Source organism: Somniosus microcephalus, chromosome 10, assembly GCF_052327205.1.
Source record: "Somniosus microcephalus isolate GS21.2 chromosome 10, FLI_Smic_1.0, whole genome shotgun sequence".
Taxonomy (NCBI): domain Eukaryota; kingdom Metazoa; phylum Chordata; class Chondrichthyes; order Squaliformes; family Somniosidae; genus Somniosus; species Somniosus microcephalus.
In genome coordinates, this window is record NC_140996.1 from 17,751,925 (window position 1) to 17,824,013 (window position 72,089).

General features: G+C 46.0%; 1 pseudogene; it reads left to right on the plus strand.

Moving 5' to 3' along the window:
- The first annotated feature begins 14,970 nt into the window (after positions 1-14,970).
- LOC147111450 (uncharacterized) lies at positions 14,971-36,187 on the plus strand (annotated as a pseudogene).
- The last annotated feature ends 35,902 nt before the right edge of the window (positions 36,188-72,089 follow it).

Consider the following 72,089-nt stretch of genomic DNA (forward strand, 5'->3'; position numbering starts at 1 on the left):
ACATAATGTGTGCACTCATGCATGTTGCATTGATGCACATCCAAATCTAAATTTGATAGAAGACCCAAATTTGATTGCACGAAAATAGGTCTGATTGAGTTTAATTATCTGGATGCGTAATCAATCACTAAATTTTAGTGCTTTGTGAAAGTGCTAGATTGTTCATTTACCATGAGTTCATGTAACCATCCTACTGGTGATCACCTGTTCAGGCAATAAAAAAGCAGGAAAATTAAATATGCAATTATTTTTGTTAATCAGTCAGAAATCATGAACATCATTATCTTTTATTGGTCCAATAATGCCATCGTTTGGAAATAGCACAAAGAGCAGGATCACCAGAAATAGCGCAATCATAGATAACTGAATAGTTCCTTTAAACACTTGACATTTGTGATGCTCAGTGGAGTTCAGCTGGCAGGATGAACTTCAAGCAGCCAACTTCTGATGGCAGCCTTGCTTGCCAGGCAATTCCCAACTGGGGGAAGGCTAGACATAATGATTTATAAACATTTATAAGGCCTGCAAGCATTTCACTAGATCCACATTGCTCTCCCTTAATTAGGTTAACGTGTTGCCATCTTTTTGTGTCCACCTTTTCCTTAGAAGAAATGGCACTTCATGGCCTTATAAATGTTTCAGAAATGTGCATCTAGAGGCTTGTGCAGCCTGTGAGAATCAGAGGCATTGAGGAAGGGTTGAGGGAGCAGAAAATTACCACAATGAATACTAGCCTGCTTGCCAATATCTTTGAGGCAGATAAAAAACAGTATTCCCTCTCGGCAATATGGGCTTTGCATCCCGGTGGCATTTAAAGAAACTAGAGCATACATTAAACGACGTAGGCTAGGAAATTCCTCGGCGCTGCTTCCAATCTGCTAGCGTTATTCCACCAAAAGTACAGTGGGGAAAAAAAGGTTTCCACCACACTCCCCGGCTTCTTTCGCTCCACCATTGGTGGCCGTGCCTTCAGCTGCCTAGGCCCTCAGCTCTAGAATTCCCCGTCTCCGACACTCCTTAAAATCTACAAATCCCTGTCCTAATGTCTCCTTCTTTGGCTCGGTGTCGAATTCTTTCTGATTACTCTCCTGTGAAGCGCCTTGGGATGTTTTACTACATTAAAGGCGCTATATAAATGCAAGTTGTTGTTGCAAGTCCAACAAAGGAATTTCTCAACAATAATCTTGCGTATTGTCTGTTAGTTTCTTTGATTTTTGAAAAATTAGCAATGTTCGATGTGCACTGGATACACGTCCAAAGTTGGAGATTTGGGCGCTGGAGCCAGCTGAATAAATAATCAATAAAACAATTGCAAACCCTGGTGCTGGTGCTTATGTTTTGAGCCTGGAACATTCTGCATATACAAAACTACACGAAAACAGACAAAACATTCAATAGCACTCATATCTCAGGGCATGTTGCAAAAAAAGTATGAGTTGAATCTTGCCTTAATATAATGTTGGAGAAAGGGTTGGTGATAAAAACAGAACTTAACAGCCATTCTCCAGCTCTCTTCTCCATAGCCAGCACACTCCATAATGCTATTCAGCTTAAGACAATATTGGCCCAGAAATTCGGGTCTCCACGGGTGAGTACACACGGGGTACTCACCCGTAAGCCCAATGGAAGTGCCAGTTTCCTGCATGCACTGCGCATGTGCGGGAAACCGGCACTTCCATTCCCCTGAAAGCAGGGGTTAAGAGGTCGTACGTGTGCGCGGGAGAGGCTGCACGTGCTCATTGAACTTGCGTTTTTTTTGTAGGTTTTCCCGGGAGGGTAAGTCTCCAGAATTTACACATTTAAAAAGCAGGCGTAAGGCTTGCTTTTTGCAAGGTAAGTGGTGAATTAATTAAAATTAAAACTTTTTTCCACAGGTTTATTATTTTTAAGTACTTTAAAGCAAGGTAAACTTATATTTAGCCCCGTTAGAAAATAAAATTATTTTTTTCAAAAATTTAAATTATTGTTTAAAATAGTTATTTCATGTAATTTATAGTTTATTTAAAAAAATTGATTTATTTAAACATTTATTTGAAGATTTAATGATGTTTTGGGGCCCGTAGTGTTTATAAGTTTTGACAGCTCTTCCTGTCAAACTTATGAATGAAGCATTCCCTGCTCCGATTGGCTCCCCATGGCCCACGTGATCCCAGGGGACGCATCGAACTAACTGCGCCCCAGGGATATGCAAGCACTGCGCGCCGGCAGCTGGAGCAGGCCCAGGATCGGAATTCCACGGGAGCCCACAGCTCAATGGCCGGCGTGCTAGGTAAGTGCAGGTTGGGGCTTGCACTCGTGGGAAGCCCCCGACCCGAATTTCTGAGCCATTGTATAATTAACCTTAGAAAATGCTGGAGATACTCAGCTGGAGATACTCAGCAGGTCAGGCAGCATCTGTGAAGAGAGAAACAGAGTTAACGTTTCAGGTCGATGACCTTTCGTCAGAACCTGTCCAAATATCTGATAATAGACTCCTCCAGCACAATTCATTTCTTTGTTTTGGTTATTCTAGGTTTTAATTTGTTGAAAAGCTGGTGTTCTACTCAGCTGTGGCTCAACAGTAACACCCTTGCCTCTGGAATTGGTGATGTGGGAGTTTGTGGACAGCGAGTCTGTCCTGGGGTGCCACATCTGCAACAAATGTATCTACGTTGAGAGACTCCACCTCAGAGTCTTTAGGCATAGAGAATGGAGATCCAAATACTAGATACTTGGGGGGCAAAATTGGGTGCCTTTGCACCTCCCGTTAGCGCTAATGGGGCGCAAATGGCTTTGCGACTGTGCGCGGTGCTGACATCGACTCCCGCCATATTCGCCGGGAGTTTTGCGGCGGTGTTGCGGCCTGATCTCCTTCGCCCAGAGATCGTGACGTCACCACCGCGCTCATCGCCCCGGTAGCGCCCCAGACCTGAAATTGACTTCTGCCCCCTGCAGCGGTGCTGGTCGAAAACACCGGCAGCTGCAGGAGGCGTGCATCGGGCGACCAGCCGCTTTGGGGGCGATGATTATAGGCGAGGTGGCCGAGATAAGCAAAAAAAAAAATTTACCTTTCCTGTTCTAGTTTATTTTCGCGTGTTCCTGCCCGCGAACGATCAGCACGGCATGCTGTTTGAGTGCCGGGCTGATCGCACAGGATCACGGCTGCCCTGGTGGTCCAAGTAGGTAATTTTTCTATTGCAGAGCCCGCAGCGATGGCCCTTCCCTTTAAGGGAGGGAAGGAGCCTTTGAACGCGGCGGCACTGAACGGCCCAGTGTGCAGCGCTGCTGAAGACTCCGCCCCGCCTGCTGCCGATTGCGCTCCAAGAAGGAAATGGAGTGCTTGATTTAGCACTCCACTTCCTCCTTGGAGTGCAAACGGCAAATTTTTCAAAAGTGTGAAATCGTTCGCGCCTGGGCTAACTTTTCAAACTTAAAAAAATTAGCGCCCCAAACAGGGCGATAGTGAATTTCTCCCCCTTGAGCTTTAAATAAGTCACATGCATTAGAACCAGTGTAATTCCAACAATCTACAATAAGGAATTAACATGCAATTTTCTCTTTTGCTACTAAAGCTGCTCCAGCAGGTTTGATAACCTTATGTTACTGATGTAAGAGTGTTTGGAACAATGGGCAGACAAATGCTCCAGATATTCGGTGTATAATTGCTTTGTTTTGTGAGTCAGTCAACCAGGCAGTGCCATGGTTCAATCCTGCTCTGTGTTGAAATCTGTAATTTCAGCTATGGGAGCACCGAGGCACCATAGTTAGCCCCAAAGTGCTAGGCTAGGGACCTCCTGACGACTATCCAATAACCCTTGCTGGAAAGAGTGTGGTAAATAGACAACGATGAGCTGAGGTTCCTCTAATGGTCAAACAGGCCACCTACACTTGCTGCTTAGGCTTACGGGTGAAAAATGACCAGTTTGGTGAATTGCTGGAAGACTGCTGTTGCCTGAGGAAGCATAACCCCCTCTCAGGAGAGAGTGCAGTGAAGATTCACTGGACTGATACCTGGGATGGCAGGAATGATGTATGAGGAGAGATTGGGTCGATTGGGCTTATACTCGCTGGAGTTTAGAAGAATGAGAGGGGATCTCATTGAAACTTATAAAATTCTAACAGGACTGGACAGACTAGATGCAGGAAGGATGTTCCCGATGGCGGGGGAGTCCAGAACCAGGGGTCACAGTCTAAAGATAAGGGGTAAGCCATTTAGGACAGAGATGAGGAGGAATTTCTTCACCCAGAGAGTGGTGAACCTGTGGAATTCTCTGCCACACAAGGCAGTTGAGGTCAATTCATTAAATATATTCAAGAAGGAGTCGGATATATTTCTTGAGGCTAAAGGGATCAAGGGATATGGGGAGAAGGCAGGGACAGGGTACTGAATTTGGATGATCAGCCATGATCTCATTAAATGGTGGAGTGGGCTCGAGGGGCCGAATGGCCTACTCCTGTTCCTATCTTCTATGATTCTATGTTTCTCAGTGAGTCGGTGCCTTCAGGACAGAAGGGGGAGAAAATGGGGGGGGAAAATTGGATGGGCCATAGACGTGTCAGTCAGTAAAGTATTGAGAAAAATGAACTGAAGTCCAAGTAAAGTTTCAGGGGGAAAAAATTTGTGTTCGCCCGCTGAAAATGGCCGCAATGCTGAGCGAGTGACTTTGGTCTGGGGAACATGGAGATAGGTGGGGCAGCGCTCACCTTCCATGCAATGCTGTCCTGGTGGTGTTGCTGGAGGTATCTGGGACAAAGTTCCTGTCCAGGTGCAGCATTGGAACTTCCCACAGCCTCTGGGAGCGAAGCTTTGGAGCTCGCCAGGAATTGTGGGCAATGAAGAGCTGTGAGAATTAAAGGGGCCATGCACATTGAAGCAATACAAAATAAAATTAAGTGAATCCATACATTTTTCAGCCCTTTCTGCCTTTTAAAAAATATCCAACATTTAAAAGAAGTTCCAAATGTGAATATTCAGCTGTTAAAGTTGAACTACCTTCTTAACCTCAACAAATGGGAAAACTGCCTCAGCACTAACACAAATGGCTCAGCAAGCCAGGGAAGGGGCACCCAGGGTCTCGTACGCAGCACTCCAGCTTTGTGCAGGGGGTCAACACTGCAATACAGGCCCGCTACCCACAAGGGCCAGGAGGCCCTCTAGAAAGAACAATGTGGGAGTACATCACCGAGGCCGTCACTGCCAGCAGTGTCGCCCCCGCCACCTGTCTCCAGTGCCCAAAGAAGCTTCATGACCTCAGACCAGTGGCCAAGGTCAGTGAATGCATCTTCAAAAGCCGTCTCCTACCAACGGCACCACTAGCCTCACACACTGCTCAGTGCAGGACCCCCAATCACTCACCTACCAACAATCTGCACCAATGACGAGGCACATCTACCATTCCTAGCATCACCTCACCCCCTTGGAGGAGATGGTGCAGGCAATTCTTGGCAGGGGCATGGCTGAGCCCTTGGCCAGCGGCGGGGCTGAAAGGATACAAGAGGCGGGTATCCTCGTATGTTATCCTCCTTCTGGCATGCACCTCTTGCTTTCCCGCCCTCCCGTCAGCACAACGCCACCCTTGTATCTTCCTCATTTCACACACCCAAGAAATGCAGCCTGCCCAGTCAGTGGGTCAACAAGACGAGGGAGAGGAGAGTGAAGAAGAGCAAGAACAGAAGACGATCGATATCACACTCCCAGCCACCAGCTCCTCAAGGTCAACCAGCAAGACCATTTAAATTGTCCCCCACTGAAAGTCAGCAGCCTTCCACCAGCCCTGCTGCAGCCACTGGGGTAGCACTGTGTGACATTAGTAGGATAGACAAAGGTACACACAAGACAGTCACTAGGAGAATGCATATGGGTGATGAGTTGATTCCTTGATGTCACATTGGATGGATAGACGTATATAGGTGGATTGGAAAGTTTGCTTTGTGGTGGCTTTTATTTCAGCATTGTAGTCAAGAGGACGTTGTGATGGTCAGTAACAGAGGGAAGGTAAGCTGTGGGACTAATGTTGAAAGGGGAATTCGGGTTGTGGTCACTGGAACCGGAGCCGGATGATTCCATCCTGGATATCCCGGCCACAAAGGGGCTGTCTGGAATGTATCCTTCCATCTGATTGCTCCTCTTCTGATTCCTCCTCTTTGGCTTCCTCCTCTTCTGCGTCTTCCTCTTCTGTGTCTTCCTCTTCCCTCTGCAAGCGAATGCTAAAAATGTGAAATGACCGCATAAAATGCTGGAAATACTCAGTTGCTCAGGCAGCAGGTCGGCCTGAGACGTGAACTCTGTTTTTCTCTCCACGGATGTTGTGTGACCTGCTGAGTATTCGCAGCATATTCTGTCTTCTCAAAGGCCTTCATTTATCATCTGAGCCCTTTCAAGCCTGCAGCAGCACTCCCTACACATTTAAAAAATCATTTCATGTTTATTGCATTAAGCCACCACTTCAATAAAGTCGAAAAATACCCAGTCCAATCCCTTAAATTCAAACTTACCTGAATGATGTGTGTGTCCCTTGTAAGATTCTAAAAACAGTAATAAAACTGCTGCTACCATGTGGAAATCGAAGTTCAGAACGAATTGTGAAATGGTTCAAAATGTAAGAGGTCAGCATTTGTCCTTTGTTTGTGAAGACACAAAATGGCGGCAGTCAGCAGGGGTCCTTTGCCTGGTGGGCAGCATGTGGTCCTTTGTTTGTGAAGACACAAAATGGTGGCAGTCAGCAGGGGTCCTTTGCCTGGTGGGCAGCATGTGGTCCTTTGTTTGTAAAACCACATGGACAGGAAGGAGAAACACGAGTGATGACGAAGTCCCGCCCCCACCCACATCACAAGAACATGAATGTGTCATGTAGAAGGAACTCCAATCAGGGAAGGTTTGGAGTGAAACTGACCTATCAGAGGGAGGCAGATGGTGATATACGAGTGGGGCCGGCAGAAAGGCCCTGTAAAAGATGTGACCCAGAGGCGGGAAATTTAGAAAGAAGGAAGAAGAAGGGAGAACAGAGCAACAAAGAAAGCTGGCCAGTCTATGTTTGCGACTTATGACTTTTTAGGACCGATCACCCAGAGATACAGGAGTATGTATGAAAGTCGGACATAGAGCTTAGATATTGTTAAAGGGTACTTATAGGTACGGTTGACTTGGGATATAAATTGCCAGGGGTTAGCGTATAAGTTGCTGGGGAGTACTTTTATGTACGGGTAAATTGGGAGCATATTGATTGCGATTGTACATTTGAATTTTGAACTGTAGTGTGAATACAGACCAATTTTATTGATCACATACTTATCTGTCATTGTTACGCTTATTCGTAATTCTCGCGGTCCGAACAATAGTGAGAGAAAGTCTTACACCCTTTAAGAGGTTCAGACATCGCCACTGTCAGTCTGCTTGCATGACCTGGAATGCTTACGACACAGTGCTGAATTCAGCGCTAGAGTCGAAGTTCACATTTGTGATATAAAGTTGGCGTTGCACACCGATTTATGCCACAACACCAGTAATTTTCTCTAACATGGCATTGCCAGTGTTTATGCTTCACGCAATCCTCTTCCCATCCTATTTCATCGCACCCTATCAGTATAACCTTCTATTCCTTCGGATAAGGTGTTAAACCGAGGCCCCATTTGCTCTTTCAGGTGGACATAAAAGATTCCATGGCAATATTTTGAAGAAGATCATGAGAGTTATCCCCGGTGTCCTGCCCAATATATCTCTCAATCAACGTCACTAAAACAGAGGCCGCAATTTTGCCAGCGCTCAGCGGACCCAATTGATGGTGGGTCAGCTGTGAAATTTAAAATGAACCCTCTGTCAAAACGCACACACCTGCATTTCGCGATGTCGGGTCTGCCAGCGCTGAGCAGACCCGACAGGCAGTGGCGGGGGACCTAATTTAAATCATTAGTGACTTGTTTACAGCCTCTTAAGAATGCTTTTTCCCAGCTTTTTATCTTTCACAGGTCTCCCACGGGTTTCCCGCTGTGCCTAGACCTCGTCAGTGAAGCTGAGGCGGGAGGTCAGTGGCCATTGAATCAACTGATGAGTTGACAGCTTCAAATGTCAACTCAAAGCTCCCAGCCAATTCAGATAATTTCCCTTAAACAATAGCATCTCTAAACTGCATTTTCACCACAGATTCAAGATGCTGCAAGTCTTTACACAAGTCTCTATGCAGTCTGACCTCATTACCTCTCCCACCATTGACAGATTGCTTCTGTCAACTCTACTTCACCTGCCCTCTATTCCATCAGCATGGGTGCATTTTATACTATCTCAATTTGGTCCTCAGAATCTGACCACAATCAGCCCCAACACCAGCAGCACCAGGCACACCAGCAGCACCAACAACAACACCAACCTTCTCCGCAATCACCTGATGCTGCACAGGACACAGGCCATCAGCATTCCACTACATTGCTGCCTGGGAGGCCAGGGATGGCCTCACCATGGCCGCATTTACTTCACTTGGTGCTGTGCACCTTGGCTGCCACATGATGTGCCAGGTTGGCACCACCCCATACTAACAACATAAAGCATCCCTACAATGCCCAAGCCATTTCTTTCACACTCATCACCATTGCAGAGGGTACTGTTATGTCTCACCATTCATTGCAACTCACTAAGCCACTTCCAAAGGTTAACACAAATCTGTCCAAGAACGCAAAGTGTTGAAAATAAAGGTTTCAATGTTTGACAGCACATTAACAGAAACTTCACATGAACATTGGCTAAAACACACAAGTGCCTACCCTTGAGTGTTGTTAGTTGGTATGATTGGACTAGGATGAGGGTGAGTGTGAGGGGTGGCTCATGAGATGGGGAAGTGATAATGTAGATAGGGAGGGATGGGTGGAGTTGCAAGGTAAGTTGGTGTGAGTAAGGATGTGCAGGAGTAGGGTAGGGAAAGCAGAGTGATGGGGATGTGATGAGATGCACAGCAGGATAAGGTTGAGTGTGGCTTTGCAGTAATATTTCACGATCTGCTCAGATCATTGAAACGTTTGCATCACTGCACCCAGGTCCTCCTGACGACATCCCTGCTTGTGCCCTCCTGTGCAACCAGGCTGCGTTGGTCACCTGGGGAGGTGCCATTATAATTGTAATGCTAAATGATCTTTGGACCTCCGTGTGTGTCAGGCTGAATGTTAAAAAAAAAATGGTTGGGAGAGGTGATAGAGAATTCTTTGGATGTGCCAATGCTGTAACAGGTCAAATGTCTGCGCATTCACTCAGTACGTTTAATATACTGATTTAAAATGTATTAGTACAAGTTTCTGTTCCAATGAAGAGATCCTAAATTATTCCTGTGTAAAACCTATGCACGTTTGTGTCTGTGTATAGATTTTACAAAGCGAGTCCTTAATGTTACACAGTACAACTTGAGAAAAAGTATCTTATTGTCAGTGTGACACCAAATCTGACCCCATCTATCAGACAGCTTTTCTAGAATACTCTGTACTATTATGTCCATTTTTGTCCAAGTTCTTCATATTAGCCTGTGCTGTGCGTGAGACATAGTTAGCCTTCAGTTACACTTTAGTACATCTTTTAATCAACGTGCTCTAGTGAGACTAATATCGGACATGTTGGGCTGGATATCAACCTATGTCTACACGCGTGAGTGCCCCTTCATGGAATTGGTGGTTGAATCTAACATATAAATAAAATTTTATTCATAAGGGTTATATTTTATATTATTGATGCGTCTAGATAGCCTGTAACACAAGTATTACGATGACATTCTGAATGACTTTGAGTCAACCCTTGACATATTGGCAGCTGTAGAGCAGGCTGACGATATTGGCTTGTAATTCTGCTACCAGCCATCAGGCTGCGTAAAAGGTTACAGGAGTACGGAATCAGATTATTGGAAAATGGGAGACAGTCGACCTTTCACCTTGGAATTTTACCATTGCATGCTTATGATATAGCCACAACTATTGTGAGTTGAAAGGGACGCGGTCCTGTGTGAGTCTATATCAACAACAGTAACTGTCAAACATGGATTCTACTTGCAGGTTGTTAACTTATAATATAAAATATAAGTATGTACTAACAATGAATACTGTAGTAAAATGGTATAAAATGGGATTTTTTTTCACAAGGTTACAATTTCCTGGGATGAATTACGTTGCTGAATATTATCAGCATAGACATAAAGGTAGTATTTAAGGAGCAGTCCCCCAATAGTGCTACCTTTTCCAGCGTGCTGCTATTGATTACTCAACAGCTTTTCAGGCTTTGATCTCCATCATTCATGAGCTTTATGTTTTAATCATTCAATTTGAAGTGTTTTGAGATAGCAGCTTTGCCTGAAAATCTTGTTAATACGGTGAAACCTGGTGTGCAAAACTTGTTATGAATATCAGATTTGAATAAATCAACTTGCTGGAGCTAAGAGTTCATCAAAAAAAAAATGAATGTTGATTGTACAGAATTTGGTGTAAAAAGCATGGCTTCTATTTTTTTTTAATAGCCCAGCGATTGGACATGAAATGATTCATTGTCTATGTTGGGTTTGCAGAGGTTTGTCTTGTATTTTTAACATTTTCATAATTTCGTTAATAACACTTTAGTATATTTTCTCCCTAAAACAAGAGCTATTTTGGCACATAGCCTGTTTTATCTTCTGTTTTGAAAAGTATTTCTTCCATTAATCTTTTAGTGTTTTTGTGTGATATTTTTGGTGAAGCTCTCAGCGTGGAGCCTGATTAGACACAAGTGTGGGTTGCAGAGTTGGCCTCTATAGTGTTGCAGTCCTATCTCCAATCCACTCAACCAGCTAGCGAAGCTGCATGCTGTGAGTGGAGCCTCAGAATGACCCCTCTTTAACTATGGATGTTTCACTGGGATTGAAAGGTCACAATTTACTAAAGCGAAGCGTAAAATAAGTAAAAGTGGGATTGATGAGTGGTCTAGGATGTGTAGGACAGAGGTCTGATAGGCTGCCTGATCCTTTCCCATTATTTCAGTTCTTAGAATAAAAGAAAGACTTACATTTCTATAGCACCTTTCATGACCTCAGGATTGTTATGTTCATTAATAACTAGACATTCTTATTATGAACAGCTAGCTTCTAGCTAGTCTTTTATTCAGTACACGTTCTCTAGGTACAGCATCTGTAGAGATTCAGCATGTGTGCTACTGTGTGCAGGCTTCCATCTTGACTACTGCCTTCTGGGTAGCCTAGTGCATCGTGGGTAATGTAGTCTTATATATATATATAGACATACAACAATATACAGTTGTACGCAGCTCTACGGTTCCACCTAGTGTCCACTATAGAATGACATGTTATTGATCATTACATCCCCTTTCTTTGAGGTTAAACAAAATCAATATCAATCAACATCAATTAACTTTCAAGAAAAACGATAAAGATAATATCAGTAACACTTTTGTTGGTGCTCTATAAACATAAGCATTTTCACAACAGTCAATACATTTTCAATATAGTTTTTTCTTTGTACTCAAAGATTAAGTCTATTGGGCTTTTTTACTACACGTGTGGGTCTTCTCAGCACGGGTAAGTCTGATGTGTTTTCATGAGATTGTTCTGGTGGTGATTGACAAGATGCAGTTGCGGCATTGTCATCGATCTGCTTTTGTATAGTCTCTTGTGTTTTTAGTGTGGAGCCCCAGATGATAATGTCATCAACATAGACCCGAACTCCTTCCAGACCTTCAATTATGTGTTCCATCGCTCTATGAAAGATTTCAGATGCAGATATTATCCCGAAAGGCATTCTGAGGAAACAATACCTGCCAAATGGTGTGTTCAAGGTACAGTATTTGGTGCTCTCTTCATCCAGTTTTAGTTGCCAAAATCCTTGTGAGGCATCGAGCTTTGTAAAGTATCTGGCACCTGACATTTCACTGGTGATTTCTTCTCGCTTAGGAATCTGGTAGTGTTCACGTTTTTTGTTTGCATTTAAGTCCTTTGGATCCATGCATATTCTTAGATCATTGTTCTTTTTCTTTACACATACCATGGAGTTAACCCAATCTGTTGGCTCTTCGACTTTCCTGATGACTCCTAGTGTGGTCATTCTGTCCAGTTCTTTCTTGAGCCGGTCACGCAGGGGTGCTGGAACTCTTTGTGGAGCAGGTACCACTGGCTGAGCATCCTCCTTTAGCTGGATCTTGTAAGTGAATGGTAGAACTCCAAATCCTTTGAACACATCCTGGAAATTATTCACTACAGAATCCACCGAGTCATCTGGTCTGCTTGTGGCACAGTTTATATGGTAGACTCTCTTGACCAGTTCTAAGTCCTCACAAGCTTTGTCACCCAGTAGTGAATCCAGTCCTTCAGCCACAACAGAAAACATGAGATGATGCACTTTGTCTTTGACTGTCACTTTAAGTCTGCATACACCTAAGCTATCTATTTTCTGTCCATTATAGTCCTTCAGTAGTACTGACTTTTTCTGTATTTTGGGCTTTTCTTTCATATTTTTAATGTCACTCATGCTGATTAAGTTTGCTTTTGCCCCAGTGTCTAGTTTCAATGTAACTAATGCTCCATTTACCTGCAGTGGGATCATCCATTTGTCCTCTTTTACTGCATTGACATTATGTTCAGCATTGTTTATTCCTGAGGGCTGCACATTTTCTGTATCCTTTTCTATATTGTCACATGACACCATTCCTACAAAAAATGTCTCACTTAAATCAGTGTCCTCAATCACATTAACTCGTTGCCCTTTCTTTGTTTTTACTTTTGAAAAGCATTGTTTGGCAAAGTGATTCTTTCCATGACATTTTGTGCACATTTTTACAAACGCTGGGTATTGTTTTAACTGGTGTTTGTAACCACAGCGTTTACAATTAAAAATCCCTTCCTCCGATTGCTTTTCATTTCTGTTCTGCCCATGTTTCTTCCCTTTGTAGGACACAGCACTGACAGCAGCACTTACTACAATCGTATCATTATTGATTTCACTGAACGTCTTCGCATGCTTTTGAGCTAGCTCGCTGGCTTTGCATATTGTCACAGCATTTTCCAATGTTAGTTCGGTTTCTCTCAACAGACATTCCCTGACCTTTTTATCATGAATACCAAACACAATTTGGTCACGAATCATGGATGCTTTCAGCTCAGAGAAATTACATGTCTGTGCTTTCAGTTTCAGATCAGTCACAAAGCTATCAAAAGTCTCACTTTGCTGCTGTGTCCGAGAATGGAAGATGTACCTCTCATGGGTTTCATTCTTTTTGGGAGAACAATGTGTATCAAACTTCTTTAGCATATCGTCTAAATTTTCTCTGTTCTCCTCTGGATTAAATACAAATGTATTAAATACCTCTATCGCCTGTGGGCCTACAACCATAAGCAGCAATGCTACTTTCCTTGCGTCTGGCTTCGTACTGAACCCGATGGCAGCAATGTAGAGTTCAAATTGTTGTTTGAAAGCCCGCCAATTGTAGTCAACATTTCCCATGAGATTCAAAAACTCCAGTGGCCTCAAATTCTCCATGTCGCTTTTCACAATTTTTCAGCAGATCTTCACCAATCCTGGTACCATATTATGTTCATTAATAACTAGACATTCTTATTATGAACAGCTAGCTTCTAGCTAGTCTTTTATTCGGTACCCGTTCGCTAGGTACTGCATCTGTAGAGATTCAGCATGTGTGCTACTGTGTGCAGGCTTCCATCTTGACTACTGCCTTCTGGGTAGCCTAGTGCATCGTGGGTAATGTAGTCTTATATATATAGACATACAGCAATATACAGCTCTACACATCTCTACGGCTCCACCTAGTGTCCACTATAGAATGACATGTTATTGATCATTACAAGGATGTCCCAAAGTCCTTTACAGCCAATGAAGTACTTTTGGAGTGTAGTCACTGTTGTAATGTAGGAAATGCGGCAGCCAATTTGCACACAACAAGCTCCCACAAACAGCAATGTGATAATGACCAGATAATCTGTTTTAGTGGTCTTGATTGAGGGATAAATATAGGCCAGGACACCGGGGATAAAACTTCTACTGCTCTTCGAACTAGTGCCATGGGATCTTTTACATCCACCTGAGAGGGCAGACAGGACCTCGGTTTAACATCCCACCCAAAAGACGGCACCTCCGACAGTGCAGTGCTCCCTCAGTACTGCATTGGAGTGTCAATTTAGATTTTTGTGCTCAAGTCTTACTGGAGTGGGATCTGAATCTACAACCTTCTGACTCAGAGGCAAGAGTGCTACCAACTGAGCCACAGCTGACATGTAATGGGATCTGCTTTTTCACATTGGATGTTGGAATATACAAAGTGCTCACTGGTCACTTGCCTCCATAAAATTAATATTCAAAACATAAGAACATAATAACATAAGAAATAGGTGCAGGAGCAGGCCATTCGGCCCCTCGAGCCTGCTCCGCCATTTAATGGGATCATGGCTGATCCGATCTTGGCCTCAACTCCACTTTCCTGCCCGCTCTCCATAACCCTCGACTCCCCTGTTGCTCAAAAATCTGTCTCTCTCCGCCTTGAATATATTCAATGACCTAGCCTCCACAGCTCTCAGGGGTAAAGAATTCCAAAGATTCACAACCCTCTGAGAGAAGAAATTTCACCTCATCTCTGTCTTAAGTGGGTGACCCCTTATTCTGAGACTATGCCCCCTCGTTCTAGATTCCCCCACGAGGGGAAACGTCTTCAAGCCCCCTCAGAATCTTATATGTTTCAATAAGATCACCTCTCATTCTTCGAAAGAGAAAAGTGGGTGATATGGAGAGGAGCAGTCATGAGTGGCTCTAACTAACACATACGCCTAGAAATTGCAGTTGGCATAAAGCTTGATGCTTTACTAGCAGTGCTGTGTACTGTTTGTTTACATTCCACTTCCTCACACAAACCAAATGGCTGCATTGAAGAAATTTCACTGTGAAAGTGAATGTGCTCAATTTGTGTTGGGTCAATTAAGTCAGCAGATTGGGTACTCAAGAGAGAAGCACCCATAAGTATAGTTATAAAATGCAATGCTGGTGCAATGTGTCACAAATGGAATAGACTTTACTGCAGAGGCTGCAGTGGGAAAGTTGGAGTCTTCATTTGAATGCGAGCGGCATCAATTTTTCTTTCCTCATGTCCTGGCTAACATGTATCCTCAACTGACGTAAGTAAGACGGGCTACCTGGTCATTTATCTCATTGCTGTTTGTGGGATCTTTCTGTGCATAAATTAGCCACCGTGCTTCCCAACGTTACAACAGTGACTGACCTCCAAAAGTACATACACATGGGATTGTGAAGCACTTTGGGAGGTCTCCAGGTTGAGAAAGGCGCTGTATAATCTTTTGACGGCTAAAAGTGAGGAAAAGAAGATCGCAGAAGAACGAAAAAAGAAAGCAAAGTATCAGAAAATTGCCGAAGACGTGCTCCAGAGACCGTAATCAATGCACGATAAAGAATTAGGAACTGCTTTGATATAACAGTAAAACTGCCAGCAGATAAAAGAGGTTATTGCTTTTGTTAATAGTAATGTCATCCAAAATATAGGCCTGGAATCTGCGGTCGTAATGACAACGAACGTGTCAGCGTTTGTCGTCATTACAACTGACATCACCTTCTGGAGTCTGCACAGCGCATTTAAATGCGGAAATCCTGAAGCTGCTGTCAGTGATACCCTGCTCCTCCACAGGGCGCACTGTTGCAGTCTTCGCAGATGGAAATCAATTGGAAATCACTGCACGGACGTGAACTTTTACGCACTATTCTCACTGTAAAAACCTTTGAAAAAGTTAAGCCTTGTTGAATGAGGTGTAACTGAGTTTTTAACGGTGAACTAAGTCATAATTACCGCTGAACAACGTCTCGGGCCCTGAAAAATTGATTTTCATTTTCTCTGTTCCATGTTAAAAAATCCATAGATTCTTAAAATAATAAAAAAAATGTTTTAAGTTTGTTTATGATATTTTAGCTTCTACCTTAATCCCATGTGTATGTACCAATATTTATTTTGCTCTCAGTAAAATCAGAAAAAGTGAATGATAAAACCTGCTTATTACTTCCTGGTTTGCTGTCTGTGAGAATTCTTTAATGTGATTGGCTGCTTAGCCTGCTTGATGACATCACTATTGCTGGATGCCAGAGATCCCCTATAGGTGACGCCAGAATTAAATTAACATCGGAAAAGGTGAAATTGATGCCACAGAGCCCACTAAAAGTTTGTGGGCAGCTTTCTTCGAGGTCAACAGTGAGCAGCGTCACTTCACTGCTGATCACAAAATCCAAGCCATAAACTTGAAGAAGAGGAGCACAAGTACAACCTGTTACCTCACTCTATAAACTGACAAGGACTTTTTTTTTATTCGTTGCTGGGATGTGGGCATCGCTGGCAAGGCCAGCATTTATTGCCCATCCCTAATTGCCCTTGAGAAGTTTGTGGTGAGCCGCCTTCTTGAACCGCTGCAGTCCGTGTGGTGAAGGTATTCCCACAGTGCTGTTAGGGAGGGAGTTCCAGGATTTTGATCCAGCGACGATCAAGGAACCACAATATGCTTCCAAGTCAGGATGGTGTGTGACTTGAAGGGGAACTTGCAGGTGATGCCTGCTGCCCTGGTCCTGCTAGGTGGTAGAGGTTGCGGGTTTGGGAGGTGCTTGCTGTACCCACATATTAACTTTCAGTGATTCGTGTACAAGGACACCCAGGTCCCTCTGAATGCCAACATTTCCCAATCTCTCACCATTTAATAAATACTCTGCTTTTCTATTTTGCCTACCAAAGTGGATAACTTCATATTTCTCCACATTATATTCCATTTGCCATGTTCTTGCCCACTCAGTTAGCTTGTCTATATCCCCTTGAAGCCTCTTTGCATCCTCCTCACAACTTACATTCCCACCTAGCTTTGTATCATCAGCATACTTGGATATATTACATTTGGTTCCCTCATCCAAATCATTGATGTAGATTGTGAATAGCTGAGGCCCAAGCACTGATCCTTGCGGTACCCCACTAGTTACAGCTTGCCAACCCAAAAATGGCCCATTTATTCCTACTCTCTGTTTTCTGTCCGTTAACCAATTTCAATCTATGCTAGTCTATTACCCCCAATCCCATGAGCCCTAATTTTGTTTAATAACCTCTTGTGTGACACCTTATTGAATGCCTTCTAAAAATCCAAATACACCAGATCTACTGGTTCCCCCTTATCTATTCTGCTAGTTACAACCTCAAAAAACTCAACAGATTTGTCAAACATGATTTCCCTTTCATAAATCCGTGTCGACTCTGCCCAATCACGGTGGCACAGTGGTTCACACTGTTGCCTCACAGCGCCAGAGACCCGGGTTCGAATCTGGCCTCGGGTGACTGTCTGTGTGGAGTTTGCACATTCTCCCCGTGTTTGCGTGGGTTTCCTCCGGGTGCTCTGGTTTCCTCCCACAGTCCAAAGATGTGCGGGTTAGGTTGATTGGCTATGATAAATTGACCCTTAGTGTTAGGGAGATTAAATACGTGGGGTTACGGGGATAGGGTGGGATATGTGTTGGTGTAGGGGTTACGGGGATCAGGTGGGATATGTGTCGGTGCAGGCTCGATGGGCCGAAATGGCCTCTATCTGCACTGTGGGGTTTCTGTGATTCTGTGGATCCTATTATTATTTTCTAAGTGCCCTGTTGCAACGTCCTTAATAATAGATTTAAGCATTTTTCCTACTACTGATGTCAGGCTAACTGGTCTGTTGTTCCTCGTTTTCTCTCTCCCTCCTTTCTTAAACAGTGAGGTTACATTTGCTACCTTCCAGTCTGTGGGAACCATTCTAGAATCTACGGAATTTTTGAAGAGGACAACCAATGCATTCACTCTCTGTATAGCCACCACTTTTAAAACCCTTGGATATAGGCCATCATGCCCAGGGGATTTATCGGCTTTTAGTCCCATTAATTTCTCCAGTACTATTTTTTAACTATTACTAATTTCTTTCAGTTCCTCCTTCTCGCTAGACCCTTGCTTCTCCACTATTTCCGGGAAGTTTTTTTGCATCTTCTTCCGTGAAGACAGACACAAAGTTCTGAATTTTGCTGGCTCTCAGAGGCAGCGTTTGAAGACGGGTCCATTGTCAAAATCGAAATGATTGACAGCAGTTTGGGAACCCGCTGCGAACCCGCCTCCATGTAAGTTTCCAAAGTGTTGGTTCTGCGATTTCAGAGCAGACCTGACACCAAGTGGCAGGGGAGGCATTTAAGTTACTTAATTGATAGTTCAGTGCTTGTTTACTACTATTTTGCCAGCCTTTTCTATTTTCCCACATTTTTAACGGGGTTCACGTCGTTCGGAGATCACGTCAGATAAGTAGGTCGGGTTCTCTATGTCTCCCCATTGCTGTGAATAGGTGACAGCTGCAAAATTGGTATGAAAGCTACTATTTCTCAGCTGATCACTTTCCAATGTCGGAAGCTTGAACCTTCAGGACATGGAAGACACTTTTGAGCTGTATGCGGTTTGGAAGTGTTTGGAGTAAACTCTCTATCCACTGTCGCCTCCTTGGACCACTCACTTCCTCCAAATTAAAGGTGTTGCTATGGGAACCCGCATGGGTCCTAGCTATGCCTGCCTGTTCATAGGATATGTGGAACATTCTTTGTTCCAGTCCTACTCAGGGCCCCTCCCTCACCTCTTTTTCCGGTACATCGATGACTGTATTGGTGCCGTTTCCTGCTCTCGCCCTGAACTAGATAAGTTCATTCACTTTACTTCCAATTTCCACCCTTCCCTCACCTTCACATGGTCCATCTCCGACTCTTCCCTTCCCTTCCTTGACTTCTCCGTCTCCATTTCTGGTGATCGGCTTGCAACAAACATCCACTACAAGCCCACCGACTCCCACAGCTACCTGGACTACACTTCCTCCCACCCCGCTTCCTGTAAGGACTCTATTCCATTCTCCCAGTTTCTCCGTCTCTGCTGCGTCTGTTCTGACGATGCCACCTTCCATACCAGTGCTTCCGACAGGTCTTCCTTTTTCCTCAACCGAGGATTCCCCTCTACCGTGGTTGACACGGCCCTTGACCGTGTCAGTTCTATTTCCCGCACTTCTGCTCTCATCCCTTCCCCTCCCTCCCGGAACCACGATAGGGTTCCCCTTGTCCTCACCTTTCACCCCACCAGCCTCCACATTCAACGGATCATCCTCCGCCATTTCCGCCACCTCCAACGTGATCCCACCACCAAACACATCTTCCCCTCACCTCCCCTTTCAGCATTCCGAAGGGACCGCTCCCTCCGCGACACCCTGGTCCACTCCTCAATCACCCCCAACAGCCCTTCTCCTTCACCTGGCACCTCCCCGTGCAAGCGTAAGAAATGCAACACATGCCCTTTTACCTCCTCCCTTCCCACTGTCCAGGGCCCAAAACACTCCTTCCAGGTGAAACAGCGATTTACTTGTACTTCTTGCAATTTAATACACTGTATTCGCTGCTCACGATGCGGTCTCCTCTACATTGGGGAGACCAAACGCAGATTGGGTGACCGCTTTGCGGAACACCTCCGTTCAGTCCGTAAGGGTGACCCTGAGCTTCCGGTCGTCTGTCACTTTAATTCACCGCTTCACTCCCACTCTGCTCTCTCTGTCCTCGGGCTATTGCATTGTTCCAATGAAGCTCAACGTAAGCTCGAGGAACAGCACCTCATCTTTCGATTGGGCACTTTGCAGTCTGCCGGACTCAACATTGAGTTTAACAATTTCAGATAATTATCCCTGCCCCCATTTTTCATGCAGTATGATTTTTGCCATTCCCATTTGCAACATTTTATCTTTCCTGCCTCTTACAAAAGTACAGCATGTTCTTTCAATTCCTTCCTCCCCTCCTAACCCCCCCCCCCCCGCCCCCCCTGCCTGTCTCTGCACCTGCTTAATATCTGTTACATCTCCAGCTTTTTCCAGTTCTGATGAAGGGTTTCGACCTGAAACGTTAACTCTGTTTCTCTCTCCATGGATGCTGCCTGGCCTGCTGAGTATTTCCAGCATTTTCTGTTGTTATTTCAGATTTCCAGCATCCGCAGTATTTTGCTATCACTTCAGCAGCCATCTATTCCAGCAACATCGGTGCCCTTGAAAAAATCTCACCTAGGTCCTCTGAATCCCTCCATGATCAGCCCCAACACCATCACCAGGCACACCAACATCACCAACAACAATACCAGCCTTCTCCGCAATCACCTGATGCTGCACAGGACACGGCATCAGCACCCAACAACATTGCTGTCCGGGAGGCCAGTGATGGCATCACCATAGCCAGATTTACTTCAGCTGACACTGTACACCCTGGCTGCCACATGATGCTCCAGGTTAACTCCACCCCACACTATCACATTAAAGCATCCCTACAATGCCCAAGCCATTCCTTTAACACTCATCACCATTGCGGGGGATGCCGTTATGTCTCACCATTCACTGCAACTCACTAAGACACTTCCAAAGGTGTGCACAGATCTGTACAATAAGGTAAAGTGTTGAAAATAAAGATTTCAATGTTTGACAACACATTAACAGAAAATTTACATGAACATTGCATAAAACACCCAAGTGCCTACCCTTGTGTGTTGTTAGTTGGTATGATTGGACTAGGATGAGGGTGAGTGTGAGGAGTGGCTAGTGAGATGGGGAAGTGATAATGTAGATATAGAGAGATTGGGGGGGGGGCTGCAAGGTAAGTTGATGTGAGTAAGGATGTACAGGAGTAGGGTAGGGAAGGCAGAGTTATGGGGATGTGATGAGTGGCACAGGATGAGGTTGAGTGTGGCTTTGCAGTAACGTTTCATGATCCACTGAGATCATTGAAAGGTTTGCACCACTGCAGTCAGATCCTCCCGACGACATCTCTGCTTGTGCCCTCCTCTGCACTGTGCAACCAGGCTGCATGGGTGTCCTGGGGAGGCCTCTTCCGCCCTTGGAAGGGAAGAGAACCTCCCTGCGTGCTGTTACTCCCTCCATTAGCATATGGAGGGAGTCATGCGAGAGCCTGGGTGCAGCCATACACCTTTATGCAGTGCTTGTCAGTGTTTGCAGCAACTCAATGCTGTAGAAAACTGACAGCACAACTGTCAAAATTAATGTGGACGTGGTCCCTTTAAGAAAACCGGCTGATGACGTGTCATCAGATGATGTCATTATACCCGCTTCCTTTTAATTGGCTGGGAACCCCGCAGTGTGGGCTTAACCAGCCCTATTAATGGAAAACCCTTTTTACAGAGCGGCTACAGCCGGGAACGGGACCGGAATGCACCAACCAGCTCTCCCGCTGCGATCCCACCTCTGCTGGTGAAATCACGACCAAAGTATTTGTTTAATTTCTCTGCCATTTCCTTATTCCCCATTCTAATTTCTCCTGCCTCAGCCTGTAAGGGACCCACATTTACTTTCGCTAATATTTTCCTTTTTACATACCTATAGAAGCTTTTACAGTCTGTTTTTATGTCTCTCACTAATTATTCACATATTCTATTTTCCCTTTCTTTATCAATTTCTTGGTCCTCCTTTGCTGAATTCTAAAATCCTCCTAATTCTCAGACTTACTTTTTGGCAACATTATAAGCCTCTTCCTTTGATCTAATACTATCTTTAACTTCTCTTGTTAGCCAAAGGTTGGACCACTTTTCCTGTGGGGTTTCTGTGCCTTAAAGGAATGTATATTTGATGTAAATTATGTATTAATTCTTTAAATGCTAGCCATTGCTTGTCTACTCTCATACTTTTAATGTTATTTCCCAATCCACCGTAGCCAACTCGTCCCTCATATTTACATAGTATGCTTTGTTTAGATTTAAGACCCTAGTTTCGGATTTAACTAAATCACTTTCAAACTCAATATAAAATTCTATCATTCTAGTAAGCCTACGCTGCACTCCCGCCAAGGCCAATATATCCTTCCTAAGGTGTGGTGCCCAGAACTGCTCACAGTGCTCCAGGTGTGGTCTAAGCAGGGCTTTGTACAGCTGCAGCATAACTTCTACCCCCTTGTATTCTAGTCCTCCAGATATAAAACCCAACATTCCATTAGCATTTTTGATTATTTTCTGTACGTGTTCATGACATTTTAATGACCTATGTACCTGGGCCCCCAAGTCTCTTTGGACATCCACTGTTTTTTTAGCTTTTCACCATTTAGAAAGTACCAAGTTCTATCCTTTTTAGGTCCAAAGTTGATGACCTCACATTTGCCTACATTGAAACCCATTTGTCAAAGTTTTGTCCATTCGCTTAATCTACCAATATCTACAATGCCGCCTATGTTTGTGTCATTGACAAATTTGGATATATGACTTTCTATGCCATCATCTAAGTCGTTAATAAATATGGTAAATAGTTGAGGCCCCAACACAGATCCCTGTGGGACACCACGAGTCACATCCTGCCAATTAGAATGCCTACCCATTATCCCTACTCTCTGTCTCCTGCCGCTCAGCCAATTTCCTAATCAGGCCAATAATTTGCCCTCAACTCCATGGGCAACCTTAGCAAAATATTGCGGATGCTGGAAATCCGAAATAACAACAGAAAACGCTGGAAAAACTCAGCAGGCCAGGCAGCATCCGTGGAGAGAGAAACAGAGTTAACGTTTCAGGTCGATGACCCTTCGTCAGAACTGGAAAAAAGCAGGAAATGGAAAGCAAGTTTAGGGGCTGGGAAAAGGGGGAGGGGTTTTTGAGAACAAAAGGGAAGGCCAGTGATAGGATAAAAAGCAGGAGAGATTAAGAGACATTGAGAGCTTTTTTCCAGTTCTGACGAAGGGTCAGCGACCTGAAACGTTAACTCTGTTTATCTCTCCACGGAGGCTGCCTGGCCTGCTGAGTTTTTCCAGCGTTTTCTGTTGTTATTTCCACGGGCTTCTACCTTAGTTAACAGGCTCTTATGTGAGACTTTATCAAATGCCTTCTGGTAGTGCATATAAATAACATCGATAGACATTCCCCTGTCCACTACTTTAGTCACCTGCTCAAAAAATTCAATCAGGTTTGTCAGGCGTGACCTGCCTTTCACAAATCCATGCTAGTGCTCTCTGATCAACTGAAAATTTTCAAGGTGTGTGATGAAATAACTGTGTTCTGGCATTTGTATTGTCTGTTGTTGTTGTACTTGCTAATGTCTGGAATGTTCTACAGATGTAACCACTAATGCTCCTCCCTAGCCCCGCCCCTCTGGATCCTCCAGATTGGTGTGAGTCTTACTCATAAGGGCTGAGTTGGTGATGAATGATGGCTGCCTTGTGTTAACTCGATGCCATGTTCTTACTTAATAAAAGCCTTTAGTTTTAAGCTTTAACCTCTTGGATTCAGGCAGTTATTTGGCACATCAATTTTATTAAGTAACAACTTTTGGAAGATGGATCAATTTTTGAAACCAGAGTGTCTGGATATCGATCCCCATTCGGCAGATGCGTCGAAGAAATTTACGCATTGGCTTCGATGTTTTGAACACTTCATCGCATCGATCGATCCGACGGTTAACAAGTTGGGTCTTCTAACCAACTTGGTAAGTCATCAAACTTACTCTATAATTGAAGATATTACTACATATGAAGGGGCCCTCGCAGCTCATATTGCCCAGTACCTTAAGTCGGTTAATGAAGTATACGCCAGGTATCTTTTGTCTACTCGCAGGCAATTACCCGAGGAATCCCTGGACGATTTCCTGCAGGACCTTAAGGCTTTGGCTAAGGATTGCAACTACAAGGCTGTCTCTGCCATAGTGTATCAGGAAGAAGCCATCCGCGATTCTTTCATATCTGGCCTCCGATCTAATTATATTAGACAGAGACTCCTTGAGAACAACTCGTTAGTTTTAAAAACGGTCGTCGCTACTGCTCAATCATTAGATGTAGCCCAGAAGAATTTAGAAGTGTATGCATCAGCCCATGCATCTCTCTCAGCCTCGTGTGTTCTGAGTATGGAGGCATCCATAACACCAATGGAGCCTCCACTTAATCCTGTTGTTGCGGCTGTACTCCATGGGTCTAAGTGTTATTTTTGTGGCCAATCTAAACACCCCAGGCAAAGATGCCCAGCCAGAGAGGCTACCTGTTTTAAATGTAAGAAACGGGGACATTTTAGTAAAGTGTGTAAGGGTAATCCTGTACCCGATGTCTTCTCTGCCGCCGCCTATCGTTTTACTCTAGCCTCGGCTACGGTTGACCAGACCATACCGTGTTCCTTGTCGAAATCTATGATGGACATCAAGATTAATGGTCGTCCTACTGGGTGTTTGATAGACTGTGGCAGTACTGAAAGTTTTATACACCCCAACCTTGTTAACTCCTGTTCATTGAAGGTGTATCCTACTCGAAGTGAAATTGTGATGGCGTCCAAGCCCCTTACTTCGGAGGTAACTGGATATTGTAAAGTCACATTGACCATTAAGGATACGGAGTATAAGGCTTTTAAATGCCTCATATTACCTCAGTTGTGTGTGAACTTAATTTTAGGCTTGGACTTCCAGTGTCAGCATGAGAACGTTACCCTTAAGTATGGTGGATCTCAGCCTCCACTCACAGTCTGCGGCCTTTCTACTTTAAAAGTAAGTCCGCCTTCTTTGTTCGTGAACCTTGCTCCTAATTGTAGACCTATAGCGACTAAGAGTCGACGGTATAGTTCAGAAGATAAAACATTTATGAAAGAGGAAGTGGAAAGGCTTCAACGGGAGGGAATCATCGAACAAAGTAATAGCCCGTGGCGTGCCCAGGTGGTGGTGGTTAAAACTAATGAAAAGAAAAGACTTGTGGTCGATTATAGCCAGACTATAAACTTGTATACCCAATTAGACGCCTATCCTTTGCCTCGTATTTCTGAGATGGTGAACCAGATAGCTCAGTACCGCGTGTTCTCCACCATTGATTTAAAGTCTGCCTACCATCAACTCCCCATCAAAATAGAAGACCAATCTTATACGGCCTTCGAAGCTAATGGGCGCCTGTACCAATTCCTTCGGGTGCCCTTTGGAGTGACGAATTGGGTATCCGTCTTCCAACGGGAGATGGATCGTATGGTGGATGAATACGCGTTGGAAGCAACATTCCCGTACCTGGATAATGTTACTATCTGTGGGCATGACCAACGGGAGCATGATCAAAATCTTGCGAAATTCCTAGAGACTGCAAAGTGGTTAAACCTGACCTACAACGAAAACAAGTGTACCTTCAATACTACACGTTTGTGTATTCTTGGTTGCGTTGTGGAGAATGGGGTAATCGGGCCAGATCCTGAAAGATTACGCCCACTTAAGGAATTACCTTTACCTCACACTGTAAAAGCTTTAAGAAGGTGTCTGGAATTCTTCTCGTACTATGCCTAGTGGGTGGCTAGCTATTCAGATAAAGTCGGACCTCTTATTAAGTCGACGTCTTTTCCGCTATTGGCGGAAGCTCAGGAGGCTTTCTTTAATATCAAATGGGACATTGAGAAGGCAGTGGTATGTGCCATGGATGAGAAGATCCCTTTTCAAGTGGAAAGTGATGCATCTGATTTTGCGTTGGCAGCAACTCTTAACCAAGCTGGTAGACCAGTAGCTTTCTTCTCTCGTACATTGCAAGGACCAGAAGTTCGACATTCTTCAGTGGAAAAGGAGGCACAGGCGATTATCGAAGCAGTCAGGTATTGGAGACATTATCTCGCTGGCCAACGTTTTACGCTTATTATGGACCAGCAATCTGTGGCCTTTATGTTCAATACTAAGCAGAGAGGCAAGATCAAAAATGATAAGATTTTAAGATGGCGAATAGAACTGTCAACATATGACTATGATATTCAGTACAGGCCTGGAGTATTTAATGAGCCATCGGATGCTTTGTCACGAGGAGTATGTGCTAGTCTAGGTATAGATAAGCTTCAAAATCTCCACGACGCACTCTGCCACCCTGGGGTTACCAGAATGAACCACTTCATTAAGTCCCACAATCTACCCTCCTCTATTGAGGAGGTCCGGACAATGACCAGAACCTGTCGTGTTTGTGCTGAATGCAAACCCTGCTTCTATAAGCCATCCGAGCCAGCTCATCTTATTAAAGCAACTCGACCATTTGAGCGTTTGAGTCTTGATTTTAAAGGTCCCCTTCCATCGAGCGACCGTAATGTCTATTTTCTTAATATTATAGACGAGTACTCTCGGTTCCCTTTTGTTATCCCCTGTCCGGATGTGACTAGTGCTGTTGTAATTAAATGCCTCTGCCAACTGTTTTCCTTGTTTGGCATGCCTAACTATATACATAGTGCTAGGGGTTCTTCCTTTATGAGCGAAGAATTGTGACAGTTTTTGCTATCGAAAGGGATTGCAACGAGTAGAACTACCAGCTATAACCCTCGTGGTAATGGGCAGGTCGAGAAAGAAAATGCGACAGTGTGGAAGGCTATCGTACTGTCTCTGAAGTCGCGAGGCCTGCCGACCTCTCGCTGGCAGGATGTCCTGCCAGACGTGCTGCATTCCATGAGGTCTCTTTTGTGTACAGCGACGAATGCCACCTCTCATGAAAGGATGTTTAGCTTTCCAAGAAAAGCTACTAATGGAGTATCGTTACCCACATTGTTGACGACCACGGGCCCTGTGTTGTTGTGCAGACATGTGAGAGGCCACAAGACTGATCCACTGGTGGGGGAAGTACAACTCCTCCATGCTAATCCCCAGTATGCGTACATTCAATATCCGGATGGGCAAGAGGATACGGTCTCTATTAAAGATCTTGCACCTGCTGGAGCTCGAAAAGAGTTTGACTCTGAGAGTAGAGTTTTCAATTGTGGTATTGGACCTTCAGAGACACAAATCTTCAGTGTGGAAAACACTGATGATTCTGGGAATTCGAATGAACCGGAGTTAGTACTCTGGGAGCAGCCTCAGCAAGAGTTACGTCGTTCCCAGAGGATTATCAGGCCTCCTGACAGACTGAATCTATAGCAGGGGGTGAATGTGATGAAATAACACTGTGTTCTGGCATTTGTATTGTTTGTTGTTGTTGTACTTGCTAATGTCTGGAATGTTCTACAGATGTAACCACTAATGCTCTTCCCTAGCCCCGCGCCTCTGGATCCTCCGGATTAGTGTGAGTCTTACTCATAAGGGCTGGGTCGGTGATGAATGTTGGCTGCCTTGTGTTAACTCGATGCCATGTTCTTACTTAATAAAAGCCTTTAGTTTTAAGCTTTAACCTCTTGGATTCAGGCAGTTATTTGGCACATCAAGGTGGTCAGGCACCCTATCCTTAATTATAGACTAGTAATTTCCTGACAACAGATGTTAGGCTAACTGGTCTATAATTCCCTGGTTTCTCTCTCTCGCCATTCTTACATAATGGAGTGACATGTGCAATTTTCCAATCTAATGGAACGGTTCCTGAATTGAGAGAACTTTGGAAGCTGAGAGTTAGGGCATCTGCAATGTGCTCACATACTTCCTTAAAATCCTGGGATGGAAAGCATCTGATCCTGGGGGTTGGTCATTGTTTGTATCTTTCCCATTCGCCAGAACCTGTGTTATTTTTTGCATTTTTGTATGCTTTTTCTTTTAGTTTTATGCTGTCCCTTACCTCGTTAGTCGTCCGTGGCTGTTTTTTTTTGGCTAATAGAGCTCTTGCCCCTCAGGGATATAAACTGCTTCTGTATCACGTTAAATTCTTTTAAAAATATCTCCCACTGATCTTCTATCATTTTACCCATTAACAGATTTGCTCAGTTTTCTGTGGACAGTCTCTGCCTCATCCCTTTGAAATCAGCCTTACCTAAATCTAGAATCTTAATAGTTGTTTCGTGTTTCTCCCTTTCAACCGTTACGTTGAACTCATCATGTTATGATCGCTATTGGATAAATATTCACGCACAGTTAGGCTTTTAACTAAATCTGTCTCATTACTCATTACTAAATCTAATATGGCATGCCCCTTGTTGCCTCTAGGATATATAGGGCAAGTACTTCCGGTCCCAACGCGTGAGTACGGACGGGTTACTCACGCGTGGGCCCGTTGGAAGTGTCAGATTTCAGCATGCACAGCGCATGCGCGGGAAACCGACATTTCCTCCAAGGGGTTCAGAGGCCCAACGCGTGACTCTGTGCGCACGCGTTGAACTTCCTTTTTTTTGACAGGTTTGCGCATGTGCAAAGGCCTGAACTTTTTAGACATATAAAAAGGAGGCGTAAGGACTTGATTCTTTAAGGTAAGTGGTCTATTATTTAAAATTATTACATTTTTTCCACAGCTTCATTGTTTTTAAGGACTTTACAGTAAGGTAAGTTTATTTTTAGACCCGATTTTGTAAAAAATTATTTTTTCAAAAATTTTATTAATTGTTTTAAATAGTTTTTTTAAAGTTATTTATAGTTTATTTAATTATTGGGATGTTTTTTAAAATGTTATTTAAAGTTAAACTAGTCTTTTGGGCGCCCGTACTTTTCATGAGTTTGACAGTCTTTACCATCAAACTCATGAATGAGTTTCCCCTCCCCTGATTGGCTGCAGAGTGCTCACCTGATCCCAGCCGGCACATCGCACTAACTACGCCGCTGGATCAGGTAAGCACATCGCGCCGACAGCTGAACCGAGCCAGTGACAGGAAATGCAAGCAGGCCCGGGCTTCAGATGTCGGCGCGCCGGGTGAGTGCACATCGGGGGCTTGCACGCGTGGCAAGCACCCGATCCTAATTTCTGGCCCATTGTTGTAGAAAACTATCCCGAACACACTTAAGAAATTCACTACCTTTCTGACAGGTGCTAGTCTGCTTTTCCCAATCTATATGAAAGTTAAAATCCCCATTAAAACCACTCAGCCTTTACTACACGCTTGTCCAATCTCTGCATTTATAAAATCTAGCACTTCACAGCTGCTACCGGGGGCCTATACACAACAACTCCCACTACAGTCTTAAATCCTTTCCTATTTCTTAATTCAACCCATAAGGTCTCCACTGGCTGCTTACATTTCTTTAAATCCTCTCTTATCATTGAAGTAATTTCATCCTTAATCACTAAGGCTACTCCTACCCCTCTGCCATTTCCCCTATCTTTCCTGTAGACCTTATAACCTGGTATATTTAGTTCCCAGTGTATTGTTTTTTATGTGGGTTCAATGACGACACATTCATGAAAGAGAATGTCTTTTAATCTAAAGTTTGTTCATCTAAGTTAACAGCATTACAGGAGACACCATCTTAGAGATCCATCTAAAACAAAACTAAAACTAAAACTCTGCCTCTCTCACATGCCCTCTGCTGGTAAGGCATAAATAATCAAACAGGCAAATATGCTGGTAAGGCATCATAATCAAACAGGCAAATACCATCACTATTTGCTGATATCATTACACCCAGAACATCCCTACTTCTGACCTTATGACAGAGGGAAGATGGTTGGGCCTCGAACACTGCCCTGAGGAACTCCTGCAGCAATGTCCTGGGGCTGAGCTGATTGGCCTTTAACAACCACAACCCTCTTCCTTTGTGCTAGGTATGACTCCAGCCCTATGATTCCCATTAACTTCAGTTTTACTAGGGTTCCTTGATGCCACACTCGGTCAAATGCTGCCTTGATGTCAAGAGCAAACACTCTCACCTTACCTCTGGAATTCTTTTGTCCATGTTTAAACCAAGGCTGTAATGTGGTCAGGAGCTGAGTGGTCCTGGCAGAACCCAAACTGAGCATTGGTGAGCAGGTTATTGGTGAGCAAGTGCCACTTAATAGCACTGTTGATGACACCATCCATCACTTTGCTGATGATTGAGAGTGGACTGATGAAGCGGTAATTGTCCGGATTGGATTTGTCCTGTTTTTTGTGGGCAGGGCATACCTGGGCAGTTTCCACATTGTCAGGTAGGTGCCAGTGTTGTAGCTGTACTGAAACAGCTTGGCTAGAGGTGCGGCTAGTTCTGGAGCTCAAATCTTCAGCCATGATGTTGTCGGGGCCCATAGCCTTTGCTGTATCTAGTGCACTCAGCCGTTTCTTGATATCATGTGGAGTAAATTGAATTGGCTGAAGACTGGCTTATGTGATGGTGGGGGCCTCAGATGGAGGCCGAGATGGATCATCCACCCCGCACTTCTGGCTGAAGATGTTTGCAAACGTTTCAGCCTTGTCTTTTGCACCTTATTATGCACAGTATTCTTTAATATTGAATAATATTGAATCACTCTATTTTAAATTGAATTCAGCTAAAGCTGTGCTATTGAAATTTAGTTTTTGTTTATGATTATGTTGATAATCATATAGCTTTCAGTAAACTACAGCACACAAAGACACCCTTATCAATTAAGAACATACACTCAATGAATGCCGAGACATAAAATACACCAAATTCTAAATTTCCGTTGTGAAAACTCATTCCTGTTTGACGTTTGTTTTGTGTGGATTTCATCATCATCAAGGACAGGAATGGAAACTTTTCTAACACATGGGATCCAATATCAACAATCTCACATCAAGTAGCCAATGTTTAGTTGCAGAAAAATGCTCCCTCTACTGTGCCTCATAATGTGACATAACCTGAACTTCAGAACCTCACCCCCATTAAAACGGTGTGAAATTTCTCTTCCTCACGCTAGTCATCCTTGTGACCTCTCTGACTGAATATCAATTTAGCGCCAATTAGCGGTGAATTGTGGCAGTTGGCCTAGGAACTTGATATGGACTGCCCAAACTTAGGACATTTACAGCTGACAAATGAAATTTTCACCCAATTAGTCTGGAATTCAAACTTGGGAGAAAGTACAATGTGTGATAACCCACTGTGCCACCTCGTTTCATAACAAGTCTTTTTTGCATTATTTATAAGTTCTACCTTTGCTTCATTGATTTACTGTACAAACATTTTTTTTGGATGGATAATTTTTTTGCTCCAACACAGCTCACGATGCGTTTATGTTACAGAGCTATTTTGAGAAGTAGTTTTGTGGCGGGGGGTATAGGAATTGCTGATTTATATTATGGGGTGGTTATGGGGCAGCATTCGGGATGATGTAAAACGACCTGTGCATGTGTTTAAGTTGTGACTTAAGTTGCGACAATGTAGTTGCAGAATGTCCGTGCAGCCTAGCGAGTGCAAAAAGCGAGTGAGTGTGTATCAACTGAGCTGATCGGTTCATTGCTGACCAAAAAACATGGCCACTTTCACATCTGGTGGCAAGTCCAGTTTTATTCATGTTGCCATCGGGGATGGCTGTGCCTCCAGACGCGTTGGTGGAAACCAACCTTTTTTGGCTAGAAGGAAACCATCCTAAGGGTGCCAACCCTTTTACATGGCTGAATAGCCACTGATGGTAAAACAAAATGGTTAGAGGCCTCCCTTTCTCAAGGAGCAAACTGCAAAGTTGATGATTAAAAGTAAATGGCTTCACACCTCAAAAAAAACCAACCCATTTGGATCAATATAGTAATCTGGGATGTAATGCTTAAGTTATCCACCAGATGGAGACAAATATTATGGGATCATATTTACCAGTAGTAAGGTAATGTCCTGGCACACCACTTATTAAGGTAGTGGCATTACATTCTGGGTATGACTCAGAGGTTGATCCTCCATCTTGGTGATCGCACAGTAAGAATTGGAAGTGCTTTGCCTACAGCTGTAAGAGATGTTTCTCTGCTACATATGTATAATTAAACAGTTGAGTTTTGGTTCCTGAAGTCTGGCTTATCTCAGTTTCTGACCTTACCACTCGGAGTGTCACAATCAAATTCTTCTTTTTTTTAAAGAGGTATTTCCAGATGAAGAAAATTCTCAGTTGTTACCCTTGTGGTTATCCTGTCATTGCAAGCAGTATCTTAAAATGATCACTGCTGTTAGTCCTTTCGAAAAAGACACAGCAGCCATCCTCTTCATTTTACTGGAACTACAACTACTGGCATGAAGCCTTTCTTTTGATAATGTTTTAGTATGTTTGCAATGCTGCTTTAAATATATTTTGTGTGGCATTACATGCGTGTTTTTATATCGTATTTGCAGTGGCTCATAATTAATTTGAAAATTTCTAATCAAATTTAGGCTGATTTTTGAAACAAAACACTGAAGGCCCAGTAGGATTGGAGTGCACGTAGCTTAGAACAACTCACATACACTGCTGACAAGAACTCAAACTGCCTTCATCAGCCTCGCACGTCAATGGGATCCTGCAGTTTATTCTCCCACTGCTGACCTCTGATGATTCCATTGTGCTGGAATCAGATACCGAGCATCGAATGGATCGATACACTACATCAAGTATCAGATGCAAAACCTAGATTGGATCAATACACAGTGAGGCCTTATTTTCAGGCTGTACTTTGACTGCATGCAGTTAACGCTGCAAAATGATTTAATGCTGAACCAATTAATTGTGCACCGATTTCTGTCTCTCCTGGGTGTGGTTGCGTTGCTGGTGAAAGCCTAAACTGGCCTGTCATCGCATAATGGCCATTATCGCAGTTAAAACCGTAAACAAGCAGAATAAGAAGACCCTGCCTCTTATAATTAACTGCACTGCACTGACAGCAGAGCCATTAGTAATTGACTAAAACCGCATAAAATCACAATTTACAGAACATGAACCTCCATGGTGTCCAGGAATGCAGGAAACATTTGGCACGGGGATGGGCAGGATGGGGTTAATGTCCTCAATAGATTCAGTGACATAATAATCCGATGCCAAGCCTAGAGGACGAAAGGATGAGGGCCGTAGCACCTTGAAGGAGCTCCCAGCTTCAAAGAAAGATAGCCAAGTTTTGCAAGGGCTGCAGGTTGAAGCCAAATTTGTCAAAAACAGTGCATCAGAAGCTGTTGTAACATTTTAGTCTTATCGCAAATAGAAAAGTGGTCAAATTGTGTGACACACTGACCAGTAATGATGTGTTTAGTCCATTGTGCAGCACAAAACAAAATATTAGATGTTTGAAATTTGCAGAACTGTTGAAAATATATGACATGCCCTCATTTAGAAGCTCGCATTTCATGACATACTTGCTGAGTTGTTGAAAAGATGACAAAACCTCCTCAGACTATGCAAACCCTGGGGTGTAATAATAGACTTTTTTTTAAATCACTGTTCTTGTAGAAAGGCTTCTCCCATTGTCCTCTCTGTTTCTTGTCTTCATGGAAGATCAGGTTACCATGCTGTACTTTTTGTTAATGATACTCCAGGATGATTGGGCAGAAGCATAGCAGATGCAATATAACGTGGATAAATGCGAGGTTATCCACTTTGGTGTCAAAAACAAGAAGGCAGATTATTATCTGAATGGCAATAGATTGGGAGAAGGGGAAGTGCAACGAGACCTGGGTGTCCTTGTGTACCAGTCGCTGAAGGTAAGCATGCAGGTGCAGCAGGCGGTTAAGAAGGCAAATGGTATGTTGGCCTTTGTAGCGAGAGGGTTTGAGTACAGGAACAAGGATGTCTTGCTGCAGTTGTACAGGGCCTTGGTGAGACCACACCTTGAGTATTGTGTGCAGTTTTGGTCACCTTATCTGAGGAAGGATGTTCTTGCCATGGAAGGAGTTCAGCGAAGATTCACCAGGCTGATACCTGGGATGGCAGGAATGACGTATGAGGAGAGATTGGGTCGATTGGGCTTATATTTGCTGGAGTTTAGAAGAATGAGAGGGGATCTCATTGAAACTTATAAAATTCTGACAGGACTGGACAAACTAGATGCAGGAAGGATGTTCCCGATGGTCGGGGAGTCCAGAACCAGGGGTCACAGTCTAAGGATAAGGGGTAAGCCATTTAGGACTGAAATGAGGAGGAATTTCTTCACCCAGAGAGTGGTGAACCTGTGGAATTCTCTACCACAGAAGGCAGTAGAGGCCAATTAATTAAATATATTCAAGAAAGAGTTGGATATATTTCTTAAGGCTAAAGGGATCAAGGAATATGGGGAGAAAGCAGGGACAGGGTACTGAATTTGGATGATCAGCCATGATCGCATTGAATGACAGAGCAGGCTCGAGGGGCCGAATGGCCTACTCCTGCTCCTATCTTCTATGTTTCTATGTACCCTCCAAACAGTTGAGCCCTGATGCGAGAGCCAAGCAATAACAGAATCGCCTCGGGCAGATACTGACAGATTTGAATACTGGTCAGATGATGCATTATCTTCAGTGGTGAGAAAAAGTAATCAATAATTCTGTCAACAATCATTGTGTTGTTGTCTACTCATCTCTACTCTATGAGAGTACCAAGGTCTTGTCAGTTAAAAACAGTTAGCTTATTAGCTTGATAATCAAATTTGAAGTACACGAAAGGATAGAGCAATGAAGGTCACTGAAAATGCTAGCAGGAAAGTAAGGATTTTGAGAAAATTAATCTGAATTTACAGCCATATTTTGGGAAGCATGTAACTATCCAATAATTGATTATTTTAGTCAGGTTTGGAAGGCTGTTTAAAAAAAAGTCAGCTTTTGCCCCAGGATTCAGTACAGTTAAAAGTAATGCAAACCAGTAAATATGATCAGGATGGGTCCTCCATGTTCAAGTTCAAAATAATAAGAATAAAACCAGACGGACCTCCTGGCATCGACCCCGGCATCGGCTACGGACACGGCAACGGCACACCCAGTCCAGTCAACCCTGCAAAGTCCTCCTCACCAACATCTGGGGACTTGTGCCAAAATTGGGAGAGCTGTCCCACAAACTAGTCAAGCAACAGCCTGACATGGTCATACTCACAGAATCATACCTTTCAGCCAATGTCCCAAACTCTTCCATCACCATCCCAGGGTATGTCCTGTCCCACCGGCAGGACAGACCCACCAGGGGTGGCGGCACAGTGGTATACAGTCGGGAAGGAGTGGCCCTGGGAGTCCTCAACATTGACTCCGGACCCCTTGAAGTCTCATGGCTTCAGGTCAAGCATGGGCAAGAAAACCTCCTGCTGATCACCACCTACCGCCCTCCCTCAGCCGATGAATCAGTACTCCGCCATGTTGAACACCACTTGGAAGAAGCACTGAGAGTAGCAAGGGCACAGAATGTACTCTGGGTGGGGGACTTCAATGTCCATCACCAAGAGCACCACTACTGACTGAGCTGGCAGAGTCCTGAATGACATAGCTGCCAGTCTGGGCCTGCGACAGATGGTGAGAGAACCAACATGAGGGAAAAACCTACTTGACCTCGTCCTCACCAATGTACCTGTCTCTGATGCATCTGTCCATGACAGTACTGGTAGTAGTGACCACTACACTTTCATTGTGGAGACGAAGTCCCATCTTCACACTGAGGACACCCTCCATCGTGTTGTGTGGCACTAGCACCATGCTAAATTGGATAGATTCAGAACAGATCCAACAGCTCAAAACTGGCCATCCATGAGGCGCTGTGGGGCATCAGAAGCAGCAGAATTGTATTCCACCACAATCTGTAACCTCATGGCCCGGCATATCCCTCACTCTACCATTACCATCAAGCCAGGGGACCAACCCTGGTTCAATGAGGAGTGTAGAAGAGCATGCCAGGAGCAGCACCAGGCGTACCTAAAAATGAGGTGTCAATCTGGGGAAGCTGCAACACAGGACTACATGCATGCTAAAAAGTGGAAGCAGCATGCTATAGACAGGGCTAAGCAATCACACAATCAACGGATCAGATCAAAGCTCTGCAGTCCTGCCACATCCAGTCGTGAATGGTGGTGGACCATTAAACAACTAACGGGAGGAGGAGGCTCCATGAATATCCGCATCTTCAAAGATGGTGGAGTCTAGCACGTGAGTGCAAAAGACAAGGCTGAAACGTTTGCAACCATCTTCGGCCAGAAGTGCCAAGTTGATGATCCAGATCGGCCTCCTCCTGAGGTCCCCACCATCACAGAAGTCAGTCTTCAGCCAATTCGATTCACTCCACGTGATATCAAGAAATGGCCCAGCGCACTGGAGACAGCAAAGGCTATAGGCCCTGATAACATCGCAGCTATCGTGCTGAAGGCTTGTGCTCCAGAACTAGCCATGCTTCTAGTCAAGCTGTTCCAGTACAGCTACAACACTGGCATCTATCCGACAATGTGGAAAACTGCCCAGGTATGTCCTGTCCACAAAAAGCAGGACAAATCCAACCCAGCCAATTACCGCCCCAACAGTCTACTCTCAATCATCAGCAAAGTGATGGAAGGTGTCATCGACAGTGCTATCAAGCGGCACTTACTCAACAATAACCTGATTACTGATGCCCAGTTTGAGTTTCACCAAGACCACTCGGCTCCCAGCCTCATTACAGCCTTGGTCCAAACATGGACAAAGGAGCTGAATTCCAGAGCTGAGGTGAGAGTGACTGCCCTTGAAATCAAGGCAGCATTTGACTGACTGTGGCATGAAGGAGCCCTAGTTATACTGAAGTCAATGGGAATCCGGGGGAAAACTCTCCACTGGCTGGAGTCATACCTAGCACAAATGAAGATGGTTGTGGTGATCTTCAGTTGCTTCATCAATGACCTTCCCTCCAACATAAGGTCTGAAATGGGGATGTTCTCTAATGACCGCACAGTGTTCCGTGCCATTCACAACTCCGCATGCAACAAGACGTAGACGATATACAGACTTGGGCTGATATGTGGCAGGTAACATTCGTGCCACAGAAGTGCCAGGCAATGACTATCTCCAACAAGAGTGAGTCTAACCACCGCCGCTTGACATTCAATGACATTACCATCGCCAAATCCCCCACCATCAACATCCTGGTGGTCAACATTGGCCAGAAACTTAACTGGACCAGCCACATATATACTGTGGCAACAAGAGCAGGTCAGAGGCTAGGTATTCTGTGGCGAGTGTCTCACCTCCTGACTCCCCAAAGCCTTTCCACCATCTACAAGGCACAAGTAAGGAGTGTGATGGAATACTCTCCACTTGGCTGGATGAGTGCAGCTCCAAAAACACTAAAGAAGCTTGACACCATCCAGGACAAAGCAGCCTGCTTGATTGGCACCACATCTACCACCTGAAACATTCACTCCCTCCACCACCGGCGTACCGTGGCTGTAGTGTGTACCATCTACAAGATGCACTGCAGCAACTCGCCAAGGCTTCTTCAGCAGCACCTCCCAAACCCGCGACCTCTTCCACCTAGCAGGACAAGGGCAGCAGGCTCATGGGAACACCACCACCTCCAAGTTCCCCTCCAAGTCACACACCATCCTGACTTAGAAGTATATCGCCGATCCTTCATCGTCGCTGGGTCAAAATCCTGGAACTCTCTCCCTAACAGCGCTGTGGGAGTACCTTCACCACACAGACTGCAGCGGTTCAAGAAGGCGGCTCACCACCACCTTCTCAAGGGCAATTAGGGATGGGCAATAAATGCTGGCATTGCCAGCGACGCCCACATCCCATAAACGAATAAAAAACAAAGTTCCCCCTTTTCAATATCAGAGAGATGTGATTAAATTCTCAGGTCTCATTTTGAAATGGGCAACGTCGCAAACATTACCACTACTTCAGTAACATCTTCAGCAAGTAAGAGTTGCTGCAATTGCACCAACCATCCCGTATCAATCTGAAATACCTGCACAGAATACCAATTGCAAAAGTTCGTAAACTCCTGCCTGTGGAGTAGACACAGTGGTCACCAAGGCCTTTGTCCTTTTAGATGGGTAAGTTCAAATGTAGACTATGGTTGAAAGAGCACACATTAGACTACAGGAAATCTTTGACATGTGCAATGGTAAATCAGAACAATTGTGTAACTCTTTCTATCATCCCAGTAACCACGAAAGTCAAACTATGTGAGCTTGTGGCTGCACGCCAATCTGCTATGAAATATATATGTACAAAAAAACTTGCTCTATTCACTCCTGAATTTTATTTTGTTTTATGGGTATTTGAGAATAGGAACAGTACGAATAAGAAACCAAGGGGGAGAAATTCAGTGGGTTGCGCCAGCCGCTAACGCCATAAAAGGGCTATATTTCCGGCGCTAGACACTTAGCGCCTGAACGCAGTCCGATCTGCGCCGACGCCCAAATTCAGTTGACATTTAGCGCCAGCGCAAAGTGTTTGCGCCCGCTCAGGTGCGCGCGCAGCTTATGACGTCATATCGTCGCGCAACGCTGTTTGTGCGCCCCAAACCGGAAATTCAGTGGCGCCCACCCAATGTGGGCGTGGTGCTGCTAAGAACTGTGAGGTGGAACGCAAAAGAGGCCCTGTGGGCCTCGGGGAGCGCTAATTAAAGGGCACTTACACTGACCTATAAAGCCCAGCCATTTTGCTGCAATGACTTTACTGCTTTGGATTTCTGGACAGAGACCAAGGGACAGAGCTTACTGATTTGGAACAACATAGGAGAGGTATTTTTGGCTTCTGGCCAGTGCTTTGACATTGTGATTTATCTGTTCTCAACTTTATTATGGGGGCTGTATGGGGGGCCAACCCTCAGTTGCAGCATTATGTGCGAAGGGCTCGCAGACGCTGTGAGAGAGGGCCAGCCATGCCTAGACGCAGAGGGGCCATCAGGCGTCGGCAACGTAGGCCTTACCCACTCAGGCAATACCGGCAGCAGGTGTCCTATCTCACCATGACTGCGGCACATTGTGTGAAGAGGCTGCGCTTCAGAAGAGAGGTGGTTGCAGAGATCTGCCAGCTGCTTCACACAGATCTGCATCCACAGCTGATGTGCAGGACGTCTCTCTCGGTGGAAGTGAAGGTCACGGTGGCTCTGAACTTTTATGCAAGCGGCTCCTTCCAAGCCGCTGCTGCAGACATAGCGAACATCTCCCAGTTCGCCGCGCATCGCTGCATCCGGCAGGTCACCGATGCACTTTACGCGAGGAGACACCAATTCATCTCCTTCCCCATGACCCGACAGAGGCAGGAGCAGCGTGCAGTCGGATTTGGCAGGATCGCGGGCTTCCCCATGGTGCAGGGCGCCATTGACTGCACGCATGTGGCTATGCGGGCACCCATCCACAATGCCGAGAATTACCGCAACAGGACGGGCTACCATTCCCGAAATGTACAGCTGGTGTGTGACCACAGGCAGCGCATCCTAGCTGTCAATGCCCGCTTCCCAGGAAGCAGCCACGATGCATTTATCCTGCGCCAGACTACTGTGGCTGACATGTTTGAGGCACAGCCTCCACCAAGGAGATGGCTTATCGGGGACAAGGGCTACCCTTTGTGTACATGGCTCATGACCCCGCTCCGCGCGCCCAGGACCCCAGCGGAGGAGGCATACAACGAAAGCCATCAAGCCACAAGGAACATCATCGAGCAAACGATAGGCGTCCTCAAGCAACGGTTCCGCTGCCTGGATCGTTCCGGAGGATCTCTTCAGTATTCGCCGGATAGAGCCTCCCAGTTCATCATCGTGTGCTGCATGCTGCACAACCTGGCTATCCGCAGGACTCAGGCACTGCCACCTGGCATTGCACCACCACCTCAGGAGGACGAGCAGGAGGAGGAGGAGGAGGAGGAGGAGGAGGACCAGCCCAGGAGGGAGCGACAAGGGCCAAGGGCCGTCCGCCGGGGGCTTATTGATCGACACTTCTAGGCCCCCTGTCAGGGAATGGCCTGTGGCAATGAACGCACCTGAGGCAGCCGCTCCGCAAGCCCTCAGCCGGTTAACGCAACAACCACTTCAAACATGACACCTGGACATGCTGAATAAATCAAAAGCTTTATTTCACAAACTCAGGGCCCTTCCCACATGAAACAGAAAAACAGACAAGACCCCCAAAAAACAGTCAAAAACATCTGTCACTCCCAAAACCTGGGGAGGACTAACAAAACTTGCCCATCCAAAAGGCCTTTACCAGCAGCCTTACAAAAATAAGCCCCCCCCCACAACAGAGACACCCCCATGAAAACAAAAAATGCCTTGATCCTCGGCCTTAACAAAATAATGCCCCCCACAACACAAGCCCCCCAATATAAAAGAAACCGCTCTCACCACACTCTAATGGGTGTGCCGAGAGGGCGAGTCCTTAGACAGGCTTCTCCGGCCCCTGGCCGACCTGCTGCTCCGCCTCAACCTGGGCCCTACGGGTGTGGCGAGGCTGGGGGAAGGCTCATGAGGGCCACAAAGCGTGTCGGCAGATGCCCTTGGGGGTCGGCCTAGACGAGGCCTGGCCCGGGAGGGGCTGCCTGCTGACTGCTGCAGCTGTGGCTGGGCAGCATCAGTCTTAGCAGCAGCTCGTTACACCTTGGCTGGGGGAGTGGCAGTGTCGGCAGCACCATTGGGGGCAAGCTGGCTGATGGCAGGTGCGCGCTGCTCGCCAGAGACACTGGCATTCGACCGGGCTGGCACTGTAGCAAGCGCAGCAATGTGGGGGAGGCCAGACCGCTGTGCTGCAGCAGGGCGACGGCTGCCATGGCGATGCCTCCGTGCCACAGTGAGTGTGGCAGAAGTGAGTGCCCGAACTGTCCTGGTATGTGCCCGCATCAGCTCTGCCAGTGTCTGGACGGCACCACTCATCTCGCGAGTCGCGTCCTGCGCTGCCGCCAGTTGCTGCACACCCGCGTCCTGCGCTGCCGCGAGTTGCTGCACACCCCTGTCCTGCGCTGCCGCGAGTTGCTGCACACCCCTGTCCTGCGCTGCCGCCAGTTGCTCCACACCCCTGTCGTGCGCTGCGGCCAGTTGCTGGACACCCCTGTCGTGCGCTGCCGTGAGTTGTTCGAACCCCCTAGCCTGTGATTCCCCGAAAGCCACCACACTCTGAGCCAGGGACTCAATGGCGTGAGGCATCTGTTCGACCACCCCCATGAACTCTTGGTGGCGCCGCTCAGACGCCGCCGACATCTCATCAAGGACGCGCACCTCCTGGGCGAGGACCGTGTCCGGACTGGAGGGCGGACTCTCCCTCCGGGGAGAAGGCCGCCGTGCTGGCCGACCCTTCCCGCGTGCGTCTACCCCACTTGGGCCAGGTTCTGCCCTCCCCTCCAACACCTCCCCCCTCTGGGGAGAAGGCCGGCGTGCTGCCGGACCCTTCCCGCGTGCGTCCACCCTACTGGGACCAGCTTCGGCCCTCCCCTCCAACACCTCCCCCTGGCTCTCCTGCAGGCCAGACGTCTCCCCTCCATTGCCATCCCCTGGCGCGGAGGAGGGTTCCCCCGATGTGCCGCCTTCCTCCTGGTCCTCGACGTCCTCCTCCTCCAAGGGCCTGGCTCTCTGCGCTTCAGGGACCACCTCCTCCTCACCAGCTGAAAGCAGGAAGGCACAAAAGTAGCTTTAGAGTGAGGACAGGCCGTCAGCGAGGGAGGCCTGAGTGGTGCATTATGCGCATTTGTCGGTCAGTGGGAAAGGATGTAGATCTGAAGCGCGAGGGCAACGAGAGAGGTGCAACCGGTCATGTCCTTACCAGTGGGTACCAGTACAGGGTCCGCCTCGCCGATCGCGACAGGGCCAGTCACCCGGCCACGCATGAGTCGTGCCACGCTCTCCTCCAGATCAGTGAGCGCCTGGTACTCGGGACGGCCTCCACCAGTGACAGCCTGGCTCCTTACATTGCTCGCCAGCTTGGCCTGCAAGAGAAAGGACGGCCTCTAAGTACAGTGTGGTGCCCTGTCGCTGTGTGCACTGCCTCCCACGGTGGAATAGCTTGGCCAGTGTGGTGCCCTGTTGCTGGGTGCACTGCCTCCCATGGTCGAATAGCTTGGCCAGTGTGTTAAGTGCAGAAAGTGCTATTGATGAACATGCAAGTGCCATTGCTGCGGGAGGAGGGCTGCCCATTAGGCCTTTGAGGTCCCTTTGCCCATAATGTGAGGTGCACATGCAAGGATGAGGGGGACACTGGAAAGGGTACTCACCTTCACCATCCGAGTGAGGTCGTTGAACTTCTTGCGGCATTGGTCCGCACTCCTGGGGACATCACAGGTGGATGACACCCTGCGGGCGACTTTGCCCCAGGCTCTCCTGTACTGGCTCCTGGGAGCCTTCCTGCCACTGTCCGGGCACAGGATCTCTCTTCTCTTCTCCACACCATGAATGAGCACACTCAGAGCATGCTCTGTGAAGCGCTGCGCTCGCTCACGGGCCCTCTCCATTGCTCCAGGCGCTATTTTGGCACACCAGTAGTGCTGAGGCCTAGCTGCAGGGCTCCAGTATGCAGGGCGTGGCAGCAGTCAAAGTTGACCCTTCCCCCTTTAAGAGCTGGCCGGCGTCAGGGTGTCTGCTGTCAATCAAAACATGACCGCACCTGCGCTGCGCCCGGCTTCGGCGTTATTAGGCCGCATCGCCGGCTTAGCGCCGGAACACAGCATTTCAACGCCGGTTTCAGCGCTCGGCCAAACTTAGGGCCAACTCTACTGAATTTCGGCGATGTGGCCTACACTTTCCGGCGGGCGCTAACTTTAGCGAGCGCCCGACTTTAGCGCCCCAAAAGTGTCCAGACTGAATTTCTAGGCCCAAAGCTTTTAGTATATAGGTATGAGATCCATGCTAGATTCCGAGGTTCCATCCGGTGGTTTAAATATGCTTTGGCATCCCTTTTTGGTATTGATATGAGAGCTGACCTTGATTAAATGGAACTTTATGCTGAGAGAAACTCTGTAAGAGTTGCATTGCCGAACAGATGGTTTCTTACAGTGCAGAATAAATTGCTTTGCTGACTTGATTGACTGGATTTATTGGTCCGAATTTTACCGGGCCGATGATGGCGCACGCCATTGTAAGTCCTCAGAATGGCCCCGCAAGTTCTGGGTTTCCGCATGCGACGTGCATGCGCGAAAACCTGTAACTTGCAATCTGTCAAGTTCCTCCACATGTGCTCCAAAAACACTTCCACTGCCGCAGAGTCGGGCTATTTGCCCAACTACTGCCCAGCGAATGCCCACTAGACTCTTATGCCTGGTAAAAGTAGGCATTGGACTTGCTTTCAGCAGCATAAGGGTTAAATTAAATGTTAAATTAAAATTTTTAAATGATTAAAACATACAAAAACATTTAAAATTAGTTCATGTAAATTTTGGGCGCAGTTAAAATGTTATTATTTTTCAAAAAATTAAATTTTTATTTTAAATGCTTAATCAAAGGGACATTTAATTAATTTTGAACATGGGAATATTTTTTTTTTATATTAGAGTTGTGTTCATTATATATTTATTTCGGGATTTCTCATAAACTTGCGAGGAATCTCCACTTTCTAAATGGTTGGCCTGGCCCACGTGATCCCAGGAGTGCTTCCGAGCTGCCTGCGTCCCTGGGATACATGGGCCTTTACACAGGCGACCGCGGTGAGATGAAGAAGGGTGGGAGGAGGCGCCTGTGGAGCACAAACACTGGCGCGGATCAGTTGGGCTGAACGGCCAGTTTCTGTGCTGTAAATTCTCTGTTAAAATGACATGAAGTAGAAGAGCATCACTTTACAATGGGAGAATGCAATGTTTTGTTAAGAATGAACCTGGCTGGTAAATTGCCATTTCTCCATTTTTACAGAGCCATCACACACACGGATTGTGTATTCCACTGCTGGATTACGAAACTATTTGACAGTATTACTGGCTGAGCACCCATTTAGCTACTTATCTGTGAAAGGAGGAATGCAGAATGTGCACAATAATAGGTTGTATTTTTTGTCAATACTGCCAAAGAAGTCTTCTTTCACAGAATCATCTGCAGGCAATTTGTGCTCAGTCATTTTTTTGCTTGCTTTTCATTAAAATCTAAGCAAAAGGACATTCTGATGATATAAACTGACCATTACAAAGGCGTGCACAGAAAAACACTTTGGCCCCATTATTTACAGGGAGGGAGTGAGGAGCAGAGGAGTAGGGGAGTGGGGGACCTGAGCAGTCAGGTTTCCCAGAGATGCGGGTAAAACAGAGGTCCTATCGAATTTAAAAGGCAGGACATCATTTTGAATTTCTCTTGCCATTTCCTGTCTGGCAGCCCGCCAGTTTGAGAGACTGGCTGGGTGTCGGGCAGGAAGGCTGGTAGCCAGAGAGTGGAGAGGAGAGGAGAGGAGGGAGGGAGGGAGAGATCGGGGGTGGGTGAAGACATTGCGGACACTTGCTGATGTCAGCAGCACCACCATTATCAAGATGGGTCTCCATTGACTTTTTTTTTAAGAAGGTGCATGCTCCTTTATCTCTTAGAACATCATATCTAGATCCTGGCGCTAATAGAATTTTCATTGCTTCAGCTACACAGTAAAAGCAACATTCAATGTGGCCGCTTTCCACTTTCCTGATAACTGCTTTGGAGAGATCATTAGCAATAGCAGCTGGTTCCTGGTGGCTAAATACCATTAATGATCTCTCCAAATGGTGACTATTTTGTAAACGTTCACTTTGGAAGTTGCTTCTGTTTTGTAGCTGAAATGACAGGAAAATGAATTGATGCTGGCAACCAAACACTGGAAGAGTACACTGTGTAGCAAGAACAGTGAATCTCGGTTGCAACATATCACTGAGGAGCTAAATTGTTATAGAGACAAATAGCTGAGTATGCCATCCAATTACATCAATCCCTTTCCTGGTATTTCCTACGTGTTTTCGCCCAGAGACACACCTAATCCAGGCGCAAAGCAAATACTTAAAAGTTCACGGAAAATTGGGCTTAAGTGTAATTATGAGTCGCCCAAATCGCCTTGGTCGTTTATCTATCTCTCTTCCCGAATGCATCCCGCCTCATAATAATGGCCCTGCCCCCAAGCGACAGAGACTTAGACGCAAATTTCCTGCAATTGCGCTTCTTCAGAGGGTCTCTTCAGATTTTCAGTCGCACGGGCGCCCATAGTCACCTGAAGGAGGTGCCAATCAGTTGCTTCAGGAAGCGTTGAAGCCGTTCCGTTTCTGTTATTGCGGACAGCCATTTCACAGGCCTTCTGATAAATAAGAATGTCTCTTTTGCTGGCTGTACCCCTTGCCTGCCATTACCATATTTAAGAAAAGATGTACTTGCGCTCGAGGCAGTTCAGAGAAGGTTCACTCGGTTGATTCTGGAGATGAGGGGGTTGACTTATGAGGAAAGGTTGAGTAGGTTGCGAATCTACTCATTGGAGTTCAGAAGAATGAGAGGCGATCTTATCGAAACATATAAGATTGTGAGGGGGCTTGATCGGGTGGATGTGGTGAGGATGTTTCCACTGATGGGTGAGACTAGAACTAGGGGGCATAATCTTAGAATAAGGGGCTGCCCTTTCAAAACTGAGATGAGGAGAAACTTCTTCACTCAGAGGGTAGTAAATCTATGGAATTTGCTACCCCAGAGAGCTGTGGAAGCTGCGACATTAAATACATTTAAAATGGAGATAGACAGTTTCACAGCAGATAAGGGAATTAGGGGTTACGGGGAGAGGGCAGGGAAGTGGACGTGAGTCTAGATTCGGATCAGCCATGGTCCTATTGAATGGCGGAGCAGGCCCAAGGGGCCGTAAGGCCTACTCCTGCTCCTACTTCTTATGTTCTTATGTACTTATGACTGCAAGCCCTCGGTCCACATGTGGCTGAACCTTAACTCTAGACGTGTAGGGCACCACAGCCCTCAACTTTCATGGCTCTGGATCCTTCCAGGCATCCATGGAGGGCCTATACAAGATTAATCAAGGGGCATTGAGCACCTACATTCAGCAGGTGACTGACGCCCATTTCCATAGTGCTGGGGGAGTCCATCAGATGTGGACTGTCCGTGGTGGGCCAATGGCAGAGGTCATTGAGTTTCTACAGGATCGCTGGCTTCCCTAGAGTGCTGGGGGCGATTGATGGAACTCACGTGGCACTAAAGGCTTCCCCTCAGCACCCACAAAACCTCATGAACAGTAAGGGGTTACACTCCCTCAATGTTCCGCTGGTCTGCGACCCCTGGCTGTACACCTTGCACTAGAACGCTCAGCAGGCGAGGGTCTGTCATCGTGCGTTCGCGCAACTCAGTCATCGCACACAAGCTCAGCAACGGGCGATGGATCCACGGTGATCAGTCTTGCCCCTTTGCTGCCGTGGCTGATGAGGCTTTTCACGTCCCACGGACCGAAGCAGAGGAGAGATACAATCGGGTACGTGCGTCCGCCAGGCAGGTGGTTGAGCGGTTGCAAGCTGCTTCAGGCTCTTGGACCTGTCTGGGGATTATCCTCCAATTCTGTCCAGAGAGGACAGTCATCATGTGCTGAGGCCCTGGACAACTTCACCCTAACAGAAGGTTCTAGATCTTGATGTACACGGGGGAGGAGCCGATCGAAGCAGAAGATCATCTCCCTCCACCCCAAATTAAAGAGATGACGAAAGAATAAGCTTACCTCAGTGTTCTAGTGCAGTTATAAGGATGGAGATGAATAAAGATTAGCTCTGCACACATACATAAAATTCCCTTGTCGTAATGTTTTCCAACTGCAGTAAAAAAGATTCCTGTCTTCTTGTAACTTTAGCCGATTCCTAACGTTTTCAGAGAGCCTGTTGATTTCCCCCACTGACTCCTAGAACTGATGTTGCTATGTGATGGTAGCAATCAGGATAGAATAAAGTGGCATTGCTAATAAGGCACTCTGCGGTAGCTGGAAGACATGCAAGATTTGTTTTCCTGCAGACAATGCCACATCTCAGAAGAGCAGTCAGATTTAGAAGATGATGCTGCATTGGATTAGAATGATAATCCTGGTCCATTGGGCTCAGTAGGCAACAGACAGTCACAGTCTGATCCCTCGGAAGTGCACACAGTATTAACTTGAAAGGACTGATTGCAGGGACGATCAGAAGTTGTCATTCCTGCACTCGCTGATGATTTTGTTGCTTGTAATATCATTTCTGAAGATGGAATGCTGTTTTGATGAATTTTTTAAAAATTGCTGTCGGCAATTTGGCTAAGAACACAATCCATGCAGATACAGATTGTGTGTGTGTGTGTGTGAATGAGTGTGTCCCCTGTGATGCACTTTGGGGATGTTATCTACGTTAAAGCTGCTATATAAATGCAAGTTGCGTGCTATATACATGCGTGTGTATGTGAGCATATAAAACCAATGGCACTTACATGACGTAACACTTCTAGCATTCTAAAATAGGTGTCAAATTTTTTGTCTTTTAATGCTCCTGTGAAGCACCTTGGAATGTTTTACTACGTTAAAGGCGCCATATAAATACAAGTTGTTGTTGTTGTATCTTCTGAATCATTGCCAAGGCAGATCCACTAGTAGTATACAAAATATTTGTGGAAAATTGAGAAGGAGTTGTAATTTAATTTTAAAGTATACACACTTGATTACCCGAAAACTAATTGTAGTTTATTCCCTCCTGACTATCCATAATTCCATCCATAACTAGATACAGAGTGAAGTAAAGAGTCATAGAAACATAGAAACATAGAAGATAGGAGCAGGAGTAGGCCATTCAGCCCCTCAAGCCAGTTCCGCTATTTAATGAGATCATGGTTGATCATCCAAATTCAGTACCCTGTCCCTGCTTTCTCCCCATATCCCTTGATTCCTTTAGCCTTAAGAAATATATCTAACTCCTTCTTGAATATATTTAATGAATTGGCCTCAACTGTCTTCTGTGGTAGAGAATTCCACAGGTTCACCACTCTCTGGGTGAAGAAATTCCTCCTCATCTCAGTCCGAAATGGCTTACCCCTTACCTTTAGACTGTGACCCCTGGTTCTGGACTCCCCGACCATCGGGAACATCCTTCCTGCATCTAGTCTGTTTAGTCCTGTTAGAATTTGATAAGTTTCAATGAGATCCCCTCTCATTCTTCTAAACTCTAGCGAATATAAACCTAATCGACCCAATCTCTCCTCATACGTCATTCCTGCCATTCCAGGTATCAGTCGCTTTAAGTGTGATTGACACGTGAGAGTGTCTCTAATAGGTTTAAAAACTGCTACGAATATGCCGACAACTTATCCACCATATTACCTGCCCAATTAAAATCAGGAGAGGTTGGTCCCAGTCTGCCGAGTATGAAATCACTTTCATGTTATTGTTACAGCAGAACGGGGTCGATTTTCGTGGAACCGTCAGGCGGGGTTTCAGGCGTGTGGGGGGGGGAAAATCCCGAATTTGGGAGTCCCGACACCATCCCACCCAAAACCCCGCTCCACGCAACTTTCAGGGGCGGCGGGTACCCGCCCTGCACTGGGACCCGCCGAAACCAGGCGGGAAGGGGTTAGTGCCAATTAACTGCCTGTTAACAGGTAGTTAACAGGCAGTTTTTAGCCTAATCCCTGTTTTGACGGGTTTCGTGTGGGATTCCCGACGGCTCCAAACCACGCCAGGTTAGAGCAGGCGGGCCGTCGGGTTGAAGGAGTTGGAGGGGTCGCGATGTCGGCGCTCAGGTGAGTGATGGGTGCATGAGTGTAAAGGTAAGTGTGTTTGGTGTGTCTAAAGTGTGTAAAGAACTTTTACTTACCTGTACTTACCTTAACAGCCTTTCTTCCTGTAGCCGTCGCGAGCCCATCACTCAGCCGGCACTTAAAGCTGAACGGCTGCGATCTGTCAAAAGTGACAGCCTTCAGCTTTGAGTGCAGCTGAGAGTTCTAACTGAGTCTGTGCAGAATGACTCATGTTAGAACTCAGACTGTCAGTGTTTGACAGCTTCAAACAGCTGTGAAACACTGATATTTCATCTGCCAATAACTCTTGACAGATGAAATTGCAGTCTGTGACGTCACCTGTTGCCGGGTGGCCCTTAATTGGCCTGCTGAGCCCGCTGGGTGGGCTCAACAAGGTCAATCAAGGGAAAATCACGCGGATTGGCCGGACGTCGAAGTAGGCGGGTCTAAAACCCGAAAGTTGTAGTCCTGCCTTCTTCCCGACAGCTTCGGGAAAATCGACCCCATAGTAAAGTAAAAACAAGAGGCCAAGACTGTATTTGAAGAGAACAATACACTTGAGTGGTCTTCTGTTCTTTTATATTATATGCATGGTTTATGTTTTATTTATTTACATTTATTTAATTTTCAAAAATCTCAATAAGAATATTTTATATTTTGAAAGAAAATGTGCCTTCAGCTGCCTCGGCCCTAAGCTCTGGAATTCCCTCCCTAAACCTCTCCGCCTCGCTACCTCTCTCTCCTCCTTTCAGACCCTCTTTAAAACCTACCTGTTTGGCCAAGCACCTGACCTAATGGCTCAGAAATTCGGGCGGGCGGAGGGCTGCAATTTGGAAAAATCTGCGCCTGGACCGGAGGGCTCCCGGGAGGCGCAGAATTCCGTTGCTGTGCCTCTTCAAACTGCCGGTGTGCAGGGCACGCGTATCCCAGAGGCGCAGGTGGTTCGCAGCGTCCTTGGGATCACGTGGGCCATGGGGAGCCAATCAAAGCAGGGAATCTCCATTCATAGAATTGACAGGAAGACCTGTCAAATCTATGAACAGAGATCAGCCCCAAAACATAAGTAAAACTTCAAATAATTTTTTTTTTTAAATCGCATTTTAAAAATGACTATAAATTACATAAATTAACTATTTTAAACAAAAATTTAAATTTTTGAAAAAAATAATTAAAGGTTTTAATGGGGCTAAAAATAAGCTTACCTTTCATTAAAGTATTTTAAAATGATAAATCAGTGGAAAAAAAAATTCTTTTACTTTCTTCACCTCTTACCTTGTTAAATGCAGGCCTTGCGCCTGCTTTTCCAGGCACAGCTGTTTCAGACTTACCTGGACTGAAGCAATTGCTGAAAAAAAATGAAAGTTCCAGGCGTACGCGCTGCCTCTCCGGTGCAGGCGTTTGACCTGCGAAGCCCTTTCTTTGAAGAACGGAAGTTCCGGTTTCCAGCGCATGCGCAGTGCATGCGTAAAACCGGCACTTCCGTTGGCCCTACGGGTGAGTACACAGCGCGTACCCACCCGTAGGGAACGGAATTTATGGGCCATTATCTCCTTATGTGGCTCGGTGTCAAATTTTGTTGGATAACCCATCCTGTGAAGCGCCTTGGGACGGTAAAGGCACTATACAAATGCAGGTTGTTGTCGCATATGGTTATTGGTGGATAATATCATGTGCCAGGAAAGCGGATGACACCCAATTTACAACAACAACAACTTGTATTTATGTAGCTCTTTTAACGTAGTAAAACGACCCAAGATTCTTCACAGGCGTATTTTAAGACAAAAAAATTGACACCGAGCCACATAAGGAGAAATTAGGGCAGGTGACCAAAAGCTTGGCCAAAGAGGTAGGTTTTAAGGAGCGTCTTAAAGGAGGAGAGAGAGGTAGTGAGGCGGAGAGGTTTAGGATGGGAATTCCAGAGCTTAGTGCCTAGGCAACAGAAGGCACGGCCACCAATGGTTGAGCGATTATAATCAGGGATGATCAAGAGGCCAGAATTAGGGGAGCGAACAGGACTTGGTGCGAGTTAGGACACGGGCAGCCGAGTTTTGGATGACCTCATGTTTACGTAGGGTAGAATGTGGGAGGCCAGCCAGGAGTGCGTTGGAATAGTCAAGTCTAGAGGCAACAAAGGCATGGGTGAGGGTTCCAGCAGCGGATGAGCTGAGTCAAGGGCGGAGACGGGTGATGTTGCGGAGGAATTTATGGGAAAATATAATCCTGGGGTGTTGCTGCATTGTGTAGCAAGAAGGGATAGCGTTGTAAGCATAGATTTGTGGCGTATCACTGATAGTTACCCCTGATTTAAAAGAAACAAGCAAGCCTCACTACATTACCCAAACCAGAATGGATATTCTTTATGATCTTGCAAAGTGCAGTGCACGTTAACAACTGCAGTCCCATACTCCATTCCATATAAAAATAATATTTTAAAATGAAGTGGACATCGTTAATTGAAATGAATACTTATCTACATTGTAAGGTACCTAAGAGAGTCTTGTAGCTTGTTTCACGAACACTGCTGTTGTTTATCGGAGTACCACATTTTAAATAAGACACATCTAAATACCTCATTGTACACTACAAGTGTTGGGACACTACCCATTGAATACATTTTCATAATTCAAAGGTTCTGCTATTTGCATAATCACCTGCAGAGATTTAGCCTAGTGTCAGCTCTGGCTCAGTTGGTAGCACTCCTGCTTCTGAGTCAGGAGGTTGTTGGTTCAAGTTCCCCCTCCAGGGACTTAAGCATGCAAGCCTAGGCTGACACCTCCCAGTGCAGTGCTGAGGGAGTGCTGCACTGTCGGAGGTGGCATCTTTCAGATGAGATGTTAAACCGAGGCCCCGTCTGCTCTCTCAGGTAGATGTAAAAGATCCCATGGCACTATTTCGAAGCAGAGCAGGGGAGTTATCCCCGGTGTCCTGGGCCAATATTTATCCCTCAACCAACATCACTAAAACAGATTATCTGGTCATTATCGCATTGCTGTTTGTGGGAGCTTGCTGAGCACAAATTGGCTGCTGCGTTTCCCACATTATAACAGTGACTATATTTCAAAAATTCTTCATCGGCTGTTAAAGCGCTTTGAGATGTCTGGTAGTCATGAAAGGCGCTACATAAATGCAATTCTTTCTCTTATTTTGTTCTTCTCTGGAACTACCTTAGATGAAGTTCCAAAGTCAGTTTGCTATAAAATATACTACTGTAAATCCTGCCATAAGTCCTGCCCAGCCTCTGATTCATTGACTGACACAGTGGTGTCAATGGACACTCTGGAATTTCTTACTCCTGAGTGGGGAAGTTAATAATGGCCCAGAAATTCGGGTCGGGGGCTTCCCGCGGGTGCAAGCCTCCGACCTGCACTTACCTAGCGCGCCGGCCGTTGAGCTGTGGGCCCGCGTGGGATTCCGATCCTGGGCCTGCTCCAAGTGCCGGCGCGCAGTGCTTGCGTATCCCAGGGGCGCAGTTAGTTCGAAGCGTCCCCTGGGATCACGTGGGCCATGGAGAGCCAATGGTAGCAGGGAATGCTTCATTCATAAAATTGACAGGAAGAGCTGTCAAAACTATAAATACTATAAGCCCCAAAACATCACTAAAACTTCAAATAATTTTTTTTTTAACCACATTTTTAAAATAATTATAAACTATATAAAATAACTATTTTAAACAATAATTTAAATTTTTGAAAAATTAATTACATTTTCTAACGGGGCTAAAAATAAACTTACCTTTCTTTAAAGTATTTAAAAATAATAAACCTGTGGAAAAAATGTTTTAATTTTAATTAATTTACCACTTAACTTGTTAAAAGCAGGCCTTGCGACTGCTTTTTACATGTCTAACTTCTGGAGACTTAACCTCCCGGGAAAACCTGGAAAAAAAACGTAAGTTCCAGGCTTACGCGCAGCCTCTCCCGCACACGCGTTCCACCTTCTGAACCCCTTCTTTCATGGGAACGGAAGTTCCGGTTTCCTGCGCATGCGCAGTGCATGCACGAAACCGGCACTTCTATTGTGCCTACGGGTGAGTACCCCGTGCGTACTCACCCGTGGAGACCCGAATTTCTGGGCCATTACAGGAATAGAAAAAGAAATGACATTGTGGCCTTAGGATGAAACAAATCAAGAAAAGACGCAAACAAAAATGAAGTTCTATTGCTATCTGCATGTGTAAACGTATTCCCTTGAGCCTGAGCCTGAGCTCATCACATGTTATCATTGCACATCGAGGTGTCAGAAATATTACAAGGAGAATAAACGATAATTATTTCCTTCTGGATTTATTTTTCTGACTGTGTCATCCTCCAGGGACCAGGCGTTTACAAGAAGCTGCCATTCTGTCAACAATTAGCTTCTAATTGACGTTGGGATGTGCCTATTTAGACCCTCTGCACTTTCTGTAGTTGGCCGGTGGCCTTCAAGGGGCAGGCCAGGTTAAACACAAGTGCATATTGGAGGCTAAACATTGCAAATGTACTCCAGACTATCGATGAGCAATGCAGTGCATGGGAAATCATCTAATATAAAGATGAGCTACATTCTTTGCTCCTGATGTTCGACCTTCCTGTTAAAAAGACAATGAATTATGTTGGGGTACAATTCCTGAGACCCCAGCAAGAATATATTATTTGACTGAAGTGGCTATTCATTTTTTAATTTATTCTCAGATTTGGGCCTCACTGGCAAAGCCAGCATTTATTGCCCTTCACTAGTTACCCTTGAGAAGGTGGTAGTGAGCCACCCTCTTTAATCGTTGCAGTCCGTGTGGTGAAGGTGCTCCCACAGTGCGGTTAGGGGGGAGTTCCAGCATTTTGATTCAGTGACAATGAAGGTGTACTGGTCTCGCTAGATGTGCTCCTATCTAGTTATCCAGCAAGTTAAACACCCTATTCAAAATAATTCTTCGTGAAGCCGTTTGCTGTTTGAAGCCTTTACTTGAACAAATTTGTGAAACTGTAAACAAAGATAAAGTATGTTTTGTACATAAACTGAGTACTATACATTCGATATTACATAAGATATAACATATTTAAAACAGTAGAATACATTAATTGTATAACTAACTAACATTTGGACTAACTTCTATAACTATCAAATATTAACCTTTTATAAACATAGTTTTATCAAAATACTACTCTGACAACGTTGCTATTATGCTAAGAAACAAAGATACTCACAGATATTGCGCTTGGCCTAACATATGAAATCAGATTACATTGGATTGTGAAACCCTTATGGAATCCTCCATTACTGCCAGGTTCTTCCTGGAATTCTACTTCCTGTGTTACACAGGAAGAAAGGTACGAAGGTCAAATGACCTCTCACAGGAAGAAAGGAACAAAGGTCAAATGACCTCACACAGGAAGAAAGGAACAAAGGTCAAATGACCTCTGCTTCATACAAACACACTGCTAACACAATAACCACCACCAGAGGGTGCTACTGCATGTAAAAATGTCCATCGGTCCTGAACACTCCCCGTCTGGGGTCGTTAACGACTCCACATAGTCCGAACCCTACTTGTCACTGGAGTCCTCTGGCGACAAAAGAAGAACCACCTCAGAGACGGTCCGTCGGTGTCGATGATAGGGTGCAGCTTCATTAGACTGCTGTGGTGGGGTAGGTTGCGTTCTGCTACGCACAGTTCCAATCTGGGTATGGTGAGGTCTGGCTGGGGCGCCAACTTGCCTCTATCAAAGACGAAGCCGATTTTGCTTTGTCCTTCTTGAGTGGTGACCTTCAGATAAGCCACGCTTGCAATGGCCTTAGCGGATGCGTCTGCAAAGACACAAAGCTCTTTGAATTGGGCATTTGAGGGAGAGAAAGACGAATAGCAGCGAGGTATTCGGATCTCCTGTAAGTCTTGGAGTGGAGAGTTCCCTGAGGAGCAGCCTGCCTTGTATATTGACAGGGGCTAAGAAGCCGAGAGGGTCGTATAGGCTGTTGACTGTAGAGAGCACTCCTCTACGTGTGAAGGGTTTCTTGATGTCTAAGACTTGGAACGTGAACGTGTCTGTTGCTATGTTCCATGACACCCCCAGGCTACGCTGTAGGGGGAGGTCATCAGTGAAGAGGTCTAGGTCTTTGATGTCCTTAGCACGATCTTCAGGGGGGAATGCCTCCATCGCTGCTGGTCTGTTAGAGGCTATCTTATGCAGCCTGAGGTTAGATAGTGCAAGTAGTTCCTGGGCTCGTCCGAGGGTAGTGATGGCCTCTGCTTCGGTCGGGAATGACTTCAGTGCATCGTCGACATAGAACTCTCATTCGATGAACCCTCTCACATCACTGCCAAAGTCGTCGTCTTCTTCCTTGGCAGCCCTCCTTAGTCCGTATATGGCGACAGCAGGGGATGGGCTATTCCCAAAGACATGGACACGCATTCTGTCGTCCACTATGTCTCTATTGGGGTCATTGTCCCGATACCACAGGAAGTGGAGGAAGTCTCTGTGGTCTTCTCTCACCACGAAGCAATGAAACATGTGCTGGATATCGGCAGTGATGGCGACGGGCTCTTTCCTGAATCTCATGAGCACTCCCAAGAGGCTGTTGTTAAGATCGGGCCCTGTGAGGAGTACGTCGTTGAGAGAGACTCCCTGATATGGTGCACTGGAGTCAAACACCACGCGGATCTGTTCCGGCTTTTTGGGGTGATAGACTCCGAAGGAAGGGAGGTACCAACACTCTTGGCCTTCCTGGAGTGGAGGAGCTATCTCTGCATGATCGTTGAAAAGCATTTTCTTGACAAATTCTAGGAAGTGTGCTTTCATCTCTGGCTTCTTCTCTAGTGTGCGACGGAGTGAGTTAAGACGATTATAGGCATACCCCTGTTGTTCGGCAGCCGTCGTCTGGGGTTCCGGAAGGGTAAGGGTGCAACCCAGCTGTTAGAGCTATCACGAGAGACCTCATTGTCCATAATCTGGAGGAACCTCATGTCGTCGATCGATGGAGCAAGTTTGTGGTCGTTGGCGGTGCGACAGAAGACTGACTGACCCGGGTTCTCTCCAGTGAGCATCATCTGTGTGCTGTCTGCGGAGATCAGCGCTGGGGAGTTCTGAGGCTGAGCCGTATGACTGAAGTTCTCTGTCACTCGGATCTGACTACTGCATGGGGTAAGGTAGCTTGGACGACCATTCTCCAAGATGGAAGTCTTGAGTGTGCTCACCTGAGATGGCTTGTGAGCACCTCTGAGGCACACGTCTCCAACAACAACCCAGCCGAGGTCTATCCTTTGGGCGAAAGGGGCGTCATGTGGACCGTTGATCTGTTTCCTTATCTTATGTACCCTCAGGATGTCCCTTCCCAACAACAGCAGCATGCCTGCATCTGGATCAAGAGGTGGGATCTCGTCAGCAATGCATCTCAGATGACGGTGATGACGAGCTGCATTCGGAGTGGGAATCTCAGAACGGTTGTCGGGGACTTGATTACATTCGATGAGTGTAGGAAGGGGGAGACTAATCTTCCCGTCGGCTGACTCAACAACGTAACCGCAGGCCCTCCTGCCAGCTGTCTCTGAAAGTCCAGCACACGTCTTCAGCGTGTAAGGCGACGGACTTCCTTTGACCTTGAAGATGTTGAAGAACTCGGATCTTGCTAGAGAACGATTGCTTTGTTCATCTAGTATGGCATACATCTTTTCAGATTCCTGGCGACATCCTGCAGGGTACACATTAACGAGGCATATCTTGGAGCATGCTCTTGCGCTCACTCCTTCTCCACACAACTCGGTGCACCTGGATGTAATCTCCGGACCGGCAGCTCCCTCTCTCTCCCCGCCGTGCTCTGAAGCGGGAGGAGGCGTCTCTGACTTCCAAGGAGCTGGGCCTGGGTGGAGTGCTGAAATGTGCCAATCACTTTCACATTCAGTGCATTTTGCATCTACCTTGCAGTTCTTGGCGAGATGGCTCTTGGATGAGCAGCACTTGAAACATATAGAGTTCTCTTTAAGATATTGTTTCTGATCTTCCAGGGACATCTCCCTGAAGCCTCTGCACTTCTTTAAAGGATGGGGCTTGTTGTGGATAGGGCATTGTTTGCTCATATCCTCAGGTTTCTTCTGAATCTTTGTGTGCTCAGTTGAGGACACTTGCATTTTGTGGACAGATATTGGTGTCTTTCCATGTCTGTCGAACTTGTCTCTTCTGGCAAGTGCTGGGTGGGAGGAGAAGAAGTTGAAGCTGGGGTCATGCCTGGCTTTGGCTTCTTTACGGATGAATTTAACGAACGCAGAGAATGGTGGGAACGCCACGTTGTGCTTTAGCTTGAACTTTGATCCAAACGTTATCCACTTCTCCTGCAGGTTAAATGGAAGCTTCTCAATGATGGGACTTACCCCTCTGGACGTGTCTAAGTACGATAGACCGGGTAGGTAGCCGTCCTGCTTTGCGGCTTCGAGTTCCGTCAGCAGATCTCCAAGGTCGCGGAGCTTCTGGGGTTCCTTACTCGTCAACCTCGGAAAGTTCTCCAACCTGTCAAAGAGAGCCCTTTCAATGGCTTCGGGCGAGCCGTAGCTTTCTTCCAGCCTCGGCCAAGCCTTCTTCAACCCCTCTGGCAGCTGTCCCACATTGGCCGCTTTTATCCTGCAGGCCTGTCCGGCGGACTCTGGGCCGAGCCATTTGATAAGGAGGCCGAGCTCTTCTCCTGCCAACAGGTCTAAGCTCAATATGGCATCGTGGAAGCAGGACTTCCAAGCCTGATAATTCTCCGGCCTGTCATCAAACTTAATTAACCCCGAAGTCACCAGCTGGGTGCGTGCAAGGTATTTGGCGAGGTCGTAGGTGCTGGGACCTGTGCCAGGGTTGCCTTGGCCAGGGGCTCTGTTGGGGGTCTCAAGGAACCGAGAGGGGATTTGCCTCTGACTTTCTCTATTCAGCGTCCTATTCCTCTGCACCGTGTCTTCCATTCTGCTGGGGGAGACTCTACGGCTTGGGGCACGCCGTCTGCTTTGATCTTGGTTGGCAACTTGTGGCATGTTATACGAAGTGCTTACGTCTGTAGAGATGTGTGGGCCTCCATCCCTTTCTCCTGTAAACTGTATGTCGGCATGGTCGCTCATGTAATCTATGGTGCGCTGTCGTGGACTCTGCCACGGAATAGGAATTAAAGGTTTGTAAGCTGTCTCGGGAACAGCTCCCTCCAAAATTGCCTCGAATACTTGTGTCTCGGCTAATGCAGCGTCTATCTCTTTTTGTTGCTGCAGAGCGTCTAATGTGGCTTGGAGACGGGCCTGTTCAGCCTGGCGTTCCACTTGGTGACGGGCCTGTTCCGCTTGGAGTCGGGTCTGTTCTGCTTGGAATCGGGCCTGTTCTGCTTGGAATTGGGCCTGTTCTGCTTGGGGTTCAGCTTGGAGATGGGCCTGTCTTACTTTTATTTCTATTTCACTGTTCGCATGTGCAGCTCTGGCTTGAGCTGCCACTAGCTTAGCCCGTGCTCTGGCGATAGTCACGCTTATTCTAGAACCACCTGATGACTGTGAACCAGCTTGCGATCTGACGTAACCGGAGCTTATAGACCGATTGTCACCTTCTACAGTTTCGTCTGCCTGTTTAAGGTCTTCTCCTCGCTGCAAAGCATTTTCGTTATTATCTTCTGACATGTTGATGTGAGGTAGATGTGCTCTACGAGGTTAAGGCTTTACTCTGGGTTCATCCTGCTCCGCTCTTCACAGCTAGCCGTATTGCTATCTTTTCACTTTATCTTTTCACTGCTATCTTTTCACTGATATCTTTTCACTGTACTGGTCTCGCTAGACGTGCTCCTATCTAGTTATCCAGCAAGTTAAACACTCTATTCAAAATAATTCTTCGTGAAGCCGTTTGCTGTTTGAAGCCTTTACTTGAACAAATTTGTGAAACTGTAAACAAAGATAAAGTATGTTTTGTACATAAACTGAGTACTATACATTCGATATTACATAAGATATAACATATTTACAACAGTAGAATAGATTAATTGTATAACTAACTAACATTTGGACTAACTTCTATAACTATCAAATATTAACCTTTTATAAACATAGTGTTATCAAAATACTACTCTGACAACGTTGCTATTATGCTAAGAAACAAAGATACTCACAGATATTGCGCTTGGCCTAACATATGAAATCAGATTACATTGGATTGTGAAACCCTTATGGAATCCTCCATTACTGCCAGGTTCTTCCTGGAATTCTACTTCCTGTGTTACACAGGAAGAAAGGTACGAAGGTCAAATGACCTCTCACAGGAAGAAAGGAACAAAGGTCAAATGACCTCACACAGGAAGAAAGGAACAAAGGTCAAATGACCTCTGCTTCATACAAACACACTGCTAACACAATAACCACCACCAGAGGGTGCTACTGCATGTAAAAATGTCCATCGGTCCAGAACAGAAGGAATTGCAATATATGTCCAGGTCAGGATGGAGGTGGTGGTATTCCCATGCACCTGCTGCCTTTGTCTTTCTAGGTGGTGGAGGTTGCGGGTTTGGGAGATACTGTCAAAAAAGCCTTGGTGACTTGCTACAGTTCATCCTGTAGATCGGATACACTGCAGCAATGATGCGCCGATGATGGAGGGAGTGGATGTTTAAACCAAGGGATGTAGTGCTGATCAAGCAAGCTTCTTGAGTGTCATTGCAGCTGCACACATCCAGGCAAATGGGGAGTATTCTATCACGTTTTTTGACTTGTGCCTTGTAGGTATTGGAGAGGCTTTGGGGAGTCAGGAAGTGAGCCATTCGTCACACAATACCCAGCCTCTGACCTGCTCTAGTACCCACGGCATTAATGTAGCTGGTCCAGTTAAGTTTCTGGTCAACGGTGACCCCCAGGATGTTGATGGTGGGGGATTCGGCGATGGTAATGCCATTGAATGTCATGGGGAGGTGGTTAGACTCTCTCTTGTTGGATATGGTGATTGCCTGGTACTTGTGCAATGTGAATTTTATTTGCCACTTATCAGCCCAAGCCTGAATGTTGTCCATGTCTTGTTGCATGCATGCACGGACTGCTTCATTATCTGAGGAATTGAAAATGGAAATGATCACTGTGCAATCATCAGTGAACATCTCCACTTCTGATCTAATGTTGGAGGGACAGTCTTTCATGAAGCAGCTGAAGATAGTTGGGTGTAGGTCATTTCCCTGAGGAACTCCTGCAGATATCCTGGGTCTGAGATAAAATTAACTGTTTCACACTACTTCCATTTTTTAGAATGATGTGGTTTCCAACTCTAGAACAGTGAGATCAACATTGTTCAAAATTGGCTTCTGAAGAGCTGACATTTGGCTCTTGTTTTCTTCCCATGTAATTAAAGTGAACAAGTCAATCGTTTAGACGCCTTCTTGAGCCTGACATCAAGCAAGCAAGAAGGTTACTTCTTGGGAGGCCGAGGACATTGGACGCTGTTGAAACACCTCATCTCATCAGCAACATCTAACGTGTTAACATAAAGTCAGGTTCTAGGCATGATGTGCTCCCACACAATGTGCAGCCAAAACGGACAGCTCTGGGGAAAATACCAACAGAAACATTCTACAGGTGAGATTTTCAGCCTTGCTTTGTACAGGAGGCTTTTTAGCTTTTTATTTCGTATTCATTTAATAACAGGGCTTCTATTTCATTCGTCTTAATAATAATAGCCTGATAAAGATTTGCTGCTTAATTAAAGATATGAAATCTCACGTATTTCAAACAGTAAACTATTCTTTTATGTTTAATTAATCAGACATTTTCTTCTCTCCTAGAGATTAAAGTGAGCACATGGTAAAGGCAAGTATTACGCATCCAGAGTAAACAGATTTTTTTTCTTGCTTTGTCACTTTTCTCCTGAAGTGGCTGGGTTCAATGCTCCAGTAACCCTCCGCTAACTTGCCACATGCCCATTTTTCATGTATGAGCCTGCTTGATAGGTATTGATGGGCTTTTGAGTTGTGAGGGGCATAATTTCCTCAATCAATGCTCACAACACGTGACTAGAGTTGCTGAATATCGGACAGCAATGGGAATTCTAGATAATTCACCCTCCCCTTCTCTCCATAGTACAGGAAGCGTAAAATCGCAATGTCAACCTAGCTGCAGTTGCCTAATGAGCCACCGACCAGGTGTCTGATGTGGAACCTTTACAATCCGGATCTCGGTGGTACGCCATACATGGGACTTTCCCCTGGGGACATTTAAAAAGCTCCCTAAAACATTACAAGCAAAGCAATCAGCACTCCCGGCACAGAACAGCTGGTCTCAGAGAGCACAGATCTGATGGATGGAAAATCACAGGCTTCGGATCTAATATTGCCTAACTTGCACTCCCTGCAAGCATTGGGTACCGGGAATCCAATCACAGAATCGGCCCTAAAATGTTGTTGACGGCCATTTGTCTGTTGTGTATATAGATACAGTCATTCATATATACATTCTTCCTTTTATATTACGCCTTTCATGACCTCAGGATGTCCCAAAGCGCTTTACAGCCAATTAAGTACTTTTTCAAGTGTAGTTACTGTTGTAATGTAGGAAACGCGGCAGCTAGTTTGTGCACAGCAAGCTCCCACAAACAGCAATGTGATAAGGACCAGACTTGCTTTTTATGATGCTGATTAAGGGATAAATATTGGCCCCAAGACACCGGGGATAACTCCCCTGCTCTTCTTCAAAATGTGCCATGGGATCTTTTACATCCACCTGGGAGAGCAGACTCTCGGTTTAACGTCTCATCTGAAAGACGGCACCTCCGGCAGTGCAGCACTCCCTAGTGTCAGCCTAGATTTTTTGTGCTCAAGTGTCTAGAGTGGAACTCGAACCTCACAATCTTCTGAGTCAGAGGCAAGAGTGCTACCCACCGAGCCAAGGTGACACAATATTCCTACTCTTCTGAGTTTGAATCCTTCGCATGTTGGAAGTAAAAGTTCAGCCGTGCCTGCCGAGTTAACAGGCCAGATCTTGCTGGGGCATGCGCCATTGGTTAGACTTTTTCCCGCACCCGTCAGCTCGATTATAATTTGCACCATAACTTGCTGGGAGTGCGAGCTGAGAATGGCGCGGCGAGGGCAACGGGGCACCTGGGACCTCGGTGATCAACAGTCTATCTCCTTAACCAATGAGATTGAAGGGTTGAGAAAGAAACAGAGGAACGACAGAGAAGGAGGGTGAGTTAGAGTCAAATCAGGTACAGAAAGAGAAATAAAGAGAAGGAAAGAAAGATTGGATGAAGAGAGAGGAGAGAAAAAAGAGACAGAAAGGAAAAGTGAAAAAAAAGTTTAAATTTTAAATATTAAAAATCTCTATGAATTTTCTCAGAATTTACAGGAATGAGACTCAACAGTGTAAGTTGTTCACTTTCTGGACCGGAGAGGTTGATTGGCAACGAGAAGTTGATAGACAATTATCACGTCTTTAAAAGGGTACTTACACTCTTAAGTACAAGCCCTAACTTTCCGTGGTGAGTTCAATAGGCAATTAATGTACAAATCCAGCAAGTTCTTAAAAATAACAGGGAGGTTGTGGGGGAGATGCAAATGGCAGAGAGGCTTAAATCGACCAGCAAGTTATGGAGATTTGCAACTCATGGCATACCTCTGCTTCGCTTGAAGTTGCTGGCTGATTTTTCCATTAATCACGGCGTGCGTCGTAAACTTGCCGTTACTTTTCCCAGGAAGATTTGGTCCAAATTGTTGAATGGCCAAAGCATCATACATTGTGTTGAAAAAAGGACAGCCCAGTTTCAGCTAATCAGAGACCATTGTTTGGAGATGTGGATCTCAGCTTGACATTGCCCTGTGAATGTACCACTTTCTACTTTCTACTTCCTTGAGCAAGGACTGTCACCCTCCCTATAAGTCATGTGTTAATTATCAGGAACATTTGAGTTCATTTCAAACACAAGATGAAACGTACAAAAATGTTTTCTTTGAATTTTCAAATCACATTCACTTCTGATAACAAATCCCATTAAATGTAGTAACCCAGCCCTCCTCATTAGCGAAGAGTAATTTTCCACCCCCAGCACACTGACACTTGTGCTCTCATTCTTGCGTTGTGCACTTAATCACTGATCTGATGAGCACATGGAAATTTGACATGCTCTCTCACTGATGCAAACAGATCAAACTTTCATGTTCAGAACTCCTGATTGACCAAGCGTTTGAAATCAGCCTTCAAACAATCAGCGGTGAATATTAGTGATGTGGGTTCCAGCTCTAGAATGGAGCACAGGTTGGTGAAGTAGCTCGTGAATAGGCAAGTTTGGATGTTAAAATAGAAATGTGAAAAAGGAACAGGAGTAGGACATTCAATGAGATCACGGCTGATCTGTACCTCAACTCCATTTACCCGTCTTTGTACCCTTGATACCCTGACCTAAGAAAAACATATCAATCTCAGTCTTAAAAATTATAATTGACCCAGCATCCTTAGCCTTTTGGGGGCCGCGAGTTCCAGATTTCCACTACCCTTTGTGTAAAAATGTGCTTCCAGATTTCACTCCTAAATGGCCTAACTCTAGTTTTAAGATTACGGGGGGGAGAAATTCAGTTGTTTGCGCCTCCCGTTAGTGCCTTAAGAGGGCGCTAATGGGACGCAAAGCAACTAGCACCCGGGCGCGGCGATGTTTGCGCCGCTCGCGAAATTAACTAGACATTTTGCAGAGGCGCTAAACACTACCGCCACGATCTCCTGCGTCGGCAGATCATGACGTCAGTCGAGCGTGCAACGCCCCGGTAGCACCCCGGACCGGATATTGAGTGGCGCCTCCTGCCTTACCGCCTGTCGCTAGCAACGACAGGTTGAGGGGAGCGTTTTGCACTCAGAAAGGGACTGGGGGAGCGCTATTTAAAGGCGACGGCTTCCTGCCTTTTTTTGTTGGTAACATTTTTGCACCACGCATTCTGAGAGAGAGAGAGAGAGACTTCTGGAGAGATTCAACGCAGTGTGAAGGAGTTTTGAGTACTGAGCAGCACTTTGCAGGTTTATTTTGATTTGCCCTTCCTTGCTTCACCAGCGCTCTGAGGTAGCACCTCGCTCCTCGGCCTTTGCGCCTTAAGACAGATGTGAAGCGCCTGATTTAGCGCTCCAATCACCTCCAGGGGCGATAAAAGCCAAGTTTGTTGTCGGAGGCGATAATTAGCGCCAGGCGCTAAACTTTGCGCACGGCCGATAATGGCGCCCCAAACGGGGCGATACTGAATTTTTCCCCCAATGGCCTCTTGTTCTGGATTCCCCCACCACAAGAAATAGTTTCTCTTCATCGACCCTATCGAATCCTTTTGCCATTTTAAACACCTTGATCAGCTCACCCCTCAACCTGCTAAACTCAAGGGAACACAAGCTCAGTTTATGCAACCTGTCCTTATAATTTAACCCTTCAAGCCCTGGTATCGTTCTGATGAATTTACGTTGTCCCCTTTCCACGGCCAATATATCTTTCCTGAGGTTCGGTGCCCAAATCTAAATGCAGAGCTTCAGATAAGGTCTGACCAAGGCTCTGAACAACTGAGGCATCACTTCCTCACTATTGAATTTCAGCCTCTTTCATTACCCTGATTGATTACTTGTTGTACCTGTGCACTAGCTTGTCGTGATTTATGTACCTAAATCTCTTTGCTCCTCCACAGCTCTTAGAATCGCACCATTAAGAAAATATTCAGATTTTCTCATTCTCTGATCATTGTGGATGAGCGCACACTTCCCAACATTGAACCCCATCTGCCACAGTTTTGCCCGCTCGCTTGGCCCTTCTAAGTCTCTTTGCAACTTCCGGCTCCCATCTGCACTACTTGCCATGCCACCAAACACAGTGTCATTGCAAACCTTGTGAAAGACCCGGCGCAGAAGATCCCTGGCTTCGCTCTACAGCGAAGCTTACGGGCAACCTTAACCCGCATCCACAGAAACCACGGCAGATGCAGATAATTGAGTCACAGTGTGCGACTGTGGTCGCCCAGAACAGAGCATGGAATGTTTAATGATTCAATGCCCAATTCACAAATACGAAGGTGGCATCACAGCGATACACTCCGCTACCCCTGGCGCAATTATCTGGCTTAACCACCTAAACATAAAATGATAGTAGTTGCTCTGCATCTACATCAGGCACACAAAGTAGTAGTATTGCAAACCTAGAGACACAACTGTTTATTCCTTCATTTACATCATTAATATATATGGTGGGGCCCCTGTACAAATCCCTGGAGAGCACCACTTGTCACATCCCACCAGACAACAAATGCGTTATCCTTACTCTCTCTCTCCTATCTCCCAACCAATTACCAACCCACGTCATAAGGTTATTTCCAAATCCAAGTGCTTTTAGTTTTGCTAATTATCTATTGTGCGAAACCTGATCAAATGCCTTCTGGAATTTTATAAAGGCAACACCCATTGACAATCTGCTATCCACCATGCTTCTCCAAAATTCAACTAGATTAGTCAGAAATGACCTAGCCTTCACAAATCCAAGCTGGCTTTTTTTGATCAGCTCATACTTGTCCAAGTGTTCAGTCACGCTGTCTCTGGTGATAGATTCCAGTAACTTCCCACCAACTGATGTTAAACTAACAGGCCTGTAGTTGCCTGGTTTATCCCTCCCGACCTTCTTAAACAATGAAGTGACATTTGCAATTCCCCAATCCATAGGCACAACTCCTGAATCCAGAGAGCTTTAGACAATCAACATTATTATATAGATAAAACAAGTAATGCATGATGCAAATGAGGTTATAATAGTGAATGCAGAAGAGATAGATAAGGGATCATGAAGAGAATGTGAGGAAAAGAGAAGCAGAACAAAAATCATTTTTAAAAGGTTTCTTTTTTTTATCAAGCACATTTTTTTAGTAGTGTTACAATGATGCTGCAGTAATAAGGCTACTCCCAAACTCTGCATTACAGGAGTGTTGTTATTAGGGAATTGTTCAGTGTTATGATGTGCGGGCTTTAATTTTAAAAATATGGTTAGCTCCAGGATTGCAAAATTCCCTCGAGGCGCTGACAGTGAAAGGGGATAAAACATTCAGACATGTACTACATTAATGTTTTACATAGCAGTCAAACACCTTCCCTAAACTTCCAGTCTACCAGAAATGGCAAGGATGAACCAAATAAGTAACACTCGCATTTGTGTAGCGCTGTGATAAAATATGATGCATTTCTTAGTCCAATTTTGATGTAGTGCTTGTCTCTTTGTAACTCAGTCATTGGGGGAGAAATTTGGTATTGCCCCGTTTGGGGCAGTAAATTTTGAAATCCTGAAAAATTAGCGGCAGGCGCTAATGATGCTCCGCTTCCACGAAATTGGCTGTCAGTGCTTCAGGAAGGTCTGCCAAGCACTGCCACTTCCCTTGGAGCGTTAAGGAGCGGCAGGATGGGTGGTAGCGGTGCAGCGCTGCCCAATGTCGAGGGCGGCGCTGCCGGGAGCGGAGGCTCCTGCCCTTCCTTAAAGGGAAGGGCCATCGCTGCAGGCTCTGCATTGAAAAGAGGTCCCTTGTCGCCGATGGCATCCGTGAACTGCCACGATCAGCCCCAAGCAGCCTAACAGATGGCAGGGCTGATCGATCGCGGCCCAAGAAAATAATGAAAAATGGACGTCCGGCTTCACGAAAAATTTATTCCCCCCTCGCAACTATCATTCCCTTTAAACAGTGCTCACCAAGCGCCCGGACTCCCAAGCAACGCCTCCTGCAGCTGTCGGTGTTGTCGCCCGGCAATGCTGCAGGGAGCGGAACCGAATTTCAGGTCTGGGGCACTACCGAGGCGATGCGCAGCACGATGGCGTCACGATCTCTGGGCGCAGGAGATCAAGGCGCTAGGGGTTACCGCCACCTCAAACCTCCAGGTCAATTTAGCGGGAGTCGTTTCTTTCGCCGCGCCCGGGTGGTAAGTCATTATCACCCCGTTATCACCCCCTCGGAGGCGCTAACGGGAGGCGCTAACCAACCGAATTTCTCCCCCAATATTGTGTTTAGGGAGTGACATGAATCTTGTCATTCATGTGAAAATGACTTATGTAATAATACTGGACGGCATGCTGGTGGCGCTGTCCAGGGAGAGTATTAATACTCGGACATGGGCCCAGCTTGCTCAGGACATTCTTTAACAGGAACTAGTGAAGGACACAACTAGATCTCCATGTTGAAAAACAGTTGATTGAAGCCTTGTTTAATCCTCAGACCAAGTGCCTCGTAGTTTTCTTACGTCAGGGAGTTTAACTGCCAGTTAGGCCTGAATCTTCTAGCAGGTTTAACTTGATGCAATGTTGGCAACATCTTATTGTTATTATCTCCCTGGTAGCAGATTGAGAGGCTGTCGAACATGCAATGTTCAAATATTTACAAACTTCCGAATTGGTTCAGGTAGTTACTTTTTGAACTTGAGAGGTCAGCTGTTCAAAAACCCAGGAAGTCCTGCCACAGATATTTTTTTTTTTAAAGGAGTTATTTGATTTAAATGGTCAGTTGAGAAAGAGGTTTTAAAAATCTCCAAACTGCAACCAGGCGTCTGCTTGAAAAGAAGAAATAGGTGGATATTTCTGCAAGGAAATGAATACACTGCGTGTATTTAAAAGTTATACACCAATAACTGCTTGCATTTGTGTAGCACCTTTAATGTAGTAGAACGTCCCAAAGCACTTCACAGGAGAGTTATCAGGTAAAATTTGACACTGAGCCACATAAGGAGATGTTAAGACAGGTGACCAAAAGCTTGGTCAAAAAGGTAGGTTTTAAAGAAAGAAAGACTTGCATTTCTATAGCACCTTTCATGACCACCGGACGTCTCAAAGCGCTTTACAGCCAATGAAGTACTTTTGGAGTGTAGTCACTGTTGTACTGTGGGAAATGCAGCAGCCAATTTGCGCACAGCAAGCTCCCACAAACAGCAATGTGATAATGACCAGGTCATCTGTTTTTTGTTATGTTGGTTGAGGGATAAATATTGGCCAGGGCACCGGGGATAATTCCCCTGCTCTTCTTCGAAATAATGCAATGGGATCTGTTATATCCACCTGAGCGAGTAGACAGGGCCTCAGTTTAACTTCTCATCCAAAAGACAACACCTCCAACAGTGCAGCACTCCCTCAGCACTGCACTGGACTGTCAGCCTAGCTTTATATGCTCAAGTCCCTGAAGTGAGACTTAAACCCACAACCTTCTGATTCAGAGGAGAGTGTGCTACCCACTGAGCCACAGCTGACACTAAGGAGAGTCTTGAACGAGGAGAGAGTGGTAGAGAGGTGGAGAGGTTTAGGGAGGGAATTCCAGAGCTTAGGATCTCGGCAGCTGAAGACACGGCTGCCAATGGTGGAGTAATGGAAATCGAGGATGCTCAAGAGGCCAGAATTGGAGGAATCTCATTGCTGCTTCTGGGATCTTGCTACATCGAAATAGTATACAAAAGTAATTTGCGTGACTGCATTTGTGAAGTAACTTATGTGAAGTGTTCAGACTCTGGGGCTATGCAAGTGACCAGAATTGGAGGACCACAGAGATCTTGTAGGGTTGGAAGAGCATGGATGGTGGCACAGCTGGGATGGCTGGGTTGTAATTTGGGGAAGGACGTGGTACCGTTGGTCTCTACCCCTTTTTGGCTTTGAACTTTCCAACAGCATCCGTTGCCCGCACCCCGCCCCCCACCCCCCACCACAAGTGATCATCACCGGAAGAGGCAGGAATGGGGATGACATCATCCATCAGAAATCGTACCATTTCCACGACACTTGACCTCTTGTTCTGCTGTGACACGATGCAGAGCTTGCCGGGGTCAAGTCCTGACAGAAATGAGGCCCATAGCTGCCTGATGTGCAGGCCAATCGATTGCGGTCCATTGATTCTTTTTAGATTTCAAATCACCTTCAACCAGAAGGGCTGGCCTTTAACGTACCGCCAATGTACAGCTTGGCAAATGTCCTCCCCATAGCATCCCCTACCCCTCCATGCAAACCACCCTAACCCTGAGCTTTGGCTCACTCCACGTGATATCAAGAAACGGCTGAGTGCACTGGATACAACAAAGGCTATGGGCCCTGACAACATCCAGGCTATCGTGCTGAAGACTTGTGCTCCAGAACTAGCCGTGCCTCTAGCCAAGCTGTTCAAGTACAGCTATAACACTGGCATCTATCCGACAATGTGGAAAACTGCCCAGGTATATCCTGTCCACAAAAAGCAGGACAAATCCAACCGGACCAATTACTGCCCCATCAGTCTACTCTCAATCATCAGCAAAGTGATGGAAGGTGTCATTGACAGTGCTTTCAAGCGGCACTTACTCACCAATAACCTGCTCACTGATGCCCAGTTAGGGTTCTGCCAAGACCACTCGGCTCCCGACCTCATTACAGCCTTGGTCCGAACATGGACAAAGGAGCTGAATTCCAGAGGTGAGGTGAGAGTGACTGCCCTTGACATCAAGGCAGCATTTGACCGAGTCTGGCATCAAGGAGCCCTAGTAAAACTGAAGTCAATGGGAATCAGGGGGAAAATGCTCCACTGGCTGGAGTCATACCTAGCACAAAGAAAGATGGTTGTGGTGGTTGAAGGTCAATCATCACAGCCCCAGGACATCGCTGCAGGAGTTCCTCAGGGCAGTGTCCTAGGCACAACCATCTTCAGCTGCTTCATCAATGACCTTCCCTCCAACATAAGGTCAGAAATGGGGATGTTCGCTAATGACTGCATAGTGTTCAGCGCCATTCACAACTCCACAGATAATGAAGCAGTCCATGCTCGCATGCAACAAGACCTAGGCGACGTTCAGGCTTGGGCTGATAAGTGGCAGGTAAAATTCGCGCCACAGAAGTGCCAGGCAATGACTATCTCCAACAAGCGAGAATCTAACCACCTCCCCATGACATTCAATGGCATTACCATCACCGACTCCCCCACTATCAACATCCTCGGGGTCACCATTAACCAGAAATTTAACTGGACCAGCCACATAAATACTGTGGCAACAAGAGTAGTTCAGAGGCGAGGTATTCTGCGGCGAGTGTCTCACCTCCTGACTCCCCAAAGCCTTTCCACCATCTACAAGGCACAAGTAAGGAGTGTGATGGAATACTCTCCACTTGCCTGGATGAGTGCAGCTCCAACAACACTAAAGAAGCTTGACACCATCCAGGACAAAGCAGCCCACTTGATTGGCACCCCATCCACCACCTTAAACATTCACTCCCTCTGCCACCAGCGTACCGTGGCTGCAGTGTGTACCATCTACAAGATGCACTGCAGCAACTCGCCAAGGCTTCTTCGGCAGCACCTCCCAAACCCACGACCTCTTCCACCTAGAAGGACAAGGGCAGCAGGTGCATGGGAACACCACCACCTCCAAGTTCCCCTCCAAGCCACACACCATCCTGACTTAGAAGTATATCGTCGATCCTTCATCGTCGCTGGGTCAAAATCCTGGAAATCCCTCCCTCACAGTACTGTGGGAGTACCTTCACCACATGGGACTGCAGCGGTTCAAGAAGGCGGCTCACCACCACCTTCTCAAGGGCAACTAGGGATGGGCAATAAATGCTAGCAATAAATGCGACGCCCTGATCCCATAAACGAATAAAAAATAAGTAGACGAGTGACTGGAAGTTATGCCTCACTGCACTCCTGGTGGTGGGGCAGTGCCCCAGGAATTTGGGGCCCCAGTGAGCTGTTATTATTTCAGCCACTTGAGCTCAATAAAAAAAAACATGTTCCATTGTAAATATATAACCATCAGATCACTGTTAGATTATTCACTTGTTTATTATCTGTGTCATAAATTTCTTTCATATTTAAATCTTTGAATTAGATCTGCTGTGATACACTTTAAAGATTGAATTCACACCTAATATTCAGCCTCGGGGCCAGGGTTCAGAGCCCCATCTCCCTCCCCTCTCCCCCCTCCGGGGGTCCGGGCACCCCTCGGGGGGATCGGACGCACCACCCCCCGCGCCCCCCATGGCTTGGAACCTCCCCACCCCCCCCAAACCATCCTGGGCCCAGCACCTACCTAAACCAGCGGCCTCCTGATCGGCGTTCCCCACACAACTGGAAGCCCGCCTGTCAGGCAGGCTGACTTCCGAGCGGGGCACCCACCCTTTCCGCTGCACGCACGATGTGGGTTTCCCGCCATCTCCCGGTTCCCCCCCCCCCTCCCCCGCACCATGCAGGAGGGACCCGGGAAAACCCAGCCCAGGGTAACAGTTCCTAACAGCACCGCACCACTGCCAGACTCAATTGTGTGTTCAAGTTTTATATAGCAAGGGGCTGGAAACCACAGCTTCTGACTCCGGAAGGCAGGCATGCTGTTCTTGAATCAAGCTGTCACGCTCAGTGTCAGCTGAGTTGCATGTGCTGGCAAGTAAACCAGCACACATACCTTTCACAGAAAGTATCTTCGTATTGCATTCTAATAATATGTTGCAACAACAACAACAACTTGCATTTACATAGCATTTTAAACATAGTAAAGCATCCCAAGGTGCAATATAGGTGCAACACAGGAGCATTATCAGACAAAATTTGACACTGAGCCACATAAGGAGATATTTGGACAGGTGACCAAAAGCCACTCCAAGAGATAGGTTTTAAGGAGCGTCTTAAAGGAGGAGAGAGGCGTAGAGAGGTGGAGAGGCTTAGGGAGGGAATTTAAGTGCTTCGGAACTAGGCAGCTGAAGGCACGGCTGCCAATGGTGGAGCGAAGGAAATCAGGGATGCGCAAGAGGCCAGAACTGGAGAAACACAGAGTTCTCAGAGGGTTGTGGGGCTGGAGGAGGTTACAGAGATAGGGGAGGGGCGAGGCCATGGAGAGATTTCAAAAAAGGATGAGGATTTTAAAATACTGATTGTTAGTAAATAGGGATATGGTAGATATGTGCATTGCTGCCACATGCAGAGATGGATACATAGATCGAGTCCGCTTTGCCCAAAATTTTGGGGTGTGTAGCAATGGCTGTGAATTGCTCTCTGATAGTCTGTTGCTGCTATGGAGAAATAGGAAGCTGATGAGGCTCCTGAACATAGCAGAGGTAACTAGAAAAATCCTTTAGATGTTGCTCGGTTTTCTGAGATTTCATTTTAAGTACAATGTGAGAATTGAGGTCACCTTCACTGGCACTGGCAGTGGGTAATTTATGTTAGCTTGGCACCACAGATCCTTTTTTTTTATCTCTTCACGCATCTCGCACAGCGTTTTGCTTATTAAATCTAAATCTTTGATAACAGTGCCCGCTGGACCAATCAATCATGCTAATGTGACATCTGGAAATCCTGAGGGATGCCTTTATTAATTTCTCCTACATTCACAAACATGTCTGAAGTACCAGCAGCCATTTTCCATCGTCACGCCAGCAAAACAAAGCGATGTCGGCAGCCATTTATGCTGTGCAGCCTCACGTGCTCCGTTGCGGAGCGTGCAAACGTTGAAACAGAATTCAGGGGATTGTAAACCCTCTCTGTAACTTGAATGATATTATGTGCTGAAGTGCTTCATTTGCTTATATGCAAAATAGATTCCCACAGAGGAATATGCTTGGTGCGCTTGCTGCATACTGGGGTTCGGTAGCATAGTGGCAATGTTACTGGACTATGAGTTCAAATCCCGCCACGGCCGCTGGGGAATTTAAATTCAGTTGATTAAATAAATCTGGAATAAAAAGCTAAGGTGCGATTTTGCCAGCCCTGGGGTGGGGGGGGTTTGAAGGCGGGGCATGCCGGGAAAATAGACAGAATCTAGGGGCGGCTGCCCATCCCGCCCCCAACCCGCCTCCATGCCATCGTCCCGGGAGGCGGGTAGCCGACGCGCGATGGGTCCCGTCTACTGGAGGCGGGAAGGGGATTACAGCCACTTAACTGCCTGTTAACAGGTAGTTAACAGGCAGTTAAGAGGATTATCCCCATTTTTCCCACAGAGGCACGGGCTTCCCGACATCGGGAAACCCCGCCAAGGTCACTGAGGCGAGCAGTGGGTCTGCGGGGGTCAGAAGGGTGCAAAAGTGCGCTGTGAAGGTAAGTGA